Source organism: Quercus suber, unplaced genomic scaffold, assembly GCF_002906115.3.
Source record: "Quercus suber isolate HL8 unplaced genomic scaffold, Cork oak 2.0 scaffold_175, whole genome shotgun sequence".
NCBI classification, from domain to species: Eukaryota; Viridiplantae; Streptophyta; class Magnoliopsida; order Fagales; family Fagaceae; genus Quercus; species Quercus suber.
This window is the reverse complement of record NW_027069635.1, coordinates 539,842-608,843: the sequence shown is the minus strand read 5'-3', so window position 1 is coordinate 608,843 and position 69,002 is coordinate 539,842. Positions and strand designations below refer to the sequence as shown.

The following is a 69,002-nucleotide window of genomic DNA, read 5'->3' as shown; positions in this document are numbered from 1 at the left end:
TTTAGCTCACTTATGCAACCCTTTAAGATGACAATGACTCCATGAAAGGAAACTAATGGAAATTCGCAAGCTTAGAAAGTGGCTAGGATCATGAAAGGTGGTCAATTCAAGGCCCCTTCATAAACACCCAGCTTCCTCCATTTTAAGGTATGAGTGAAAAACCTTTACTCTTACTATTTGAGTTCATTCTTGAGTTTCTTGTGACATTTTAACTTAAGCATCAAAGAAGCTTAGACCGGCACTACATTAGTGCCCTCCAATAGACTGTTACTTTCTTCCAAGTCTTCTAGAGCTCCAATTTGGATAATTGGCTTAATGATTGTCCTTGCATTATCAATTATCATTCTACATTTCCTTATAAATTTGAAAATAAAATAGTTTGCATAATGCTTGTAAGTTGTATTTCATGTTTATCTACTATTGAGTCTCCATCTTAAGATTCCCAAATAGAGGATTCGTTCTCTTTACTTGTTAAATAGGAATATCTAAGCTGTCACCTTGGGCCACAGTTCTATGCCCCGATTGGATATGCAAATAATCATTAATCCTCTATCATGATATATAAAACAGTGATAAGTGGTAACTCCACAACAATACACTAATAATTCGATATTAAGTTATATGGAGATGATTCTCCAAAAAATATATGTACTGAAACTAATTTAATTATCTATAATAATAATAAATTTTTTTTTTTTTTTTGTTTTTGATAAAACTCAGCTTACAATATTTACCACCATGTAATTTAAGATAATATTTTGTTTTATTTTACGATCCAATTTATTGTTTAGTTTTGTGAAATATTTTCTTCAATTTACATATAATTTTAAATAAATTTCAATCATACTAGTCATAAAAATAAATAATTTGAATCTGATATATCTTTGTATTCTAATCATCTTAATGTTTCCTCCTTGATAATATCATAGAAGCCTATGCTTAGATTCCATCATGTGTCATGTCTGGAGGTTTCACTAGTTGACATGTGATGAATTGTTGCAATCATTTAAAATGATTTGTCTTTACAAACAACTCTCCTGTGAACGAAATGAAAATCTAGCTACTTTGATACGTTTTATTCTCACGTGAAAGATTGGGTTTGAACTTTGAAGCAAAAAATGTCGAAAAAAGCCAAAATCTTTTAGCACTGTTTGTAACTAAGAGAACAAAACTTACCATGGAGAATGACATTAATACAGTAGATTGTTTCTTGAAAACCTAGGTAATGGGATCACAACCAAGAAGTGCTATATATAAATCCACATGAAATGTCGGTCTGAGGGGTCCCTCCAATTTGTATTTTCAAAAGAACAAAGATGCAGAGGGCTAGCTAGAATGCAAACCTAGTAGTCTAGTCTCTTATGTATTACCTTTACCTACTACTTTGTATGTGGCCATACAATAGTGGGGTTGAGGTGAGAGATCGTTTACCTTTTACAAGTGTATATCCTTTTGTGTTTAAAGACGTGAATATCCATATATGCACAATGAATCTGAAATTTTAACATGTGCTAACTTTGAGTGTAAAATGCAAACCTAGTTGTCTATGAGATAAGTAAAGGTTGTGACAGGTTGCTAGTAGCTGCAATTACATCTCTCTCTCTCTCTCTATATATATATATATATATATTCCTCCAAAGCTCATTTACCTTTTAGAAGTGTATATCCTTTATTTTGTACATGAATATCCATCTATGCACAATGAATCTGAATTTTAAAATTAAATGTGCTAACTTTGAGCGTATAATGCAAACCTAGTTGTCTGTGAGATAAGTAAAGGTTGTGATAGTTGCTAGTAGCTGCAATTACACCTCTCTCTCTCTCTCTCTCTCTCTCGCTCTCTCAATATATATATATATATATAGTACATGTGTGTGGGTGTTAGAAGGAAAGTGTAATGCTAACCCACTAGTCTATGAAATTAAAAAGGGTTTGTACTATTATAGGCATGTTGCCAATACTGTGGGCAGGTTATAATGTTTTATGCTGGTTGTTAATATAATATCTATCCTGTTAATAAAAAAAAAAATATATATATATATATATATTAGCTTCATTAAATATGAAATTTGATATCTAATTTCAAAAATTAATTAATGTCTAAATCTGATAATAAAAGTAGTCATCATAGAAAATTTTTTATATATTTAAATTCTAATATCTACAGCTAAAAAAATCACTTTACTATTTGAAGTACATNTTTTAGAAAAAAAAGAAAACCAATTATCATGTAAAGAAAAATTCTCACATAAAAAAAATATTTGATGAATAGCATTAAACATGGCTTAATTAAAAAATAAATAATATAAATATAAATATAAATAATTGGCAGCTTGAGTTTATGAATAGTTACTTGTTTAGGAAAGGATTCTAGTTATTTTACTAAAAAATTTGTAAAAAATAAAATAAGAATTGTTGACCGAATAAAACCTATTATCATATAAAGATAAACTGTCTCACAAAAAATATTTGATAAATATAAAAATACTTTTGTCAAAAAAATAAAGATAAGTATAAAAAATGATGGGAAGGCAAGATTGGATATCCATTACCCCAAAACTTGTTTTTTTTTTTTTTTTTTTTAACTACCGAATGAATACATATGGTGAATATAAATATTCATGTTAAAAAAAAAATGATCTGTCTCATAAAAAATATTGTATTTAATAAGTATTAAAAAAATGATGAGCAAGGCAACAATTGAAGTATATCTCCATAACCATAAAACGTATGTATATTAAAGTTCCAAAAATAAAATGAAAAACAAAGATTGACAGCTTGAAGTCTAGGAGTTAAAATTAAGTTCTTACTTGTTAAGGAGAAGATTCTATAGTAAATGTTTATCTAACAATTTGAAAAAATTAAAAAACGATTTTAAAAATTGTTGACCGAATAATAAATTTGTAGTTGACTTTTCTTTTTTTAAGAGAGAGAAAGAGTTTCAACTTATGACGTTCGCTCATGATAATAACTCTTTATCCATTCTTAACGAAACAAACCCTTTAAAAAGTAGCATAGACTACTATAGAATGATACATTCTATTTTTAAATTATTATTTTAAATATAATTATGATATTAAAATATATGACAAAATTATTAAGCATTTCTTTCACTTAATAATTAATGATTAAGATATCAAAGAATAAATTTACTTTTATAAACTCTAAAGAATATTCTCTTCTCAATCTTTCATTTTAGGACCGACAGTCGACCTTTATATACAGTCTTATACCTATGAAGGTATAATTGGTTTTCTTTTTTTTCTAAAATATTGCTTACAAAATAAGACCACTTTTCCTATTGGTTTTCAAATTTAGACTCAACTACAAATTTATTCAGTCAACATTTTTTTTTTTTTTTTACTAATTGTTTCGTAAATGACTTAGAATCTTTTTTTAAACAAGTAACTACTCCTAAACTCAAGCTATCAATCACTAGTTTTATTCTATTTTTAAATTTTAATAAAGCCATGTTTTTATGGTAATGGATATCAATCATGCGTCGCTATCAAATTTTATTTTTATTTTTGACAAAAGAGAGTTTTTAGACTTTTTCGAGTATCTGACTAGTGACTATTTCTTCGGGTATATGCAGTCCTTCCATCTCACATACACCAAGTTATTACAGGAAGAAATTCTATGGAGGTGGTCCTAAGATATTGGCAAGAGGTTTCGAATCCAAGATCTCGTAGATATCATTAGGCGTTAGGAACCACTAAGCCAATCCATTAGGGGTTGCCATTAAATTTTTAATCCTTATAAAATACAGTATTTTTAATGAGACAACTTTTCTTTACGTGATAATCAATCACTCTCGACCTTCAAAGGTATAAGACTGTATATAAAGGTGGACTGTCGGTGTAAAATGAAAGATCGAGAAGAGAATATTCTTTAGAGTTTATAAAAGTAACTTTATCCTTTGATATCTTAATCATTAATTATTAAGTGAAAGAAGTGCTTAATAATTTTTGTCATATATTTTAATATCATAATTGTATTTAAAATAATAATTCAAAAATAAAATGTATCATTCTATAGTAGTGTGTACTACTATTTAAGAGTTTTGTCCTATTTGGAATGAACATTTTGTTGATTCAAAAATATCCTATACCTCTAGATTTAAGTATAAACAACTCAATTGTAATATTATCTACAAAATAGGATCGCTTTTCTTATTGATTTTCAAATTCAAAGTCAACTACAAATTTATTTAGTCAACAATTTTTAAAATCTTTTTTAATTTTTTCCAACTTGTTTAGTAAAATTACTAGAATCCTCTCCTAAACAAGTACTAACTACTCCTGAACTCAAGCTGTCAATCTTTGTTTTTCATTTTATTTTTAAAACCACGATTTATGGTTATGGGATATCAATTTTGCTTTGCCATCAATTTTTTAATACTTATAAAATACAATATTTTTTTATGAGACAGTTTTTCTTCACATGATAATCATTCACCGGTTTCGGATTTTTTTAAATTTTTTTTTTTTTATTACTAACCCACGTTTTGGGGTAATGGATATCCAATCTTTGCCTTCCCATCAAATTTTTTATACTTATCTTTATCTTTTGTACAAAAGTATTTTTAATAGTTATCAAATATTTTTTTGTGAGACAGTTAATCTTTATATGATAATAGGTTTTCTTCTTCCTAAAACATTGCCACCATTATTCCTATTGGTTTTCAAATTCAAACTCAACTACAAATTTATTCAGTCAACAATTTTTATTTTTTTTTTTATTTTTATTTTTTACAAAATTTTTAGTAAAATTATTAGAATCCTTTTCTAAACAAGTAACTACTCCTAAACTCAAGCTGTCAATTATTAATAATTTATATATATTTTTTATTATTTATTTAGAGGAAGATTATTTTTTAAAGGACTTGGTAGTTCACATTCAAATCTAAGGATAGAATGAGAAAAATAAATAATTCATTTAAAATTATTAGGAATAAACCAAATATTATCATCTCACATTCCTAGAAATTTTAAGAGATTCCCAATGAAACCAAACATATAAATAGTTACATTCTTAGGCAACCAGATTGCAAGAAATCACTTTTTTAGGAATCTATATGTCAGGAGTAATGTGAATTTCTCTGTACCAAACGCCACATTAGGGTTTGCCATCAAATTTTTAATCCTTATAAACTACAGTATTTTTAATGAGACAACTTTACACGATAATCAATCGCCTTTTTCATTTATTAAAATAAAACTGCGTTTTATGGTAATGGTAATCCAATCTTGCCTTCCCATCAAATTTTTAGTACTTATCATTTTTTTTATTATTATACAGTTTTTCTTTACATGATAATATGTTTTTTTTCCCCTAAAATATTGCCTACAAAATAAAACCACTTTTCGTGTTGGTTTTCAAATTCAAACTCAAGTACAAATCTATTCAATGAACAAATTTTGATTTTCAAATTCAAACTCAACTACAAATTTATTTAGTCATTAAGGGATGGTGGTGGTGCTATAGTTTCTTGGAGAATTAAGAACTTTGTTACTAATGTGACATTGCTATTGGGAGCTTTGCGAATTCTAGTGTTAGTTGGGTTAACCATGAAGCAAATAGAGTAGCCCACTCATTAGCTTGATGGTCTATGCTTAATTCTGGGTTTTTTTTTTTTTTTTTTAGGATCTTTTGATTTAGGAAATAGTCCTTCTGCATTTGCAATTGTAATTTTGGAGAAGGCGTGTTAGTAAGTTTATTTGCTGTTTTGTTTTGCCTATTTTGGTTTTCAATAAGAGAAATGATATGTCTACAATATTTTTACAACAAATCCTAAGTGGCAGGTTGTTACTGGTTGTTATTGTTGAGGCAAAAACGTAATCTTAGTATTAGTTTTAAATTTGAACCAATAACAATTAACCACATGTGATTTGTTGTAAAAATGTTGTAAAATTGTTATACACGTAGCATCTCTCTTTCAAAAAAGGTTTTCTATTATAAAAAAAATAATAATTAAATGATGCTGATCTTACAAAATCTGTGGGTTCCAGTTAGCTCAACTGGTAAAGTCTCTGATGGTTGTATAAGAGATCTGGGGTTCAATCCCCGCCTACACCAAAAACTGATTGGTGTCTTGGTCTGATGATAAAGAGCTATCATCAGGAGCGAACGCCATAAGTTGAAAATCTCTCAAAAAAAAAAAAAAAGATCTTACAAAATCTATACGGATGGAGTCAAAGGCAGAGCCAAGGATAGGGGGGAATTGTCCCCGACCCTGCCAAACAAATTTCTGTTATATATGCTTATAATTTATCTTTCATTTAATTGATTTCGTATATGAATATTAATTAAATTTCAGTAATATATATATATATATATATATATATATATATAATATGTTATTATATTTTTTCTTTTTATTTAAAATTTTTTTTAAGCCAAGCAAAAATGCTCTCACTGTGTTTTCTCTCGGCACAGGAGCTTAGCACACCATTCTCTCTAGTTGCTTACCTTTGACAGAAAAGCATGGGAGCTTAAACTCTCTCTAATCTCTGCTCTCGAATAATATGGCACAGGAGGATTAAACCCAATCCTTGCCTCTAGAGAGCTAAAGAAACAAAGCTCTACCCATTTGGAATGGCCGGCTGCACTAAGGCTTAGTATATTTTCTTCACCAAAATGGCTCAACAGATTTTATATAATACTCCCTTTTGGATTCAGAGCTCAACAAGCATATGGCCTAAAAAGATTTCGTTTTGGCTTTAGAAACTTTAGAGCCCGTTTCGATAGAAATTTTTAGTATCGTTGTTTAATGTTTGTAGAAATAAGTGAGGCTTAAAAAAAATGTTATGAAAATATGTGTAGGGGTTTTTAAACACTCCTACCAAACACCCCGTTGAAAGCATAATCCCTGGCTTCTTCAACATGCTGTTGTAATTAAAAAAACAGTTTTTGATTCTCTTGCTTCAGCAGGAATATCTCTTGCTCGAGCAAGATTCTTCTGAGATCAATTTCTCTAAGTAGCTCTAACTCCAAGGTTGATTGTTTTTTGGACCAAGACACAACTCTGTTACAAATTACAGTGTCACGCATATTTTGCTAAACTTCTAAGTGCGACTGCATCAAAATCTTGCATAATACAAAAAGTGCATCATTTTGCACATTTTAACCAAAAAAATGCCCACATCAGTCAGTGTAAAAGTGTGCAAATATGCACCACTGCTACAATAATCGTGTATATATGCATGGTTACTGTAACTCTTCAATTTAATATTTTAGTATTTGTTTCTCTCTCCTCTCTGTACATCTGACTCTCACCTCACTCTTTTTCTCATTTCATCATATCAACTCTCTCAATCTCACAGCTCTCTCTTTCTCTCATCTCATAAATCTTTCTTCCTCTAGCTTCCATCGATCATTGATCATTGTTTGATTGGGTTTCTTCCTCTAGCTTCCATTCAGGTTGAATGGTGTTGATTAGTGGGTTTCTCGTTGATCGTTGATTGCTTGCCTTTATTTCTCGTTGTTGCATAGTGGGAGGCCGGAGGCATTGATCTTGTTGCTCAGGGTCTCGATCTCGTTGTTTGATCTTGTTGCCTTTGTTTCTTTGTTTTGATCCATTTTTTATTCTTTGTTTGATTATTGGGTTTTGGGATTTCATAGGTTGATGATGGTGGTTGCTTGATGATGGAGGTTGATGATAGTGGCTGTGTGGGTTGTGTTGGGCCTATGAGAGAGATGACAGTGCTAAAAAATGAATATTTTATTAAATAAATGTGTGCAATAGATAAACTGATATGGGTGTTTTGTAAAAATAATTGTGTAAAATAGAAAAAAGTAGGTTTTTTCTTGCAAAATAGATGGAAATTTTGCACTAACTGATGCGATTGCTTTAAATCCTAACACTAATGTCTCCCACATGAACACACCATAGCTACAGCCTACAAGTGGTTTGTTGTAGTCTAGCGTGATCCCATGGTTGAATTAATTTAGCCCATGTTAACTCTCATCTGTGGATAAACAGATTGACGTTAGTTAATGACTTGGCTACATGTGTGCACACTTTATCAAACTTAACCAAATCCTAATTGGATGACTTTATCGGATGACCTTAATTATTACNGATCTTTTGATTTAGGAAATAGTCCTTCTGCATTTGCAATTGTAATTTTGGAGAAGGCGTGTTAGTAAGTTTATTTGCTGTTTTGTTTTGCCTATTTTGGTTTTCAATAAGAGAAATGATATGTCTACAATATTTTTACAACAAATCCTAAGTGGCAGGTTGTTACTGGTTGTTATTGTTGAGGCAAAAACGTAATCTTAGTATTAGTTTTAAATTTGAACCAATAACAATTAACCACATGTGATTTGTTGTAAAAATGTTGTAAAATTGTTATACACGTAGCATCTCTCTTTCAAAAAAGGTTTTCTATTATAAAAAAAATAATAATTAAATGATGCTGATCTTACAAAATCTGTGGGTTCCAGTTAGCTCAACTGGTAAAGTCTCTGATGGTTGTATAAGAGATCTGGGGTTCAATCCCCGCCTACACCAAAAACTGATTGGTGTCTTGGTCTGATGATAAAGAGCTATCATCAGGAGCGAACGCCATAAGTTGAAAATCTCTCAAAAAAAAAAAAAAAGATCTTACAAAATCTATACGGATGGAGTCAAAGGCAGAGCCAAGGATAGGGGGGAATTGTCCCCGACCCTGCCAAACAAATTTCTGTTATATATGCTTATAATTTATCTTTCATTTAATTGATTTCGTATATGAATATTAATTAAATTTCAGATATATATATATATATATATAATATGTTATTATATTTTTCATGCTTTAAACTTCATTCACAAAAAAGACTTTCCTATTTTATCAAATCTTTTAAGCATAAAAAATATCTATAATAGAATATAATCAAATATGGATAGGTGCAGAAAGGAAAATAAAGCAGAGTATTAAATAAAAAGAGAACAAAAAATTATAGTATCCTTCGAAGTGATAAAATTTGATAATAAGATTTCAAATTCTTTATGTAATAATAAATCATTCTTCAAAATAGTTTGGGTAAAGTAATTAATTATGGGGATAATTACATAACAAACTCCATATTTTTTTATTATTTTAAATTATACTTTGAAATGAAAAGGTGTAAAGGTGTTCATGATATATAGTTTTAAAGTTGTAGATCAATATATATATATATATATATGTAGCTTTAAAGTTATTACAATTTGAACATGGTATGGATATCTATTAACAAAATAAGATAAATTTATGTAAGTCATACTTGGATTTTTATAGATACCAAAGATCTTTGTGAATTGTAAATTGAATTTTGACTTTTGAAAACTTTGGCAAAATAGATTTTCATGTGTAAAAAACTCTAAAAAATAAACATAATATAACAAATATGTTATCACCTTTTTGATTTAATTTCTTGTATTAAAATTTTAAACATCACTTAATATTTAATTACACGATTGACCTTTTATTTTCCGAATTGCTTAATCCCCATTTTCTCTCTTCAAATCCTAGCTCTCCATCACTAGATGGGGCTCGTTTGAAGGACTGAGAATATATATACAAGGTAATTTAGGACTTACAGGGCTAATGTATAGGAGCTTTGTGTCAAAGAATACAGGCTTGCTTAATGAAGGTGGACACTCAAGCAATAAAGGCATGCATGGGGTATATTATATTAGCATGTGTTTAAAACATGTTACATTATCTTAGTTAGCCTTTGATTATGACTAAAATCTTGATTTTAGCCTAATCGAGGCCTAGGCCTAGGTCCATATAGATCAACTACTGTGGTTTTATTATATATATATAAATTCACATTGGTACATTTAATATACGGAAATATAGAGATTATTTCATAACCTACTTTGTTCATTCTTCCATTTTAAACAAACGCAAGTCAAGCCACAAATCAGCATCACTCGTATGGAAGATTGTACAGTTCGTTTCAAAATAAATTACCTTATGGGCTTCAGATACCACCTAACAAATTCAGATTTTCATCATTGAACTCATGCTCAATGAGCATTGCTCATTTAGATATGCTGTCCTGTAATGATTAATTTGTTTGAAATTTACGAAGTAGGGAGGCTGCAAATTAACTGTGCCTTATTATTGCTTTAAAATCATTTGTAACGTAGTAGTAAATTTGATTAGTAAAACATTTGGCAAACAATATATAAAAGAGATGGAACACTGTTTTAGACTTTCCTACATCTAGCAAGAATTCAGACTTTCCAAACATGTGTGCCGTCTGTGTTTGTTTGTGTGTCCATAGATGCATATTTATGGATGGCAAATAATAATGAAACAGTTTTTAAAAAAGAAAAAGAAAAAAATGGCTACAGCAGTATTTTATAAGTGCTAAAACTTTTGAAGAAGAAAAAGATAAAAGAATTGTGGGGAAGAAATTAGTCCATATCTTGTGACCAGCTTATTAATCTTTTGCCATCAATACAAATATTGAGGCATGAGCAATCTTGAGCCAATCCTCGCCAATTTCTGGTTGGCATCTTCTAATCAATTCAGGACAATCTGCAACTCCAAATAATCTCAGAGCTGTGAGGCTTCCCATTGGCAGAGACAACTTGTGGCAACTTTCAAAGTTTACTGAGTGATACAAGACTTGGCAGCCAATCTGGCAATGCAGTCAAGTTGGGACATTCTGCAATAGCTATTTCTTGTGAAGTTGTTGCAGACCATTGACTCCACTGGGGCAAAGCCAGCAACTGGGGTAATTGATGGATCATCAGTTTTTGAAGGCTCTTCCAGAATTCTTATTGTTTGTCTTCCCTTTCAGTTAGATCAAGTTTTTCACTATTACTGATAAACATAACCTCTAGAGCGTTTGGGTTTCATGGTACGCGACAAGATCATGTATTTTAAATCTCCACGCATGGCCACAATCCATATAATCTTCAAGGAAAGATCTTGAATAGAGCTCATCTATATATTGGTTTCCGATATCTTCAAACTCTTGGCTTTCATTCGGTGATTGAAGCAGTCCATGTACCATCCAAAGTTAAATCAATTCAAAAAATTTCTACTCGTAATCTTTTGAAAAAAGTGAATAATAAACAAAACATTGTTTTAAGATGGCATTTGATTATAACTCAATTGTAAGGCAGGCAAAATATCCCTTTCTTTTTGTTCCAATTTCCTCATTTCATTATCCTTTACAAATAGCCAATCACGTTCATCGAGCTTTGAATATAGTAAGCTCCCTAACGCCTTCACTGCTAGGACTAGGAGAACTCCTTTGCATTTCTTCACCATCTCATCCCCAATTTCAATGAGTTTTGCATGTTATCTTGCTTCTCCTTCACCAAAAGCCCATTTTATAAATAAAGATAAAACACTTTTTATGTGGAAGAACTTCTAAGTTGTAGAAGGATATGGTACACATGATGGATGCAACTATTTAGGCTGCGTGGTGTCACGAGGATCTTACTTCCATTTGGTACCCTCCATCAAAAAATTCCTCAACTTAATCCATTTTCCCTGATTCTCATTCCACACATCATCCAATACAAGTAAGAATTTTCTATTGTGCAAATGACCTCAAAAGCGCATTTGCAATTGCTCTACGTCCAAATCACTAAAATTTTCATTAGTTATAGATTTGATTAATTTGACCAACAATTGTTTTATGTCAAAGTCATCAGATACACTTACCCACATTCTCAAGTTAAAATGGCCGGCCACTTCTTCATTGTTGAGCACCAATTTAGCAAGTGTAGTCTTCTTAAGACCTGCAATTCCAGCTATAGGAATAACACAGACCTTTTGATCACCATCACAAGGATGCATTATAAGTTTAACTATTATTTCTCTATCCTTGTCTCTTCCAATGACATCTGAAGTCTGCACAAAGGAATAAGTCATCACCCTCCTCCCATGCATGATATGCCTGTTGCTGTTTCCTAGTCTTTCCGAAGCATGAAATTTAGCATTATAAGTGTAACTATTAGAGACTCTGACTTCTTTGATTTTATGACCCACCTTAAAGCAGAGTACGAGTGGATTAGAGCTAGAAAGAAAGCAACGTACCTTTCTGCTGCTGCTCCCATATGTTTTCACCACTTGTCTCCTCAATGCTTCACACTTGAATTCATCCAGCACATCTTCTGCATCATAAAAGATGCTTTTCAGCTTCCTATGCCAGTCAGCCTGCTCCTGATTATGTCCCTGCTGTTCCTCTGCATCCAACAGCACGGCTATGACTGTGGACAAGGTGTCCTCAAGCTTTTCTTAATCGTCTTCAACACCCATGTCAACTTGACTTCTTGAAAGAAAGGGGAGCTGATCTTCTCTAGAAATTTTACTGCGATGTTGAAAAGAAATGATTCTGCCATATTCTTTTGAAGGACGGCTGCGTGTGAAAGGGTGCGCTGACACCATACCCTTTGACACGGTAATCCTTCGACTATTTCTCAAGGAGGTAATGTTAGCTATTAAGCAACTTAATTTATATTTTACAACTTTCTCTCAAAACAACATAAGCAATAACGTTTGTTCTGTGTACACAATAAAATTTAAGCAATGAGATCATATAGAATAAGTCGTCCAATGGTAGATAGTAGATACCATCATTGACTTTGGACGGTTTGGTGTGACAGAGTTGGGATCTGAAAAGGTAAAAGAGCCATTCATCATGAATTGTCATCAAAGAGTTCAGTGTTGGTCTTAGACAAGTATGGTGATCCTGCAAATGGTGGTGATCACGTGGTAGAAAGTTCAAATGAATTAGAAACTCAAATATCCTGAGATCCCTCTTATTCATGGAAGTGTTTGCACCCTTCCGTGAACCATCAATACTCATATCTGCAAAGGATTGTGTCTCTCAAAGGTCACAACTCTTCCCCAAACAATGCAATCATCTGTAAACCCTCATTTTATGGGAATAATAAAGTTAGACATGGCAATACGGGTTAGAATTTTCTGACCCAACCCGATCCTGATTTTTGACCCAAAATAAAAACGGGTTGACCCGTGACTGACCTTTTTTTTTTTTGGCGGGTCAACCTAACCTGAGCTAGATAACCTGTGACCCGACCTGTTAAAAAAATTCGCTAAAAAATATTTAGACTACGTCCTGATACTAGGTGCATAAAGCACAAAGTACCAAAACTAATAGTCAATATATTATAGATATAAAGTTATAAATAAGTAAAACTGTTGTTAAGATATGACATGAGAGAATGACTATTTGAACTTCATCACAACTAATAAGAGCTAAGCTTCACAGACATGACATGAGAGAATGAGACAAGACAACATAAGACTGTCAAGACAACCATTAAAAAAAAAAAAAAAAAATCTCATTCAATACTAGCGGTAGTTCAAAGCCAAAGGCACAATGCACAAACCTGAAAGTTGAAACGTGATAAACCAAACCACAAAGGGACGGCCCAAAGCTTCCTAAGTGAATTTCATTTTGTTTGATATATGTTGTGTTATGTTTTTTAATAATAAAGATTGTAATGTTGTGTAGTATTATTTTTCAACTTAACCAAATCCTAATTGGATGACTTTATCGGATGACCTTAATTATTACAATGCATATTCAGTTGATTTTCCATCCATGTGATCCTCATAAGTGCCTTTTCTACCTTTAACTGGCCAATTAATGTCTCCCAAACAGAAAATGCCAAGAAATGCATTCATCCTCATGTCCTCAAATCCTTCCGTGTATGCGATTAATCATATAACAAACACCTAGTGTTTCAAAAATCCGAATTTTTATGCACACCATTTGAATTCATTTTTAGACATTACACAATGGATTTTTTTTTTTTTTTGAGATTTTAAAACCATAAGCTTTCATTAAGGATTAACTTAAAGAATAACAATAAGACATATTTGCTTTTTTCCAAATTCTTGAGGGGAAATTTCTTGATTTTAAAGCTTTAGGAGGAATTGTGAACTACCCCAAATATAAAGATGAAAATTGTTTTAATCCTAAGTTTTTGTTTTTGTTTTTGTTTTTGGTGTAAAAAAAAATAATAATAAAAAAAGTTAGCCAAGGAAATTGTACATGGAACAGTGAATTTTGACTGAACAAAATTGATTAAATAAAAAAAAAAAAAATCAATTTCTAGAAACACAACCAAATGACACAACATTTTTGTAATACCTTTATAATTTTTTTTAATGTTTTTCTTTGACTTGTAAAGAATTAATACCTTAGCAATTATGAAAATATTGTGACAACAATAAGATATCTTAACATTTTTACAAGAGAAATGCTATATCTACAATATTTTCATACAAATTATAAGTAGTAAGTTGTTACGGGTTGTTATTAGTGGAAAAAAAAATTATTGGTAAGTTTAAATTAGAACTTATAAGAATTTATTACCTATGATTTGTTATGAAAGTATTGTGAAAAATGTTGTCGACGTAGCACTTTTTTTTTTTTTTTTTTTTCACAATACCTATATTTTTATTTGTAGTTGGTCCCAATATGATATTTTATTTTGACCTATAAGGACTTAACACCTCTAACAATTGTAAAAATATTGTGGCAATTTGTTGTTTTAATAGAGTTCAAACAACAATATTAATAAAATAAAAAATAAAAAATAAAAAAGAAGAAGAAAAAGGTGCTAGTAGAACTGTGCCACTTGAACAAACCAAAAGTACTTAGCGGTATTCATTCACTCTTTTTATATATAGAAATTCATTTATTGCTTTTCCCTCCAGATAGAAAGATACTCCTTCCTGTACCTACCATTCCCCTGACCCAGTAGCTTAATTAGGTCCTTTGATACTTCCACCCTTCACCTTCCCCCTGCGCACGTATTTAACCTAATATCTTAGACAATTCATGTTAGCCCATTAATCACAACAATTAAAAAGAATAAAATAGTTTATCTCATTTTCAATGTGGGATTAACATTTTCACTAATTTTTTCACTTTCTATATTTACTCCCACGTCTTTACATTTATGTTATAACATTTATTCATTTTTTAATTAATATTAAAATGATCCAACAACAAACAAGCTTACCTTATTATTAGATGCGTTATATTAACTCACTTGAGGAGACAGGTAAAGCCATATGCCAGTGACGAAGCCCCGACTTAAAAAATCTTAACCATGTTTTTTATGGTTCGTTGGACAGTTTGGATCTGAAAAACATATTAAGCAAGAGGATAAAAATATAGTCCGCCTACTCCCAACTAATAAAAAGAAGAAATTATTTCATGATTAATTTGTATTCTATATTGAATAATTTCTCATGATTTTGACCCAGGAAGCCGTCATATTATTCGTAAGAAACCTAGACAACAATGATTTCCACGTCAAGGTTCAACTACTTTGAAAACTCAATAATTAAATATACAGCTATAACTACACCTAGAGCAGAACTATAACTTTTCAGATGAGGCATCTTCAATTCAGCCAAAAAAAAAGACACCTTCAATTTTCATATCAAATGGCAGAAACAACCATAAATCCTGGGATTAAGAGGTAATTTTATCTTCAATTGCTCTAATCTGTCCATTTCACATATAGAACTGAGTTTATATGCAGATATCCTACTTATTATTTATTTATTTATTTTAATTTTCTTACCCAAGGATTGCAGTTGTAGCCGGAGCCAATAAAGGGATCGGATTTGAGATATGTAGACAGTTAGCTTCAAATGGGATCAGGGTGGTTTTAACTGCCAGAGATGTAAGGAGGGGCAGTGAAGCAATTGAAAAACTCAAGGCTGCAGGATGCTTTGATGTGGTTTTTCATCAACTAGATGTGATGGACCCAACAACCATTTCTTCTTTGGCAGATTTCATCAAAACCCACTTTGGAAGCTTGACATATTGGTAAATACATCTTTGGAGTGATTCCAAGTGTTATTTTTGAGAGGGTAGATCTTTGTTTTGCTTCTTATTATGTATAAATATCTTTTCTTGCAATGACCAGTTTGTGTAGTTCTAAACAAAGATGAATCGTCTAGTATTATTTCTCCTCCCCACCCTTTTGTAATTAGGTTCTTTTATGCGGCTCTGACATTGCTATTATTTCAAAATATCAGGTAAATAATGCGGGGATTAGTGGATCCATAAGCAACCCAGAGGAATATAGAAAAGTTGTCATTGATCAAGTGAGTCTCTCAAGTCTCAGACTTAGGGGTGTGCACGGGTCATGGGGTTTTTTTTTAACCGAACTGACATGATGTGTTAAAAAAAAAAAGATTCAACCCAACCTAACTCATCACGGGGTCCAATCCAACCCACGCGGATTGGGTTGAACCCATGGATTTGATAACTTTTTTTTAATTATTATTATTATTATTATTATTCAGGAGTGGCGTTATGTTCAAGTCAGGGGTTCAAATGAACTCGTTGACTTGTCAAAATACATATATATATATATGTGTGTGTGTGTGTGTGTGTGTGTGTGTACATATATGTGTGTGGGTCATGGGGTTTTTTTAATCAAATTGATCATGATGTGTTAAAAAAAAAATTTAACCCAACCTAACTCATCACGGGGTCTAATCCAACACACATGGATTGGGTTGAACTCATGGATTTGACAATTTTTTTTAATTATTATTATTATTATTATTATTCATGAGCGGCATTATGTTCAAGCCAGGGGTTCAAATGAATTCGTTGACTTATCAAAAATTATATATATATATATATATTTTAACTTTTGGTTTGACCCCCTAAAATAAAATTTTGAGCACCCTAACTCTAAAGTGTATTTAAACCCAATTAAAATAAATTTGAATATGATCATTTGTTTTTTAAGAAGGTGAATATGATCATCTTAATGCTGCTTTCACAATATTTTTACAATAAATGTTACATGGCAAATTGTAACTAGTTTTTATTTGGACCCACAATTAACATTACTTTTTACCTACCATTAATAACTTGCCACCTAGTTATAAAATATTTGCGAAAGTATTGTGTATTTAATTTTATTAAAAAAATGTTTCAAATTTTTGCCCCTTTGTTAAAATATATATATATATATCTCTCTCTCTCTGGGACTTTTGCTTACTTTATTGTTGATAGCAAAATGAAGCTGTTTTTCCTTGCACTTTTTTTTTTCTTCATAAGCAAAAAATTACACTATTGTTACAACCAATAGATCTCTATCTACATATGTGATTCTTTCCCATTATCCTTATCTCTCTTTTTTTTCTTCTATATTTTCTTAATTTTTTTCTTTATTTGATCAAAAAGCTTGATAAATACTCTATAGATTTTCAAGTCTAAGAAATCTTTTAGTACTTGCTCAAATTCCAAGAGAGTAATCACGTGTATGATTAAAAAGCCATACACTTTAGAAGCAAAAACTTATATTAGTTACTATTTGCTATTTTTTTCTTAGTTTCACATTTACTCCTAGGTGTGTTACTATTCTTCTTTATCATATATTTTTATTTAATTGATAATAAATATAAATATATTAAGTTATTATTAATTTGAAAAAAAATGTATGATTAATTATTTAATTATATTTGTTATCTTACTGATATTTAAACTATTAATAACCTTTTTAGACTTTTGTACAATATAGTTGTATTGTATATTGAATTATATTTAGAATTCTATTTTAGATTATTGTATATAATATGGAAGTTGTATGTATAGAAAAAAAATCATTTTATTTTTTACTTACCTCCCATGACAAATTTCTAGCTCTGTCATTGCTATCCCCCCTATAAAAAAAATCCTAGAGTTTCCAATGCTATTTTTAAATTGAGCATTAGAACAACCCCACCATAAATGAGAGCAAATTTATAACCACATAATCTTGAAAATAACATCAAACTAACACAAACTAAACTAGAAGAACTTAGGGTTTGAGTTTTATTTAGGAAGAGGGACAAAAAAGAAAATAACAAAATTGTATAATATATTTTTAAATATATATATTTTTTAATTTAAATATATATTAATTATAGGTGGGTTTGGTCGAGTTAGGCGGATTTGCGAATCTTACGACCCAAACCCAACCCGACTGACTGTAAAAAATAATCTCACAACCCGACCCTACACGATAGGTTAGGTAGGATCGGGTTGGTTTTGGCGGGTTGGTTGCACATCCCTACTCAATGTTATGTCATTGCTTTCGTTGAACGATGTTGTTTTGGGTCAAATTTTTTGAAAAATTTAGATAGTAAAATTGTTGAGATTGTTGTGGCAAATTTTTGAAATTTTTGAAGTTTTTTCTTTACAAGTAATTTCATCCATCATTAAGTTATTGTCTGTATGAGGGTACATTATAGTTGGGATGTCCACGGATTGGGCGAATAGGGTTTGAGGTTAACTTGTTACTCAAATTGTTTAGGTTGAGTAACAAAATTGTATAATATATTTTTAAATATATATATTTTTTAATTTAAATATATATTAATTATAGGTGGGTTTGGTCGAGTTAGGCGGATTTGCGAATCTTACGACCCAAACCCAACCCGACTGACTGTAAAAAATAATCTCACAACCCGACCCTACACGATAGGTTAGGTAGGATCGGGTTGGTTTTGGCGGGTTGGTTGCACATCCCTACTCAATGTTATGTCATTGCTTTCGTTGAACGATGTTGTTTTGGGTCAAATTTTTTGAAAAATTTAGATAGTAAAATTGTTGAGATTGTTGTGGCAAATTTTTGAAATTTTTGAAGTTTTTTCTTTACAAGTAATTTCATCCATCATTAAGTTATTGTCTGTATGAGGGTACATTATAGTTGGGATGTCCACGGATTGGGCGAATAGGGTTTGAGGTTAACTTGTTACTCAAATTGTTTAGGTTGAGTGGAAGAAGTGAAGACCCATGGCTAACCGCCAACAATCACGAGTTGAGTTAAATCGAGCTCTGGCAGATGATTTGTCGGTGGTGGGTGGAGGAAGGTAGATCTTTGCCCAATTTGGGTGAAGGAGAGAAAGGTTAGGTCAGATTTGAGTGGATCTAGGCGGAACTCTACCGGCCATATCTAAGAGAAATATCGTTAGATTTGAGTGGATTTAAGTGGAGAAAGCCCAAACATGGCTGGATCTAAGAGGCAAAGGGCCTAATCATTGTCGGATCTAGGTAGATACGAGGGTTGCTTGAAGTGTTTTTCGGTTAGGTAGGGTGGCTTGGTTTTTTGTGGAAGACACCTATCACATAATTGGCCGGAGTTCGTTTCTAAGAGAAGGGACCCACTGTTGATCGATGAAAGGATCGGATCGGGCCGCCAATGGTTGGTCTCGTTGGGTGGTCGGGTTGCTTGGACAAACCTACATCATAGTATGATGTGAATCATATGATGACTCATCATAACCATACAATAACATTATTTTGTCATCACATGTAGTCTTATATAGTTGTGAATTCCATATGTTGTTAGAGAAAACGATACATATCCTTTATGCACAACAAGCTTTCTCTCAAATTGAAGGCATATCCCAAAATTTTGATGACTTGCAATATGAAGAATTTAATGTGGCTTGAGGCTGTGGTGGTGGCCATAAAAGAAAATCATAAAATAAAAAAAAATAGAAATTAATCAAGTTTTATAAAGAAGAGTATTGTGGCATCATTTAATACCTTTGCATATAATGATACAGCTTTTAGGTCCAAATGCCATATCTCTAAAGGAAGTCATAAAGCAAACTTATCAAACAACTGAGGATTGTTTGAGAACAAACTACTATGGAACAAAGCAAGTGAGCGAAGCACTTATTCCGCTTCTTCTATTATCCAATTCAGGAAGAATAGTTAATGTCTCCTCCGCCTTGGGACAATTAAAGGTACAGAATGTAAAACTCATCTTATTAAACCATTTATAATCAGCTATATTTGGTCATTAATATTTCACGGCAATATAGAGTGCAAGATTATGGCTGCGACGATTGTGTTGGACCTGCACTAAACATTTGGTTCTAGGAGATTGCTTGAAATTTTTTTTCAAGAAATTAAAATTTCAATTATGTTAATATTTCAGCTTATTTCAAATGAGAATGCAAAGAAAGAGCTTGGAGATATTGATGGCCTCACAGAAGAGAAAGTGGACAAGGTGGTGAAAGGATTTCTAGAAGATGTCAAGGAGAATTTGATTGAAACCAAAGGTTGGCCTGTTAATATTTCTGCTTACATAGTCTCCAAGGCAGCTCTTAATGCATATACAAGGGTTCTAGCAAAGAAGTACCCCAAAATAGCAATCAACTCCGTGTGTCCAGGGTATACCAGCACAGACATTAACCACAACAGTGGAGTTTTAACTGTTGAAGAAGGTGCAAAAAGTCCTGTGATGTTGGCTTTGATGCCTGAAGGTGGGTCTTCTGGCCTCTTCTTTGATCGAATGGAAGTATCAACCTTTTGAATAAGAAATGATGCTACCCAATGAGTACCTAAGCATAGGGAAAAAACATGGAGAATAAAAATATGTGTTATGGAAGCTTCTTTAAATCTTATAGTTGGTTTATTTCAATCTTGCTTTGATCAATAAAAGCTTTAGAAAGTTTTTTTTTATTCTACTTTACATTATGTGAAAGCTCTTTCAACACTAGTTGTTAGAGCAACGTTATACTTGTCGAATAAGAGCTTTTTAACTCATTTATACTGTTCTGTTTCCTAATGAAAGAAAATTTAGGTTACTTTAAATTATTATATAAGTTTGTATTATATATAGTGTAACTTTAAGTAATATTACACATTCAATATTCTCTTAATGAATGGAAATTTTGACAAAATTTATCATTTGATTATATTATCTTTTTATATTCTCCATGCTTGCAAAATTTCAAGTTGGACAATATTTTACTCCTTCCATCCCACTTTGTTTGTCCTCTATTCCATTTTGAGATGTCCCAAAATATTGTCATGTTTCTAAAAATAAAAGTCATTAATTTACTAATATTCCTATTATACCCATATTAATTTACTAATTCAATTTTTCGATAAATTTATTTAAGAACAGTTTTGGAAACTTATACATTTTTGAAAGGTAGACAAGACAATAAATGATGTTCCCTTAAAAAGTTTGACTTTTCAAACAGAACAAACAAAGTGGGAAGGAGGGAGTAATAGCTATTTCATTAATCAATTGTTTAAATTCAAACTTTTGTAGTTTAAAATAATGCATAAAATATGAGTTTATGAATTAAATGGTAAATTATAGCCAATTGGCATGAAAATTTGTACGTATTTTAAGAACATATAGAACATATAAACCAATAGTGAGATTTTCAAAATATGAATTCAATAACAAACTATTGAGTCTTGCAACATTGCGTAGAGTTACCTCAAGTAGAACTTGAACAGAACTATATATATATATATATATATATATATAGAGAGAGAGAGAGAGAGAGAGAGATCTTCAAGTAAATATTCATTTTTCTATTCATTATTAGTTCAAATTTATCCTATATTTTGGTTTATAATGTAAAATGATTGGTCACAACTCTTGTTGCTGTAAGTCCTTGGAATGTATATTTTAAAACAATTCTTTTCATTTCATTCATTTTCTCCCTACCAAATGGAATGATGGGGATGTTATTTGGATGAGTATAATTTGTAATGCTTTTCTCTTTGGCAATAATTTTTTTTTTTTTTCGTTTCCTCTAGTTAAATTAGTCTAAATATTGGATGTTATTTTGGATGAGTATAATTTGAATGCTTTTCTTTTTTGGCAATACCTTTTTACTTTTTCGCTTTCTATAGTTAAATTAGTCTAAATATTGTTTTTTCCCTAAAGTTTGCATGATTATTGTTCGTTTTTTTACTTTAAAAAGTTTGTTTTTCATCCCAAACTAAATAAATAAAAAATCTTTACTCTTTCCTATTTTCATTCTTAAGGCTCGTTTGGATAGCAGCCATGTTTGAGCGTTTTGTGTTTTTTTTTTTTTTTTGGGAGAATAGCTTTATGCTTTTCCAGTGGGTCTTGTGCACTATTCACGGGACCCACAAACCTCTTTTTCAACCAAACTTTCGTTAAAAATGGGTCCCACGACATTATTCACACATTTAAAAGTTATTTTGTAAAATGTTTTCAGTTTTTAGCAAAATAAGCTGTATCAAAACGCACACCTAAACCATTGAAAAGAGCTCTTTGCAAAATTTAGGAAAGAAAAAAAAAATTAGGAGTAGAGATGAAAAACAGAATTCATGCAAACTTAAGGGACCAAAACACAATATTTTAGCCAAAACATTAATATTACATTAAATATGTCATTATATGCTTATATGTTATTGTAAATATTTTTTATATATTTTTTTTTCATTTTAAGATCAATTTTTACCTTTTTTAAGTTTCTTATAAAATTATATTTAATTTTTAATTGAACATCTGGTTAGACCAGTAATCCGTTAGTTGAAAGTTGAAACAATGGTCTCTAGGGACCCAAACCTATATGGCTATATCAAGTAAAGTTCCCATTTGGGTTTTGCCATAATGGAGTCCAAATGTTGTTCCACGAATGAAATTTATTTTTGATAGCCCACCAATCTTTTTTTTTTTTTTTTCTTATTTATTTGTTTTGTACCAATAGTAATTACTATTTAGTTAGGAGCATAGAAAAACGTCATGGCCTACGTATTAAGTTGCAATCAATAGCTTATCCTAAACTTCAATTATGAGATGACCCTTCATTAACAAGGTGGGATAAAAACAAAAAGTTTACTTGGGAATCTTTTTTTTTTTTTTTTTTTTAATTTTTAATTTAAATTTTTTTTTTTTTTTAATAAAAAGTTTTAACCCATGATGTCTACTCCTGGTGATTATCATTAGACTAAGACACCAATTTGTTTTTTGTGTAAGTAGGGATTGAACTCTAGATTTCTTATTGGGATGAATGTTGTAGCTTACATAGGCATGGATCGAGATAGGATAACGTCAACGCCTACTTATAATGTGGAAAATTATTAGGTAATCAAAGTGATATGATGTTATATCCTCTCACATTAATGATGGACCCCATGACGAATTTGGTTAATAAGATTCATCATGAATATGAGAGAATGAGTATTGATAGACCGAGTAAATACCTCGTCCAGGAGAGCCAGCTTGGACGAGGATGTAGCGTCATAAAAGTAGTCATTCAATGCCCCAATGGTTACATATCAATAAGAAGACTGTTGAAACCTCCATTAAGACTGAATTGAAGTAGACCTGAGACGTTATCTAAACAGCCTTTAAACCACCATTTAAGAAGAGAAACGGCTACTAAGGAGAGCCTATATATAGGACCTACCAAATCCAAGACAAGGTAGATACGCTCTAATCATTTTTACCCTCATTATAGAATTCTCTATCTCTTGAGCTTTATTCGCTGACTTTATCATCGGAGACTCTGTGGCCTGCATTATACCGGTGACCACCCTAAGAGGATTCCCCTTTATTCTTATTAAACTTACGGGAACTTGGACGAGTTTGCATTGATCTGTTTGGACGAACCCATCTACTGACGATTTCAGCATCATCAAGTACCATGTTACCCTACTCTTGAAGTACCTAATAATTACTCTATAAAAGCCAAATATGACCCAAACTACTTGTGATTTAATAACATTGAGAAAATCACAAAAGTTAATAAAAAACTTTGATTAGGTTGAAAGTAGACATGGCAAAACGAGCCAAAATTCGCTGTCCCAACCTGAACCGGCTTATTTCGACTTAGCTCGAACTCAATTTTTTTTACCCAAAATAAATATGGGCCAATCCTTGGCCCACTTGTTTTTTTTTTTTTTTTTAACTTTTTTCCCTAAAAAATATTTAAAAATTACATGGCGAGGTGTGCTAGATTACTTCTAGGCGCATAACATTATCATAAATGGCACAATGAATTTGTGTGTTGTGCCTGCTATTTATTAAAAATAAATAAAGAGTTAAATGAAAGGGACAAAAAATACAAAAGGTAAGCTAAAGCCTAAAACATCAATTGTTCTTTGTCTACTCAAACTACGCTACTAAGTAAGCAGCACTAACTACTAATTGCTAAGCTCTACTTCTAGTTGTAACATTCATGAACTAAGACTACTAAATACTAAGTAACTAAGTTCTACTTCAAAGACTACTAATTATTATTAACAACACATCCAAGACTGTCTAACTAATATAGTAATATCGATCTAACTAGCACAAACCCGGCTACTAAGTGACAAAACAGTAAAGAAAAAAAAATTAAAAGAATTCAATAGTGACTCAAAAGGCAAAACAAAACAAAAAATCTCAATTGGACTTGTATTTAGAAGAGCCTAGACTTAGCAAAAGGCAAAATCCAAAGTTTGAAGTTCTCTCTTGGTGGAAAGAACATTACAATCGGTTTCAAAACTCTCTTTAATGGCACGGGATCTCACGAGCATTCCTACAACTCTTTTGGTGGAAAGACCATTACAATCGGTGTAAAATGAAAATCGAGGAGGGAATATTCTTTGGAGTTTATAAAAGTAACTTTATCCTTTTATATCTTAATCATTAATTATTAAGTGAAATAAATGCTTAATAATTTTTGTCATATATTTTAATATCATAATTATATTTAAATTAATAATTCAAAAATAAAGTGTATCATTCTATAGTAGTATATACTACTATTTAAGAGTTTTGTTCGGTTTGGAATGGACATTTTGTTGGTTCAAAAATACCTTACACCTCTAGATTTAAGTATAGACAACTCAACTGCAATATTGTCTACAAAATAGGGCCACTTTTTCGCGGTGGGTCAAAACTGTCCCATTTATTTCTTGCAGATGAGAGCCTCATCTTTTATTCATTAGCTAAATGTGATTCATTGCAAAGAGTCTTGGAAGTATATGAAAGAGCTTTAGGGTAGTAGCTGAACCGGGCAAAAACCTCCCTATTCTTTAGTAGCAATGCCCCTAAGTATCTAGGCCTACCGTCACTTGTGGGAAGAAACAAAAGAAACACTTTCAATGATATAAAGGAGAAGCTTGGCAAGAAATTGGCAGGATGGAAGGAGAAAATGTTATTTAAAGCTGGAAAGGAAGTATTAATCAAGGCAGTGGCCCTAGCTATACCAACCTACACCATGAGTTGCTTCAAAATACTAGACTTTCTTTGGGAGGAGTTGACAACTATGATTAGGAAGTTTTGGTGGGGACAAAAGAAAGATGAGAACAAAATCTCTTGGCTGAGTTGGGAGAAGATGTGTGAATCGAAGTCGAATGGAGGTATGGGTTTATTGGATAAACAAGGATGGATACTCCAAGTGGGCTATGATTCACTAGCTTATAGAGTTTTGAAGGCGAAATACTTCCCAAGGTATGACTTTATACATGCTTCAATTGGCAATAATCCCTCATATACGTGGCGAAGCATAATGGCAGCATAAGACTTGGTTAAAGAAGGTTTAAGGTGGAGAGTTGGCAATGGGGCAGGTATTCGTATTTGGGAGGATAGGTGGCTGCCTGTTCTATCCACATATAGAGTAGCCTCTCCAAGGCTCTTTCTGCAATCAGACACTCGGGTGCAAGATTTGATAGATGATGCCACTGCTGATTGGAAGTCCATGATTATTGATGCATTATTCCTCCCCCACAAGCTAATATTATTAAGAGCATACCCATTTGTTCTCGATTGTCACCTGATAAGCTCATTTGGACTGAGACACGGAACGGTCTATTTACGGTGCGAAGTGCCTATAATTTGGCATTGAATTGGTCACTCTCAACCAACAGGGGCACTAGCTCAGACAATAGCATTCTCAGGCATTTTTGGAAAAAGATATGGAGCATTCCTGTACCACATAAAGTTTGACACTTCGTATGGAAAGTATGCCGTGATGCCCTACCAATGAAGGCCAATTTGTTGTAGAGAAAGATAATTCAAGAGGATGCCTGTGAAAGCTGTAAAGAGATGCCGGAGATAGTGGGTCATGTTTTGTGGAGTTGTCCGAAAACCAAAGAGGCGTGGGAGTGCTCAAAGTTGGTGCTCTCGCGTAAGACAGTGGCAAACCAATCATTCCAAGACCTTATGTGGAATTTGTTGATAAACGAAGACGCAGGAGATGATCAGGTAGCACAAGCAGTCACTATTGCATGGGCGTTGTGTCTAGACCTTTTAAGTATCTGACCATTCTCTTAGGTATATGTAGTCCTATCGTCTCGCACGCACCAAGTTATTATAGAGAGGAATTCCATGAAGATGGCCCCAAGATGCTAGCAAAAGGTTTCAAACCCAAGATCTCAGTAAGATGTTTCAAACCCAAGATCTCGTGGATATCATTAGACCTTAGGAACCAGTAAGCCAATCCCTTTGCCATCAAAATTTTAATCCTAATAAAATATAGTATTTTTAATGAGACAACTTTTCTTTACATGATAATCAATCACCGCCAGTTTTGTTTATTAAAAAAAAAAAAAAAACTGCGTTTTATGGTAATGGTAATGGTAATCCAATCTTGCCTTCCCATCAAATTTTTAATACTTATCAAATATTTTTTTTATTATACAATTTTTCTTTACATGATAATAGGTTTTCTTTTTCCTAAAATATTGTCTACAAAATAAGATCACTTTTCTCGTTGGTTTTTAAATTCAAACTCAAGTACAACTTTATTAAGTGAACAATTTTTAATTTTGATTTTCAAATTCAAACTCAACTACAAATTTATTTAGTCATTAAGGGATGGTGGTGGTGGTGCTACAGTTCCTTGGAGAATTAAGAACTTTGTTACTAATGTGAGATTTCTATTGAGGGAGCTTTGCGAATGCTAGTGTTAGTTGGGTTAACCGTGAAGCAAATAGAGCAATCCACTCATTAGTTGGATGGTTATGCTTAATTCTGCTTTTGGATCTTTTGATTTATGGAATAGCCCTTCTGCGTTTGCAAATGTAATTTTAGAGGAGGCGTGTCAGTAAGTTTATTTGCTGTTTCATTTTGCCTATTTTGGTTTTCAATAATGGCTTTCTATTCTAAAAAAATAAAAAAATAAATGATGATGATCTTACAAAATCTATGCGGATTTTTGGTTTTCAATAATGGCTTTCTATTCTAAAAAAATAAAAAAATAAATGATGATGATCTTACAAAATCTATGCGGATGGAGTCAAAGGCAGAGCTAAGGATAGGGGGCAATTGTCCCCGACCCTGGCAAACATATTTCTGTTATATATGCTTATAATTTATCTTTCCTTTAATTGATTTCGTATATGAGTATTATTTAAATTTCTATAATATATCTTTACTACTATTTAAGAGACTTCTCCTGTTTAGGATTCTTATTTTTTATTTTATTTTAAAAAAAATACCCCTACAATCCTATATTTAAATAGAGACAAAACTAAAGGATAATTCGGTAAGAATACTACTCTAACTCCTATTAAAACATTGCCTAAAAAATGAGGCTACTCTTTTGTTGATTTTTAAATTACTTTATCCACTTATAAATTAGATTCTCAAAATAAAAATTATATATATAAAATAAAAAACACAAGTAATTTTTTTTATTATAATTTTGCTACCCAAAAAAAAAAAAAAAGCCTCATCGCATGCGCGAAGTGCGTCTGATGAGGCTAGTGTGTGTGTATATATGTATTATTATATATTTCATGCTTTAAACTTCATTCCCAAAAAAAACTTTCCTATACAATTAAATCTGTTAAGCATAATAGGTTCCAGTTAGCTCAACTGGTAAAGTTTATGATGGTTGAATAAGAGATTTGGGGTTCAATCCTTGTCTATACCAAAAACTAATTAGTGTCTTGGTCTGATGATGAAAAACCTATTATCAGGAGCGGACGTCACTAGTTGAAACTATCTCCCAAAAAAAAAAAAAAAAACCATTTAAGCATAAAAAAATATCTATAATAGAATATAATCAAATATGGATAGGTGTTATTTCCATAATATTTTCATAACAAATTCTAAATAGCAAGTTTTTACTGATTTTATAATGGACCCATGACTGATGTCACTTTTTTATCCATCAATAGTAGCTTACCACCTATAATTTGTTGTGAAATTAATATGAAAATGTTGTGGACTTAGCAATTTTTTATTTGATCTATAAGAAATTGAGATCTCAATAATTGTGAATTTATTGTGATAACAAGTGTTACAACATTTTCACAAAAAATTCTTATTAGTTCTAGTTGATCACAGTCTTATATTTTATAATTTTACTTCGACTTATAAAAATTGACACCTCAATAATTTTTTATTGTGAAATTTGTTGTGGTAGTATAACAATATATATATATATATATATATGCCAGCTCATATAAATATTAAAAAAAAGAGCACAAACCGATGACTGGAAAAAAAAAGAAAAAAGAAAAAGAAAAAAGAAAGGGCTAATGAAGTGATGAACATCACATATTGAATAAATAAAAAAGTATTGTAGCTACTACAATAGCTTTACACATTCACACAACAAGTATTACAACAGTTTCACAAAATATTTATTTTTAATTGTGGTTGGTCATAGTCTCATATTATTATTTTATTTCGACTAATTATAAGAAATTGGCACCTTACTAATTGTGAAAATATTGTGAAATTTATTATGTCAGTATAACAATACATTTATTTTTAGTTGTGGTTAGTTCCAGTATGATATTTTATTTTGACTTATAACAAATTAACATCTCAATAATTGTCAAAACATTGTGATAATTTATTGTGTTAACTAACAATCATATATATAAAAAATAAAATATAAAAAGAGTTGACCGAGCGATATTACCAACAAAAAAAAAAAAAAAAAAAAGAAGCCAGTGAACAGTGCAAATTGAACAAACCAAAAAATAAAATAAAATGTAGCTACTACTATAGTTTTACGCATTCACACTTTGAACAATGCTAGAGATACAAATTATTTTACAAAAAAATTTATAACTGTTGATGTGATGAGTGATTATTGGTAAATAAAAAATGATATTAATAGTGGGCCTAAATGAAAACCAATAAGAGATTAGTCACATCAATATTTTGCAAAAATGTTGTAAAATAGTTTGTATTTGTAGCATTACTCTTCACACTTTTGTTATGAAATTGTTGTGAAAAATGTTGTAGATGTAGCATTTTTATATTCACAATATCTTTATTTTTAGTTGTGGTTGGTTCTAACATGATATTTTATTTTGACCTATAAGGAATTAACACCTCAACAATTATGAAAATATTGTAATAATTTATTATGTTAACTAATAGCTTTATATATAAAAAAATAAAATAAAAAAAAGGAGGAGACCACGATATTACCTAAAAAAAAAAAAGACAGCGAAACAATGCAAAGTATTGTATAAACCAAATGATTGTCGTGTTTAAGGTAGCTTTAGGGCATTGACGCTTTTTATATATTGCTTTACACCATACTTGATAATGATATTATGATTTATTAAACAAAAATACATAACGTCATGGTATTCGTAAGGAAGCCAGACAAGAACGATTTCTACTTAAAGGTTCAACTACTTTGAAAACTCAATAATTAAATATACAACCATAACTACGCCTGGGGCAGAACTATAACTTTTCAGTAAGGCATCTTCAATTTTCATATCAAATGGCAGAAACAACCATAAATCCTGGGATTAAGAGGTAATTTTATCCTTAATTGCTCTAATCTTTCCCTTTCACATATAGAACTGAGTTTATATGCAGATATCCAGCTTATTAATTTTTTTTTTTAAAATTTCTTACCCAAGGATTGCAGTTGTAACCGGAGCCAATAAGGGGATCGGATTTGAGATATGTAGACAGTTAGCTTCAAATGGGATCAGGGTGGTTTTAACTGCTAGAGATGTGAGGAGGGGCAATGAAGCAATTGAAAAACTAAAGGCTGCAGGATGCTTTGATGTGGTTTTTCATCAACTAGATGTGATGGACCCAACTACCATTTCTTCTTTGGCAGATTTCATCAAAACCCACTTTGGGAAGCTTGACATACTGGTAAGGCAACTTTTACATACATCTTTGGAGGGATTCCAAGTGTTATTTTTGAGAGGGTAGATCTTTTCTTTGCTTCTTATTATGTTGCAAAGAATCTCTAGGATTTCTGAGGAATCATATATAGGTTTTGAATTTAAAAACATACATGCTTGTATTGGTTGATTTGTCCATGGGTCATCAGATTTCTTTATATAAAAATAAATAAATAATTTTTCTTGCAATGATCAGTTTGTGTAGTTCTATACAAAGATGAATCGTCTAGTATTCTTTCTCCTCCCCACCCTTTTGTAATTAGGTTGTTGATAAACGAAAGTCATTTATTAATTGATGAGATCTTGTTCTTTTTGGTAGCTCTGACGTTGCTATTATTTCAAATTGCAGGTAAATAATGCGGGGATTAGTGGATCCATACGCACCCCGGAGGAACGAAGAAAAGTTAGCATTGATCAGGTGAGTCTTTTAAGTCTTAAAGTCAGGGGTATGCATGGGTCGAGTTAAGGGAGTTTTTCAACCGAACCTATTATGATGTGTTAAAAAAAAATTCAACCCAACCTAATCCATTACAAGGTCCAAACCTAACCCATCACGGGGTCCAATCTAACCCACGTGGATTGGGTTGAACCCATAGATTTGACAATTATTATTTTTATTATTATTATTATTCAGGGGCTTGACTTGTCAATATATATATATATATATCTTTTTTTTTTTTTAACTTTTGTTTTGACCTCCTAAAAAAAATTTTGAACACCCTAACTCTAATGTTTATTTAAACCCAATTAAAATAAATTTGAATATGATCATTTTAATGCTACTTTCACAATATTTTTACAATAAATGTTATATGACAAGTTGTAATTGCTTTTTATTTGGACCTACAACTAACATTACTTTTTACCTACCATTAACAACTTGCCACCTAAATTTCGTTATAAAATTTTTGTGAAAGTATTGTATACAAAATTTAAAAAAAAAAAAAAAAAGTTCTTTCTTGCACTTTTTTTTCATAAGCAAAAAATTACACTACTGTTACAACCAATAGATCTCTATCTACATATGTGATTCTTTCCCATTATCCTTATCCGTCTTTCTCTCTTCTATATTTTCTTAGTTTTTTTTTTCTTTATTTGATTAAATGGTTTGATAAATACTCTATAGATTTTCAAATCCAAGAAATCTTTTGGTGCTTTCTCAAATTCTAAGAGAGTGAGCATGTATATAATTAAAAAGTAATACACTTTAAAAGCAAAAACTTATATTAGTTACTATTTTTTTTTCTTAGTTTCACATTTACTCCTAGTTCTACTTCTAGGTGTATTACTATTCTTCTTTATCATATATTTTTATTTAATTGATAATACATATAAATATAATAAGTTATTATCAATTTGAAAAAAAAGTATGATTAATTATTTAATTATATTTGTTATCTTATCGATATTTAAACTATTAATAATTTTTTAAGACTATTGTACAATATAGTTGTATTGTATAGTGAATTGTATTTAGAATACTATTTTAGATTATTGTATATAATATGGAAGTTGTATGTATAGAAAAAAAAAATCATTTAATTTTTTACATACCCCCATGACAAATTTCTAGCATTGTCATTCCTAACCCCCCTAAAAAAAATCCTGGAGTTTCCATTGTTATTATTAAATTGAGCATTAAAACAACCTCACCATAAATAAGAGCTAATTTATAACCAAATAATCTTGAAAATAATATCAAACAAACACAAACTATACAAGGAGAACTTAGGGTTGAGTTTTATTTAGGAAGAGGAGCAAAAAAGTAAAAAACAAAATTGTATAATATATTTCTAAATATATATATATATATGTATACTTTTTAATTTAAAATATATATTAATTATAGGCGGGTTGGGTCGAGTTAGACGGATTTGTGAATCTTACGATTCAAACCCAACTTGACTCACTATAAAAAAAAATCTCACAACCCAACCCAACATGGCTGGTTGGGTTGGATCGGGTTAGTTTTGGTTGATTGGCTGCACACCTCTACTCAATCTTATGTCATTGCTTTCGTTGAACGATGTTGTTTTGGGACAAATTTTTTGATAAAATTGGACAGTAAAGCTGTTGAGATTGTTGTGGCAAATTTTTAAAATTTTTGAAGTTTTTTCTTTATAAGTAATTTCATCCACCATTAAGTTATTGTTTGTATGAGGGTACATCATAGTAGGGATGTCTATGGATTAGGCGGTTAACTCGTTACTTAAACTGTTTAGGTTGAGTGGAAGAAGTAAAGACCTATTGCTAATTGTGAACAACCATGAGTCGAGTTAGATCGGGCTCTGGTGGATGATTTGTTGGTTTGGTTGAAACTAATGGAGTGGTGGTGGGTGGAGGAAGGTAGATCTTCACCTTTCTGAGCGGAGGAGAGTAAGGTTAGGTTGGATTTTAGTGGATCTAAGCCAAATATTGTCGAATCTAGGTGAAACTCTCGGTCATATCTGAGAGAAGCATCATTAGATTTGAGTAAATCTAAGCAAACATCACCAAATTTGAGCAAATCTAATTTAAACATTGCTAGATTTGAGTGGATCTAAACGGAGAAGGCCCAAACATGGCTAGATCTAAGCGGTGAAGGGCCTAATAGTTGCTGGATCTGGGTAGATATGAGGGTTGCTTGAAGTGTTTTTTGGTTGGGTAGGGTGGCTTCGTTTTTCTTGGAAGACACCTACCACTTAACTGGCCAAAGTTTGTTTCTAAGAGAAGGGACCCGCTGTTGACCGATGAAAGGATCGGATCCGGCCCTCAATGGTCGGTCTTGTCGAGTGGTCAGGTTGCTTGGACAAGCTTACATCATAGTATGATGTGAATCATGTGATCACTCATCATAAGCATACAATAACATTATTTTGTCATCACATGTAGTCTTATATAGTTGTGGATTACATATGTTGTTAGAGAAAACGATACATATCCTTTATGCACATCACGCTCTCTCTCAAATTGAAGGCATATCCCAAAATTTTGACGACTTGCAATATGAAGAAAAATAGAAATTAATCAAGTTTTATAAAGAAGAGTATTGTAGCATCATTTAATACCTTTGCATATAATGATACAGCTTTTCGGTCCAAATGCCATACCTCTAAAGGAAGTCATAAAGCAAACTTATCAAACAACTGAGGATTGTTTGAGAACAAACTACTATGGAGCCAAGCAAGTGAGCGAAGCACTTATTCCGCTTCTTCTATTATCCAATTCAGGAAGAATAGTAAATGTCTCCTCCGCCTTGGGACAATTAAAGGTACAGAAAGTAAAACTCTATCTTATTAAACCATTTATAATCAGCTATATTTGGTCATGAATATTTCACGGCAATATAGAGTGCAAGATTATGGCTGCGACGATTGTGTTGGACCTGCACTAGACATATGGTTCTAGGAGATTGCTTGAAAATTTTTTTCAAGAAATTTAAATTTAAATTAAGTTAATATTTCAGCTTATTTCAAATGAGAATGCAAAGAAAGAGCTCGGAGATATTGATGGCCTCACAGAAGAGAAAGTGGACAAGGTGGTGGAAGGATTTCTAGAAGATGTCAAGGAGAATTTGATTGAAACCAAAGGTTGGCCTGTTAATATTTCTGCTTACATAGTCTCCAAGGCAGCTCTTAATGCATATACAAGGGTTCTAGCAAGGAAGTACCCCAAAATAGCAATCAACTCCGTGTGTCCAGGGTATACCAGCACAGACATGAACCACAACAGTGGAGTTCTAACTGTTGAAGAAGGTGCAAAAAGTCCTGTGATGTTGGCTTTGATGCCTGAAGGTGGGTCTTCTGGCCTCTTCTTTGATCGAATGGAAGTATCAACCTTTTGAATAAGAAATGATGCTACCCAATGAGGACATAAGCATAGGGAAGAAACATGGAGAATAAAAAGGTGTTATGGAAGCTTCTTTAAATCTTATAGTTGGTTTATTTCAATCTTGCTTTGATCAATAAAAGCTTTAGAAGTTTTTTCTTTATTCTACTTTACATTATGTGAAAGCTCTTTCAACACTAGTTGTTAGAGCAACGTTATACTTGTCGAATAAGAGCTTTTTGACTCATTTATACTGTTCCGTTCTTTAAGAGCATTCACATCAAATATGTCAAAAAATATATCATTTAGCATTTCTAAACACTACTTTATCTATTTTAACACTATTTTATAATGCACCTGACATCAAAGTTTTTATTTTTTTTTTACCACTTCATTAAAATATTATTTATTTATTATTTATATAATTCCTTTTTTTTTTCTCCATGAGACATCTCTCTCTCTCTCTCTCTCTCTCTCTCTCTCTATGTGTCTCCCTTCTCCAAGCAAAAACAACCAACCCACCCCTCATGGCCACCCCCAGCCACTACCCACAACCAACCACTGAATCAATCAACCCACACCCACCAAAGAAAGATTTCACCAGAGAGAGATTGAGAACCCACGGCCTTAACACCCAACAACCCACGACCTCAACACACGGCACAACCCATAACAAACCACTACAACCAACCAGCGAATCAATCAACCCTCACCCACAACCCAAAGCCACCAAATCAACCCGATCCACAAATCAACTCAGCACCCATAAATCAATCCACACCATGGAATCAACCTAGCATCTACAAATCAACCCACACCACAAAATCAACCTAGCACCACAAATCAACCTACACCATTGAATCAACCCAACACCCACGAATGAACCTACACCACGGAATCAAACCACACCCACAACCAGCAAACCCTGATCAACCCAGCAAAACCCAACCACACTCGAGCGTCTCGTGTCCAGCGTGGCACTAGTAGTGGAAGCCATGCTCAGGGAACAAGTCCATGACACCTTTGATGAGGCCTTCAGAAAAATGGCGACGACAGCACCGTCCTCGTTGTCGTGTTGCTCACTGTTGTTGAAGTGGAGATCGAGATTCAAAGAGAGATGAAAAGGCATAGAGAAAGAGAAAGAGAGAGGAAAGCAGTGGAGAGAGGCACAACACAAGAAATGGTGATAGAGAGAAAAAAATAATAATAAAAAACTCTAGAAACTTGCTGCAATAGGGTGTCAACCTACACCACGAAATCAACCCACACACACACCCACACCCACAACCAGCAAACCCCGATCAACCTAGCAAAACCCGGCCACACCCGAAGCGTCTTGTGTCTAGCATGGCACTAGTAGTGTAAGCCACACTCTGGGAACAAGTCCATGACACCTTGGATGAGGTCCTTGGAAAAACGGCGACTGCGGCGCCGTCCTTGTCGTTGTGTCGCTCACTGTTGTTGAAGTGGATATCAAGATTCAAAGAGAGATGAAGAGGCATAGAGAAAGAGAGAGGAAAGCAGTGGATAGAGGCACATCACAAGAAAGAGTGAGAGAGAGAAAAAGAAAATTAATAATAAAAAACTTAAACAACTTGCTACAATATGGTGTCAAAGATGACATTCTATTGTAGCAAAGAGGTCAAAATTTTTAAGAATAGCATGCTTGATGTGGATGCTATTTTAAGGGGACGAGAGCTAAAATTAGGATTCAGCATTTTTCACATCTTTGATGTGAATGCTCTAATGAAAGAAAATTTAGTTTACTTTAAATTATTATATAAATATATATTATACATAATATAACTTTAAGCAATATTACATCACTCAATATTTTCTTAATGGATGGAAATTTTGACAAAATTCACCATTTGATTACATTATTTTTTTATATTCTCCGTGCTTTCAAAATTTCAAGGTGATCAAATATTAATATCTATGTCATCAATTAATTGTTAAATTCAAGCTTTTGTAGTTTAAAATAATGCATAAAATGTGAGTTTATGGATTGAATAGTAAATTATATCTGATTGGCAGAAAAATTTGCATGCATTTTAAGAACATATAGAACATGTAAACTAATATTGAGATTTTCAAAATATGAATTTAATAACAAGTTATTGGGTGTTCCAACATATTGCTTGCTCACTCCCAAGTACAGAAGATCGGAGCAATATAATTCTCGGAGTAACGTGGTAGAACCACAAGGAGCAGGGTAAATTCAAAGACAATATAATTAAACAACAATTTAGGTGAAGAAGAAAAGTACTTTTGCTTGGTGATTGTTAAAGAGTAATAATAAAAACTTATTTAAATCAATAATGTAATTACTAGGACATTGGGGTGTTTTCCTATATCGATATGAAATTCTTTGTGATCTAAGAAATTATATATTTCATAATTGATTGTTCTTATACAATTAAATATTTATGATTTGGTTGAACTGAGACAATTCAATAACGCATGATAACTTAGATTAATAATGTGGTTAGAAAAGTTTTCAGAAAAACCCATTCACTTTAAAACCTGATTTCTATTTGAAACTATTAGAAATTCATCTAAATAACAAGAAAAACATTATTGAACTTATTGAAAGCATGGAAGAACTAATACATCTAAAGAAATCTAATTGAATAATCAAATATGTTGTTGATAAAATCTTAGAAAGAATCATATTGAATATTCATACCGTATAAAAGGGAAAATTATTAGGTACTCCCGGAGTACCATAAATGTGTACTTCACCCTCTCACATGATGGTGGGTTCCACCATATATTTAATAGATAGGACCATCATTCATGTGAGAGGAGAGAGTATGCATTTATGGTATTCCGGGAGTATACAACAATTTCCCGTATAAAAGAAACATAACCCCAAACCCTAGCAAAGATTTTAGGCTGCCATTAGGGAAAGAAAAATACAAGGTTTTCTCTCCAAAATTCGTTCTCCACAAATTCCCCTCGAAACCCTAACGTCAAAGTGTCCAAAGAAAATAAAACTTTTACTATTTTAATTTTCGTCTAGATTTACAGTAGTAAATTGTGAGTTAATTTCGGCCTTCAATAATTGTGAATTTCGAAAAACTCAAATTCGGAAAGTTGTAGATATTTAAGTCATGGTTCCATCCTATCTAGTCTTGGGTAAATTGAATTTTTGAGGAGAGAGATACGCCCAAAATCCTGATTAGTGCTTAAATTTGATTTTTCCTTTTCAGATTCTACCTTTGATTTCTTTCCTTATTTGAGGCTTCCAAACATGGTAGACGACCCATGCACTCCAGCTGCACCTCCTTAGACATTTAAGCATGGTCCTTTAGCTCCACTTTAATTCTAGTTTGACCTTCATTCTCTCACAAACTTCTGTAAACTCATATTTTTCACATAATTTCCTAAAATTAGAAAATTACACGCAATGAATGACATCTTATCTAAGAAATTATGTAAAGATAAATAATAGAGACTAATGCAAATCATGGCTTAATTATAAAAATTAGGTATAGTAATAAGGAGATAACACTCACATAAATATATAACATTTTAAGGCGTTATCACATACCACAAGTAGAACTTGAACACAGCTAGAGATATATATATATATATATATAGAGAGAGAGAGAGAGAGAGAGAGAGAGAGAGAGAGAGAGAGAGAGAGAGAGAGAGAGAGAGAGAGAGAGAGAGAGAGAGAGAGAGAGAGAGAGAGAGAGAGAGAGAGAGAGAGAGAGAGATCTTCAATATATATATATTTTTTTTTTCTATTCATTATTAGTTCAAATTTATCCTATATTTTGGTTTATAACATAAAACTAATTGATCACAACTCTTGTTGCTGTAAGTCCTTAGAATGAATATTTGAAAAGAAATTGTTTTCGTTTCATTCATTTTCTTCCTATCAAATGGAGTGTTAGGGATGTTATTTTGGATGAGTCTAATTTGTAATGCTTTTCTCTTTTGGCAATAATTTTTTCTTTTTTTGTTTTCTATAGTTAAATTAGTTTAAATATTGTTTTCATCCCTAAAGTTTGCAAGATCATTGTTCATTTTTATACTTTAAAAAGTTTGTTTTTCATCACAAACTAACTAAATAAATAATCATTTACTCTTTCCTATTTTCATTCTTAAAACATTGAAAAGAGCTCTTTGTAAAATTTAGGAACTGGAAAAAAAAAAATTAGGAGTAGAGATGAAAAACAAAATTCATGTGAACTTAAGGACCAAAACACAATATTTTAGCTAAAACATTAATATTACATTAAATATGTCATTATATGCTTATATATGTTATTGTGAATATTTTTGTTTTTTTTTTTTTCATTTTAAGATCAATTTTTACCTTTTTTAAGTTTCCTATAAAATTATTTATTTTAACTTTTAATTGAACATCTGGTTAGACCAGTAATCCGTCAGTTGAAAGTTGAAACAGTGGTCTCTAGGGACCCAAAAGCTATATCAAGTCAAGTTCCCATTTGGGTTTTACCATAATGGAGTCCAGATGTTGTCCCACGAATGAAATTTATTTTTGATAGCCCACCAATTTTTTTTTCTCTAATTTTTTTTTTTTTGTACCAATAGTATTTACTATTTAGGACTTGGGAGCATAGAAAAATGTCATGGCCTACGTATTGGGTTGCAATAAATAACTTATCCTAAACTTCAATTATGAGATGACCTTAATTAACAAAGTGAGATAAAAACAAAAAGCTTACTTGGGGATTTTTTTTTTTTTTTTTTTTTTTTTAAAGAAAGTTTCAACCTATAACGTCCGCTTCTGATAATTGCTCTTGATCATCAAACAAAGACACCAATCGGTTTTTTTTGTAAGCGGGAATTGAATTACAGATCTCTTATTGTGATGGATGTCGTAACTTACATAGGCATAAACAGAGATAGGAAAACGTCAACGCCTACTTATAAAGTGGAAAATTATTAGGTAATCAAGGTGATATGATACTCCATCCTCTCATATTAATGATGGCCCTATGATGAATTTGGTTAGAAAAATTCATCATGAATATCAGAGAATGAGTACCATGTTACCCTACTCTCAAAGTACCTAAAAATTACTCTGATAAAAGCCAAATATGACCCAAACTACTTGTGATTTAATAACATTAAGAAAATCACAAAAGTTAATAAAAAAACTTTGATTAGGTTGAAAGTAGACATGGCAAAACAGGTCGAAATTCATTGACCCGACCAAACTTGCCCGTTTTCGCTCGGCCCGAATTCGACTTTTTTTTGCTCAAATTAAATATCGCCAACTTGTGGCCCGCCTGTTTTTAACTGTTTTTCCCTAAAAAATATTTAAAAATTACATGGCAAGGTGTGCTAGACTACTCCTAGGTGCATAACATTATCATAAAATGCACAATGAACTTGTGTGTTGTAGCCCCCATATTTATTAAAAAAAATAAAGAGTTAAATAAAAGGGACAAAAAATACAAAAGGAAAGCTAAAGCCTAATGCATCTATTGTCTCGTGTCTACACAGACTACACTACTAAGTAAGCAACACTAATTACTAATTACTAAGAACTTCTTCTAGTTGTAACATTCAATAACTAAGACTACTAAATACTAAGTAACTAAGTTCTACTTCAAAGATTACTAACTATTACTAACAACACATCTAAGTTTGTCTAACTAATATAGTAATATCTATCTAACTAGCATAAACTTGGCCACAAAGTGACAAAATAGAAAACAAAACAAAATTAGAAGAATTCAATAGTGACTCAAAAGAAAAAAAAAAAAAAAAAAACTCAATTGGACTCGTATTTAGAAGAGCCTAGATGTCTGGGAGACAACCTTCTCCTTCCCTTTGGTCAACGTCCTCTACCTCTTTGGACAAGAAGTAAGCTCAACCAGCGAAGTGACAGGAGAGGTTGTCCTCGTGGCCTTAGGGGCAGAAGTAGTTGGGGTGATCAAGGTCCCTTTCTCAACTACCTGCATCACTTTCTTTCCCAAACTTGAGAGAGGCTCATTCTTCTTAGCCTTCATCTTGGTGTACATCTCTTGGTTAAACTTGGTCATCATCTCTGCATGACCAAAAGTACATGTAAAAAAAAAAAAAGAAAAAAAAAAAAGAAAAAGAAACAAGGCAACAAAATGGAGAAAAAGGAAAGGATGAAGAGAACTCAAAATCTAAACTTTCTTTTTTCTTCAATCTCAATGGCACGCAAGATAAAGGGAGAAGGCTCGGGACCAAGACAATGACAAGTTAAGGTTTTGGGGTCGATGAGATCGTCAAAATCGTAAATCGTCTTTGTGTATTCAACAATTGCCTGGACGCGGGCCTTGTACCTGCTCTTAAGCTTAGGACGCTTCTTAACTACAAAGACACAACAACCAAAAAAAGGGGTTAGTAACGAGTTAAAAAAAGGAAAAAGAAGGAACTAACAAGAAGTTGGAAGGGCAGCACACCTAGACTTGGGGGCCTTCTACCAACAAAGCAACCTTGGAACTTCACTCCAGAAGTCATCAGAAAGAGTCTCCCCATCCATCCCCAAACACAAAGAAGTACCTGGACTTCTAGTACCGGAAGGAAGATGGAAAACCCATGATGATCCTCGCCTTCTTGACCTAGGGCACAAGCTTGTAGTATCCATACTCTTTGGACTCCTTCAAACGGTACAGGTGACTCATCCAACCTGATCGTGTCTCCCTTAGTGATGACCATCCAGATCTCCATACAGCTAATCACTATCCTCCACGAGTTTGGCGTAAGTTGCTTAGGAGCAATATTGAAATGGTTCAGGAGTTCCATGACGCATGGATAGAAGAGGGACCTAAGGCCACATTGAAAAGTAGCTTCGTAGAAGCACACTTTTCCAAGCGAGAAATGACATGCTTTTTCCCCTTCTCAAGGAAGACGAATCCTGACTTCCTTGGGAAACTAGAACCTGTCTCTAAACCTAAAGAGGGTATCTGTGTCTAAAATGCACTCCTCCCTTAGGGCATGAAAGGACCTAACCTCCCTTCGTCCAGGCAATGAAAGGCCAGAGGCAGCGGTGTCTACCTTAACCTCAACGGGGTCATTGCTAGATGACAACCCAGTTTCAAGCTCGCTGGACCTTACCTTAGACACTACTTCTCTCTCACCTACCATCTCCTTAAACCAATTTAGGGACTGATGTAGCAAAGGGTGCAAATCAGCTAACACAAAACCTAAACTGTTACCCCTAGATACGAAATTCTCAATTGGGGGGCAATGAGTGCTAAAGGAACCTAAGGATGCCCCTAAACGGGCAAAGAAAAACGAAATAAAGGGACAAAGGTTCCTAACCTTGGAGCTCTCAACCATGGAACTAAAAAAGAAAAAGGTGTGAAATTTCTATCCTTAAACGGAAAAGGAAAGACAGGTAAATTTTGCTATAAAAGGAAAAAAGAGAAGAAAGAGAAACCGTATGTCCAAAAACCAAGCTTAGAAAGAAAAGAGTTGGTGGACGTCAAAAAGCTTGAAGAAGAAAAACACAAAGTGACAATGGTGAAAGAGAGAGAAAAAAGTAAGGAAGAAGAGGAAAAGAAAAGTGGTTCAAAAAGCTAGACTTGTGAAACTGAAAAATGGCAGGAAACTCAAAAGTCCCTCGGGCAAAACGCTGGTATTTACCACTCAGAATGTGCCATGTGGCCACGACACGTACGACGCTGCCACTTCGCATTAAATGCAAACACAACAAAAATCTCAAGAGTCATATCTGAGCAAATGACCTTTCATATTCTCAAGATCGTCATCACATGCAAGGACGATCTCAGAATAGGGGGCAGCTGATAGACCAAGTAATTACCCTAGTCCAAGAGAGCCAGCCTGAATGAGGATGAAGCGTCATGAAAGCAGCTATTCAATGCCCTAATGGTTACATATTAGTAAGAAGATCGTTGGAGCCTCCATTAAGGCTGAATTGAAGTAGACCTAGGACATTACCTCAACAACCTTAAAACCACCATTTAAGAAAGACAGTAGCAACTAAGGAAAGCCTATATATAGGACCTACCGAATCCAAGACAAGGTACCTACACGCTAATCTTTTTTACCCTCACTACATAATTCTTTCTATCTCTTGAGCTCCATTCACTAACTTTATCGTCGGAGACTCTGTGGCCGGCACCACACTGGTGACCACCCTGAGAGGATTCCTTTTTTTTTTTTTTTCTTATTAACCTTGTAGGAACTTGGACGAGTTTGTATTGATTCGTCTGGACGAACCCCTCTATTGACAATTTTAGCATCATCACACACGTTCAACCAAGAGGAATTAATCAAAGAATTTTTTATCATTATCAACTATGTTAGTTTGCTCTTTGTTTTTCATTGTTTCTCACTTTTCAGAATGAAGGTGACATTGGCATAATTAAACTATGACAATTATGGAGTAGTTATACAAAACTATTCAAAAACTATTGTTCAAAACTTTGTACAGATAAATTCATTTTCCTGTTCTATATGTTGTACATACTTATGGAATTTAAAAGTTCATTTTTCATTAAGGCTTTCAATACAAATACCCATAACTTCATCATAGAAATCAACCTTATTGAAAGTTTATGTGGCGTAATGCTTAATTAGTCAAAAGTGGGGTCACCTTAGGCATTGTCTGTTGTTCCTACAACATAAGCTTAATCCGGCGCTATGTAATAGAATTTGTGCAATTTCAAAATCACAAAGAGACTAAAAGGTGAAAAAAAAAAAGATTAATTCAAAAACGTTAAATGAATTAAGCATTGCATATATGAAAGATTTAAGCAAATAATGGGACATCAAATGTTATTTAACTAACGCAAACTCTAACATTTTTTTATTATATATAGGTAGATAGTGGTGGAGGGGAGATGGTGGGGTTTGAACCACAAATATGGGACACCACAAAGAATGTATTTACCTCTAGGCTATCATATGCACACCCAAAAATAAATCTAGGAGGCTAGACAAAAGAATAATTGGAATTTCAACAAAGAATTAATCAAGTTCCTCAAGTATATATACATAAAAACATTAATAGCATAATGATGCTCTAGAGTAAATTATATTTTGTCTTATTCTTTTTTTTTGATATTTTCCTTAAAGAAGATCAACTAAGCAAAGTAAAAGGATACCAAAAAAGCTCAAATTAACTAAATTTGCATTGCCAATTCCAAGTCAATTAAGAATAACAAAAGTCAATATCATTAAAAAATTTAGGAAGGAAAATAGCAAAATCACTTCACATAGACTAAATGCAAGAATACCAAAAAGAAAGGGAAAAAAAGAGATCATTTCTATTTGTGCATTTTGTTCACCTCAATGGTCATCCTATTGCCAACATAACTTTGAAAATATCTGACAAAAACAATCAATGTCTTCTCAAAATGGTGAAAACTAAAGCTTGATTGAAAAATATGGAGAACAATTAGTATTGAGGTAATTTTTTTGTTGTAGATGATGGGGTGATCGTATCTAGATGTACATTGGTAGATATAACATTGTAAAGCTTAACTAAATAATTGATGTGTGACTGAAAGAGAAATAAGGTTGTGAAAAACTGAAAATTTGGAAGGGAAAATATTGTAACTATAGATAAACGAAAAGATATAAAACTCATCTTTGGGCTGGAGATTATACTTGAAATTTTAATTGTGTCCATTAAAAAGAAAATGAACTATTCAATTTTAATAATTAATTGAAATTAGAAAGAAGAAAATGAAAAGTTGAAATCAATTTGAGTGGGTGAATAGTCAAACATTTGTATCTAATATATAGTAACCTTTGTAATTTGAATATTTATTATTAGATATTTAGTTTAATAAGCCTACCTTTTATCCATATCTTTTCAAAGAACACAATCCTTAAACATTCAATCTAAAATTAAGAAATGCAAGTCTTGAAACATTCAATCTAGAGATTTATCTCGGTGAATTTTTGCATTGTCAAATGCAATTTCAAGAAATTTAAGATTCTTTTAACAAATTTCAAATAATTAGGTGAAAATTTAAGTATACTTTTGAAAAGATATTAATATGAGCAGTTTCCACCAATAATCATTTGGTTCTTACTTTACTTACAATCATTATAAATTGTAAATAAAATTTTCAAATTTCAACAATTATTGAGAAATTAATTGTTGAAATTTGTCATATGTCAATCCAAATATGACACATAACACCTTATCATCCAAACATAGCACACTTAAAAAGGATAATGACTAACACAGGACAATGTTAAAGTGAAAATTCAATTAATAAGACTATGTATTGCATAGAAATTATTACCAACTATAATCACACAAATGAATGTAACAAAACAAAACATAGAGGTGAGAAACATATATTATCATAATTATAGAAATTTGTATAAATCAAAGAAATGATTATTACACATTTATAGAGTTGAATATGATCAAAATTATAAGAATCCATTAACACAAAGAGACCAAACAATCAAAATAATGATCTAGATATTTTTGATTTGGTGATTGTAATAAAATATTGAATTGTGAGAATAAAGTAAGAAAGAGACATAATAGAAGCTTACTAGGTAGAGTTGTCAAATTCATTACAATATGAGTCTTTAGAGAGAGACAATTTCGCCATTGGAGAAATGCCAAGCGATTCTATTTGGCTTTCATAGACAAAATATGCCAAGGAGATAAGTTTTATGTTGAGAAAAATTGACATATATGCACAATATGTTTTGTATAAAATAGTTCAAACTATTATGTCTACCTAGAAAGATTGGAACTCCAAACTACTCTAAAAGTCACTGTTATTCTCTTTTACTCTCCCTTAAAAATTAAAAAACAAACAAAAATGATGACAACATAATTGAGTTTTTGTTTAATATGAAATCTATTTGATGTAAGGGCCAAGCTCAAGGGCAGAAAAAAAAAAGCATCAAAAGATATATATATATATATATATATAAGTTAGATAAATACAAACACGATCGATACACATAAGAAAAATATAATGAGAGAGGGGGAGAGATACCTCGAAAATAATAAAAGCATGCATTTTTTACGCAAAATTTTAACATACCAAAATTCGTATATGTAGAGATAATAAGTTGAAATGCATAGCTAGAAGAAGAGTTCATGAATATTGCAAAATACATAGGTAGGGGTGCCAATGTCAATGGTTGGTAAAAAAAAAATTGTCTTGTGACTAAATGAAAAGGCATAGAATAATTATTATTTAAAAAAAAAAAAAAAACATGAGTTACATTGATTGGTTGGCTACCTTCTAGAAACATAAGTCATACACATTGTGAGCAATTTAACATTTAGTCTTAACATTAAACAAAAAATACCAACCATTCAAAAAGTTATCAGAAGTTGGATACAAATATAGTGATAATTCAATATTGTGATACACACCTAAACAAAAATCAAGAGTAATATGTAAAAGAAATTGACTACCAAAATTTCAATAAAGAATCAAAAAATTCCTCTAAGATTGTAAGCAATAATCAACAATGGAATTGAATTCTTGATAATTTGCACACCTTTGTCTTGCATATTCACTGGGCATTGGCTAAGTACGGAAATTTGGGAGAAAAAAAACTAAAGTGAAGAGAGAGAACTTGCAGGCAGAGTATATGAGATCTGGATTAGTTATTGAAAGTGGATGGATGATTTGCTTAGAAGACTCTAACTCATACGTTACAAAGAAACTGTTTTGCTTCCAAATTCCAATTTTGGATGGAAGTTAGTCGTAACTACTAAAGATAATAACTTATTGTATGGATAAAATTGAGATGATTTAGTACTTAGTAGTAGATGAATAGTCATTTTTTTTTTTTTTTTTTTTTTTGAGAAGGAGATGAATAGTCATCTTAATAGAGTGCATCAACACGTTTATCCATGATCAATATTTAATTTTTTTGATGAACATTATATATATATATATATATATATATATATATAGATATAGATTAACAAAATAGATCCATAAAATACAACCGGTAAACTCATTTCCAATTCTTCACCATGTTGAATATATAATCATTAGTTACTCTTGGAATATGAATAGGTGACGATAGAGATATTGTAAGCTAATAAAACAAATTTCATTAAAAATAATAATAAAACAAATAATAAAAAAGCTAATAAAACAAATCACCTTCTAGAAAAATTTAACATGATGTCCTTTTCATTAAATTATTTAAAACCCCTGAATTATTAAAGATCAATGACAAAAATTTAATAGTTTATTATCTATAAAAATATTTTACTTTAAAGACTTATCTTTTTCTACGTTGGGCTGCTATTAAAAATGGAGAGAAAAGAGAAAATGACAAAGGCAACTGTTTCTTTTATTTATTTTTAATTTTTTTTTTTTGAGAAGGTTAAAAAAATTTCTTTTAGCCGGCGTTTATTTAATTAGACAATATAATAGGAATGTACTTAAGAATAGGGCAGGCATAATTTTAAACTTTTTTTTTTTTTAAGGAATCAATTTGAAACTAACATAGTTAGCTACCTTTGTGGAAAGATTCAACTACTCCGATTATCTTATCTTAAGAATAGAGACCAACACCTGGGTGTGTGACGTGTGACTCAATTATAGGTACATTTTATATGAGTTTAGTCTTTTATTAACCAAGAATCTTAACCTGCCCAATATGTTGGCATTTCCACTTTTGAATCCCTCTCTTACCGAAAGTTATCCTTCTATCTCATTATCAAGCCTAAAATTTCTAGTGCTTAAACTAGTTGAGTTTTATTGAATTTTGAAAGTTCAAGTTTGGTTTGAGCTTGAGGCAAGCTTACAAACAATATTTGAGCTTAAACTTGTCAAAAGGTTCATAAGTTTGGCTTTGCTCAGCTTGATTCATTAGTCAAGTCAAGGTGGAGCTCAAACTCAAGCTTAATATTGATTTTTTGAACTTGAGATTCAACATATGTACATTATCATCCCATATTAAGCATACTAGTCTCTGTACACGTGCATTGCATGTGCTTAGAGACTCTTCTATATATATTTTTTTCCTCCTAAATACATAACTTTCCATTCGAGATTGATGCATTTTTCTATCACAAATATACCTAAGGGTGTGATGAGACTTATGCATTTTTTAATGTATTTATATTTTTTGTTACAGCTTATCACACCCCTAGTTATATTTGTGATTGAAAAATGAATCAATCTCAAATTATGATGAATAGAAAATTTTGCACTTAGAAAAAAAATGGAAGGGCCATTAAGCACGCACAACACTCATCACTCATGCATAAAAGCTAGTATATATATAACTTAATATTTCTATATATTTAATTAACGAACACAAAATTTTATATTATGATATGGGAATAAAATTAGTCAAATAATGAATTTGGACTTCAAAGTTTTAAATAATTCAACAGAGTCTGGAACAACCCGGAATATAAAGACTGGTATAGCTGGACTTTGTCCAAAACACCGGAATTTAGACCGAAACAGATCATGAAGGGTAAGTGCACAGGAATGAAAAATTCCGATAGTAACGGCCAAAGCAGAACATAATTTATAACCTTGAACCCAACATCTTCTATACCTATCAGATATCAAAAAAATTCATTTCATAGCTTGTAATGTTTTTTTTAGGGGGATTAGCCATAAATCTACTACGTACGCTAATTGATATAGAATTTTTTCGAAGAGTCGCTTACAAGGATAAACAACTTCGCCACCCAAATGAATCCAATTAAGGGATACAGAGCAACGGATAGGAATGCTCAACACCCTAAGTAATCTGCTTGAAATTAAGATAGAGAACAAGAACCTCGTTACCTATCGGAATCCATCGAAGGATATATAAGAATTAGACACGAAGAATTTATTCTTCTCAAAAGCAAAAGGCTCAAAATAATACACTTTATTATCTCATTTTCATCCATACATGAACTAGGATTTATCATTTATATTTGTAGGACCAACTTGGAACAACCTTCCAAGCATGAGTAATGAAGACTTTTATATTTCCTATTAATACTATAACATTTAAACAAAAAATTCATAAACTTGACCTAATACAACTAACAAAACACATCAAGAAGACCTGAAAATTGGGAAATGCACTTTGGAAAACAAGTAAACACAATTAAAAGCAAGAGAATTCAAAATTTACTATTTCATGAATGCATTCTACTATAGCCCAAAAGCCCCAAACAGTCTTTAATTCGTAAAAAACTCCAAATTACACACACATTTGAGAAGTTGCAAACCAATGTTTCGAAAATTGAATTGTTCAAAGAATTCAAAAAGGAAGTGATTTAAGGTCAAACCAAAGGTCAAATCTTGCATAATGATATCTTAATTAATTTAATAATTAATTAAAATAAAAAAAAAGGTACTAAATTTTTAAAAATTGAAAAAATAATAACTAAAAAAAATCTAAGTAATGTAAAAAATTTAAACAAAATTTCAACATTATTATTATAAGCAAGTGTTTGACAAAAATTAAAAAGCCAACTTATTTTACTATTCAGCTTATTTTTGCTACTATTCATAGGTCTCATTGCACTTTTTGGTACTATTCATGAGTCTCACTAGACCATTTTAGCTAACTTTTACCTTTATCTATAGTACTTTCAGTAAAAAAATTTCAACAAGATCAGCCCTAGATATTTTGGGGCCTAAGGCGAGAACTAAAATGGGGCATTTTTATACTTATGTATTAATTGAATTAATATTTATTTAATATTTTTATATTATATTATATTTCATTTAAAATCTATTTTTCTTGCATTTTGAGATGCAAATTGACTAATTAAATTTTTGTATTCAAGTTCTTCTAACGTCTCATTTTCAATCGATAATATAGCGAATCCACTTAATCTTTCTTGGGACATTGTCGATCTTAGATATGATTTTATTAATTTTAATTTTGAAAAACTTTTTTCTGTAAAAGCTACTTTAACAGGTATTGTTAGTAAAATCCTATAAGTAATGCATGTATTTGGAAATGAATTTAATCTTTTTATATAATTTAGTATGTCAATTGGAGTATAATATTTTATTTGTAAAATTTCTTTTAAAACGTTTAACTTTGAAATAAATCTAAACTATCAATATCATAATAAACATCATGTTTGAGAAAAGATTCAAGTTTAAGACAATAATTTTGTAAACTATCATCATCTAATGATTTCAATTCTGTGAAGTTGAATAGAAAACCAAAAATATCTTCATATATTTGAAATTGTTCAAATCTATTCTCAATTGAACTAATTGCTTTATCTACTATATATAAGAAATAATCAATTCTAAAAGATTCTTCAGCAGAACGTGTTGTCTCTTTATGAACATTTTCATCAAATTGTTTCTTTCTATGAATTATACATTTCTCGCAAAATACAGGTTCTATTTCCATTTCCAATGCAGTTTTTTTAGATGAATTCATTGTAGATGTAAATTCATTTTCTCTATAACCTTTAAAAAAAGAAATGAGACCTTTTAATTGATTTATAGCAACATCAATGTGCATGTCTTTTGATTTTAAGTTTTTACTAACAGAGTTGACAGCAAATAATATGTCATACCAAATAGTAATATCTTTTGACTATGACTATTTGGCCAGTATCTTTAGACTCAAACAACTTACAACAAAAATAAAATACTTGGTCTGTATCTTTTGAATACACTAGCCATTTTCTATCATGCTTCTCCCCATTTGATAATATTCGAGTGTAATGAATAGTAGAAAAATGTCTAGTGTCATCACCTCTAAGAAAAATTATATCATTGTCTCTAATTGGACCTCTTTCTACTAATAAATCTTTTAATTTTGTGTCAATATTTTTCCAATTACCTGGATCATAAATATTTGAAGGAATATAATTCAACATGTCATTATTATTTTCATTTTCTTTTAGTTGAACATCATTATGGTGAACTTGTTCATTTGTGACATTTTCATCATTATTTTCATTTTCTTCTAAATTCTTTTGAAGTTCATTATCAAGATTTGTTGTATTGCAAAATTGAACATCATTGTTATCTTACAATTGTATCATTTCATTATCTTCTAACTCTTTTTGGCGAATATCTTGCTCATTTGTGATATTTTCATCTAAATTTTGTGTTATATTTTGACATTTCTATTCAAACAATATATTTATACATACTAAAATAAAAAATAACTTTCAAGTGTAAAGCAAATGAGAAATAGAACACGATTTATATAAAAAGTATTGTTGTAGTTTTACCGAACAATATAACAAGTTTTTAGCAATCTCAACCTGCATAAATAAAGACTTATTCATTATATTACCAATAACTAAATATATATATATATATATATATATAAACACAAGATTAAAATTTAAAAAAAAAAAGGAAACCATTGTCTAGTCCCTCTCTTTACAAACGATTGGTTGGCAGCCTAGTTTATCTCACAGTTACTCGTCCAGACATTTCTTATGTTGTTCATCAGGTGAGCCAGTACTTGTCTACTCCACGATCGACTCACTATGCTGCTGTTCTGCGCATTCTACGATACCTGAAGGGCACTCTCTTCCATGGCCTTTTCTACTCAGGTCAGTCTCCTCTTGTACTCCGTGCATTCTCTAATGCTAATTGGGCAGGAGATCCCACTGATCGTAGGTCCACTACAGGTTATTGCTTTCTCTTTGGTTCTTCTTTGATTTCTTGGCGAAGTAAGAAACAAACTTTCGTGGCCCGCTCCAGTACTGAAGCAGAGTATCGTGCTCTTGCTGACACCACATCTGAGCTCCTTTGGTTACGATGGCTTCTTAAGGATTTGGGTGTGTCCACATCCTCTGCTACTCCCCTTTATTGTGACAACCAGAGTGCCATTCATATTACTCACAATGACGTCTTCCATGAACGGACTAAACACATTGAGATTGATTGTCATTTTATTCGTTCTCATCTTGTCCATGGTGCTCTCAAGCTTTTCTCTGTCTCCTCCAAAGATCAATTTGCAGATATCTTCACCAAGGCACTTCCTAAGGGACGCACTCGTGATTTGGTTGACAACCTCAAGCTGGTCTCACAACCACCTTGAGTTTGAGGGGGGCTGTTAATGTATATTATGTTATGGGCTTTAAGCCCAGCTAGTTTACTTGTATAGCACACTTGTACTTGTACTACACTTTACTTGTACCGCACACATATGCCTCCTATATAAATGCATCACATGTATATTTCTTGATTATGAAATACAATACTACGATTCAGTATTTCTAACAACTATAAATCCAGTCTAAGAAATTAACCAAAAAAAAAAATTCACAAATCAAAACAAATAAAAAACCTGAAATCCATAAAATTTTTACCATTTCTCTTTCTCATTCTTGCTCTGCCTCTTTCTCTCAGCTCTTGCTATCCGCCTCTCTCATTCTTTCTCTCCACTGTTGCTGGCTGCCTCGCTCAAGCTTCCTCTGATTACATCTAATCTAAAAACTCTGAACTGAGGACTAAGAAGTAAGGACTGCCTACTACCTTTTTTTTTTTTTTTGCTACAGATGCGTTTTGATTCTGCAGATTGGTTTTGACTTTTGAGGTATAAGTCTTGGCTTTCTCTACTTTTTACTTGTTAAGACTAGTCCTGTTTATATTGAGTTATGGCTAGGCGTTTGGGCCTTCAAGTTTTTTTTTTTTTTTGGTTGTTATAGGTGTAATATGATTTGTTTTGTGTTTTTTGTGGTTGGGTCTTATTAATAAGACTTGTGTGGCCATCTTGGCATCTTCTTGGTTGGGCTTGTACTTTTGTTATGGTTGTGCTTAAATTTTTTTTTTTTTTTTTAAATTTTAATCTTGTGTTTATATATATATATATATATATATATTTAGTTATTGGTAATATAATGAATAAGTCTTTATTTATGCAGGTTGAGATTGCTAAAAACTTGTTATATTGTTCGGTAAAACTACAACAATACTTTTTATATAAATCGTGTTCTATTTCTCATTTGCTTTACACTTGAAAGTTATTTTTTATTTTAGTATGTATAAATATATTGTTTGAATAGAAATGTCAAAATATAACACAAAATTTAGATGAAAATATCACAAATGAGCAAGATATTCGCCAAAAAGAGTTAGAAGATAATGAAATGATACAATTGTAAGATAACAATGATGTTCAATTTTGCAATACAACAAATCTTGATAATGAACTTCAAAAGAATTTAGAAGAAAATGAAAATAATGATGAAAATGTCACAAATGAACAAGTTCACCATAATGATGTTCAACTAAAAGAAAATGAAAATAATAATGACATGTTGAATTATATTCCTTCAAATATTTATGATCCAGGTAATTGGAAAAATATTGACACAAAATTAAAAGATTTATTAGTAGAAAGAGGTCCAATTAGAGACAATGATATAATTTTTCTTAGAGGTGATGACACTAGACATTTTTCTACTATTCATTACACTCGAATATTATCAAATGGGGAGAAGCATGATAGAAAATGGCTAGTGTATTCAAAAGATACAGACCAAGTATTTTATTTTTGTTGTAAGTTGTTTGAGTCTAAAGATACTGGCCAAATAGTCATAGTCAAAAGATATTACTATTTGGTATGACATATTATTTGCTGTCAACTCTGTTAGTAAAAACTTAAAATCAAAAGACATGCACATTGATGTTGCTATAAATCAATTAAAAGGTCTCATTTCTTTTTTTAAAGGTTATAGAGAAAATGAATTTACATCTACAATGAATTCATCTAAAAAAACTGCATTGGAAATGGAAATAGAACCTGTATTTTGCGAGAAATGTATAATTCATAGAAAGAAACAATTTGATGAAAATGTTCATAAAGAGACAACACGTTCTGCTGAAGAATCTTTTAGAATTGATTATTTCTTATATATAGTAGATAAAGCAATTAGTTCAATTGAGAATAGATTTGAACAATTTCAAATATATGAAGATATTTTTGGTTTTCTATTCAACTTCACAGAATTGAAATCATTAGATGATGATAGTTTACAAAATTATTGTCTTAAACTTGAATCTTTTCTCAAACATGATGTTTATTATGATATTGATAGTTTAGATTTATTTCAAAGTTAAACGTTTTAAAAGAAATTTTACAAATAAAATATTATACTCCAATTGACATACTAAATTATATAAAAAGATTAAATTCATTTCCAAATACATGCATTACTTATAGGATTTTACTANAAAAATAAGGCGATATCCTAGTTCAGCTAATTGTCCCACAGAGCACAAATTATAGGATAGGTCAGGTACATGGAAGACCCTAGGAACAGAGAGGTTAGAGGTTGAAACAAAACCTAGACTATTCCCATGCATGGTGGAACCATCAGCTATATGAATATTAAGAGGATGTGGTGCAGGGTCAAGTTTGGAGAATAAGGATGAGTGAGGTGTCATGTGATTGCAACAGGCAGAATCAAAAAGCCAAGTTTGAGACTTACCGGGCAGAACTGAAAGAGCAGTGGAAAGAGATGCATTACCAGCCATACGAACAGCTTGAGCTATGATCTCCTGTAGTTCAGTGGGTGAGAGGTTGATAGTGGATCCAGAAGACTGGGACTCAGCTGAAGTGGAAGGCATCGGCGGAGTAGGCTCAGTATTAGCAACAGCAGCAGTAGATTTGTTGCGACGGTAGCAAGTCTCAATGGTGTGGCCAGGACGCTTGCAATAATTGCAGAACTTCTTCTTGGTCTGCTTGCGACGATTGCTAGAGCCAGAAGAATCACCTGATTGCTGAGGTTGGTCAATAGAAGGAGTAATAGCCAAAACATTGAACTTATTCTGGGCTTGAAGGGTTGCAAGCCGAGCTTCTTCTCTAACCAACTCGTTTACAGCAGTGTCAAGAGAGGGAGTAGGACTGCGATTAAGAAGCTGACCTCGGATGGGCTCAAAGTCCTTGTGAAGTGACATCAGGAACTCATAGAGACGAAATTCATCTCTAACTGTAGCATATTGCTGAGCATCTTGTGAGCATGCCCAAATCGGATCAGAAAGGTCAATTTGGTCCCAAATGAAGCGAAGCTGATCATAGTAGTCATTGATGGATTGCCCTGGTTCTTGTCGTAGTTGATGCAATTCAACTACCAACTGATATTTCATGGATCCGTGAGTAGTGGAGTACCTTTTGGCAAACATATCCCATGCTGATTTTGTATCATCAAAGCTGCCCAACAGATTGGAGATGGAGGGAATGGAAGTGTTCCGAATCCATGTGAGGATCATATGGTTGTGACTATCCCATTCAATCATGCGACCAAGGAAGGCAGCATCTTCTTCACTTGCTCCCTTGACAGGAATGGTAATTGAACCAGTGCAGTAATGCCAGAGCATGCGACCTTTAAGAAAACTACGCATAGCTTGAGACCAAGATAAGTAATTCTTGTTCCCCTCCAATACAGTATTGATGGGGCGAGGAAGAAAAACATCCTTTTTATCCATTTAGAAACACAATATGCAAAAACAGACAGCAAAAATGAAATCTACACGAAAAACTGAGTAAGGAGAACCTGAACTGCAAAAGTCAACGCTCAAAGTCAACGGTCAACGGTCAACGGTCTGGAACGATGACGTAAGCAAGCTGACGTGTGCTGACGTAAGCACTGATGACGTCACTAGGGCTGACGTGGCAATATGATGACGTCAGCAGACCGTGGAGCTTGTGTCCGGCGCGTGGAGGAGCGTACAGGAGAGTGGCCGGCGCATGGAAGCGCGTGGAGGCGCGTGCAGGAGAGTGGCCGGCGCGTGGAAGCGCGTGGAGGCGCGTGGGGGCGCGTGAAGGATCTTGGCGGCGCGTGGCAGGGACGCCGAGAATTGTAGTGGTGCGTGGGGGCGCATGTCTGGTCCGATGACGATGAAATTTTACAGAAAAGTAGATCGGAGATTATTCTTTCCGATGGTACAATCTGTGGTCTGATCGGAGAGGCGGAAGCGATGGTGGCGGCAAGGTAGTGGTCTTTGATGTACTGGAGTCGCGATGGGGGCAATGATGCTGCTCACAACAACGGCTGCAGATGACACCCAAGAAGACAAGACTGCTTTAGAGTGACACACCAAAGGATTAGAGCAGTGGCTCTGATACCATGTTAGAAATACTGAATCGTAGTATTGTATTTCATAATCAAGAAATATACATGTGATGCCTTTATATAGGAGACATATGTGTGCGGTACAAGTAAAGTGTAGTACAAGTACAAGTGTGTTATACAAGTAAACTAGCTGAGCCTAAAGCCCATAACATAATATACATTAACAATAGTTTATCTTGTTGAATTTTGGTTTGTCTGGAAAATAATGATATTATTTTTGGGAAAATTGATTTTGTTTAGACCAAAAAAATTTTTTGTACTACCAATATTTAAGTGAATACATCAGGATTTTTGTTTTTTGGTCAAAAGGATGTGCTGGATATTTTTAGATTCATCTGAAACTATTTTTTTTTCCCCCTACTATCCCTTCTTTTCTAAAATTTTGGAGCCCTCCTTCCACTTGGGGCTATAGGCAATTGCCTAATTAGCTTAGTAAAAGGCCGGCCTTGATTTTCGGTTTCAATAAAATAAGCGAATTCCAAAACCGATCTTAAAACTAATATGAATAGGAATAGTAAACATCATATTTCGAATTATCGTCATTGCCTGCGTAGAAAGCCAGCTTCAAATAGAACAGTGAGTAAAATTCATACCTGGAATTTTCAAAGGAAGTACCTCTGACATGCATCACGCCCGTCGCCCTACGTAGAAAAGCTAGCTTTGTCGACAGTTATTACCTAAAGCTAATATGAATAGGACAGTGAGAATAGTAAACATCATATTTCGAATTTTCGTCATGGCCTACGTAGAAAGCTAGCTTCAAATAGAACAGTCAACAGTGAATAAAATTCAAACCTGGAGTTTTCAAAGGACATGCATCACGCCCTACGTAGAAAAGCTAGCTATGTCGACAATTATTGACAAATATCAACATTATGCAACTATATATAAATACCTATAAGCTTACCTCTTACCCTAACTACAGCCTTACACCAAGAGCAAAATCATAACACATTAATTGTCAAGGAACATTGTGCGCATTAAACAGACTCTAACAAATGGCAGAAACAACCAAGAATGCTGGGACAAAGAGGTAATCTGATTTTTAGCTTTGTAATCTGATTTTTAGCTATAGAAAAATTAGTGTTTCATGCACACTTTTGGATATGTTAATGTTTCGCACAATGTCTATACTTTGTTATGATCATACCAAGGGGTCCACATTTTACAAATCCATGTGAAAGAATGTCGATATGATGTGAAAAAAGAGAGTATAAACATCAATCTCTTGAGGGTGTTTGGTTTGCTGTGATATACTCTTGATGTAATATACATTATGATATGATATTAAGATTTTTAGTTTATTTTATTTTTTTTAACATTATCATAATTTAAAATTGCAAAATATATCACATCGTTTTAATCACATTACCTTCCTAAATAATATAATGTTGTATTCTTTTATTGAAATTACATTAATGTAATATTACGGTGTAATGTAACATTACGGTGAACCAAATGCCCCTAATGTTAGTTGAATATAAGCATGATATATATACTAGTGGAATCCTTAATGCTCACTCCTCAGTCCTCTCATTATTTTTGTATTAATTTATTACAAACTTTCTCATATAGGATTGCAGTTGTAACGGGGGCCAATAAAGGGTTAGGATTTGCGATATCTAAACAGCTAGCTTCAAATGGAGTTAAGGTGATATTAACTGCTAGAGATGTGAAAAGGGGCAATGAAGCTGTTGAAAAACTCAATTCTGCTGGATACTCTGATGTAATTTTTCATCAACTAGACTTGGAGGACTCAGCTAGCATTTCTTCTTTGGAAGATTTCATCAAAACTCAATTTGGGACGCTTGACATATTGGTAATGCAATCTATGCATCTTCATTAATTTGAGCGATTAGTGACTAGTGATGTTATACTTATGATAAATATTACTACCTTTGTCCCAAATTAGTATAAGTTTCAAAAACAACCCTATCTCGTTAATTTAAACCCCAAAAAAAATAATGTTTTTGACTTTTAAATAAAGTAAATGGTAAGTATTAGTTGAGTCTATATATGACAATAATTTATTTTGGCTAGTAGATGAGAATAATCTAAATATGAAAATATGCGTCATCTCATACTTTGGAAACAAAGATGAAAATGTTGACCAAAGTTAAATTTATTTTGACTAGCGGATGAGAATAATCAAAATATATGAAAATATCAGTCATCTCATACTTTGGAAACAAAGATGAATATAGTTGACCAAAGTATAATGAGAATAATTATGTGTTGCAATCTCTTCATTCAACTTTATTGTATTTAAGGAATATGAATCATATAGTTTTTTTTTTCCCCCTCAATTGCCTAGTTATAAGAAAATGTGTCGTTACTAGATTGGGTAAAAATATAAAATCCTTATTAATTCATGAAATCTTGCTCCTTTCCCCTTATTACTTTGGTAGCTCTAACTATGATATTACTTCAAAATTACAGGTAAATAATGCAGGGGTTCAAGGAGCCATAGTCAAGGATGAATTCTGGAAACTTCATTCTGATGAAGTATGTCTTTCAATATTATATTATCTTTGTTTGTCACTGATTAAGGCTATAATCCAGAAATTTGAATGCCAATAGAACATAAAACATTCAACCAGAAAGGCAGTGTTGAATAATAATCAAATATTTTTCTCTAGATTACATTTCACAATTAAATTTTATTTCTCACATTAATAGTAAAGTATACATGATACGCATCTTTTAGAATTTTTAATGATCCAATATTGCAAACACCTTTATACTTTTAATATTTAATCTGAACCATAAAATTAATCAATTTTAAATGAAATTGATCATTGAACCAAAAAAAAAAAACCTTTATTTTCTAACAAGAAAATTCAACATTTTCCATGATGATACAGGTTATAGGTGAAAATGCCAAACCTCTAAAGGAGCTTGTACAACAGACTTATGAAACTGCTGAGAATTGTCTGAGAACAAACTACTATGGGATCAAGCAACTGAGCAAATCACTTATTCCACTTCTTTTGTTATCCAATTCGGCAAGAATAGTAAATGTCTCTTCCATTGCGGGACAATTGAAGGTACAAATTCAAAAACTCATCTTATTAAACCAGGTACATGCAGCTGCATTGGTCATGATCATTTTCTGGCAATTTAGAGTGCAAGTTTAGTTGCAAGAACCATATTGTGGCATGAATGTTTTGTGGCTTTGACAATTGTATAGGCCCCTGTACTAATCATTTGGTGCTAGGAAATTGCTAGGACAGAGAACATCAAGAAATTGAAAATTTTAATTATGTTTTATTATTTCAGTTTATTTCAAATGAGAATGTAAGGAAGGAACTAGAAGATATTGATAGCCTCACAGAAGAGAAGGTGGACAAAGTGGTGGAGGGATTCTTAGAAGATGTCAGGGAGGATTTGATAGAAACCAAAGGTTGGCGTGTTAATTTTTCTGCTTACTTCGTCTCCAAGGCAGCTCTTAATGCTTACACAAGGATTTTGGCAAGCAAGTATCCCAAAATTGCAATCAACTCAATCCACCCTGGGTATGTCCGCACAGACATTACCCATAATACTGGAGTTATGACTACTGAAGAAGGCGCAAAAGGTCCCGTGATGTTGGCTCTAATGCCTGAAGGTGGACCCTCTGGCCTCTTCTTTAATACAACTGAAGTGTCTACATTTTGAACAACCAACCAAGGGAAAAAAAAAAAAAATGTAGGACAAAATCTATATTTTAATTTTTATAATTTAATAATTTTGGTATTTTTATATAATTTTCATTATTTTAGTTTTAAGTATTTATTTCCTTGTCTTTAGGAGTTTTTAATGTTATCTAGTCAAATAAGGGTTTTGTAAGCTTTCCTAGCCGCCGTAGGTTTTCTAGTCACCCTAGTTTTTTTTTTTTTTTTTTTAATAATTTTTTTTAACTATTTAAATGCATTGTAATCTTCAAAGGCAATTCAATTTTCAGATTAATAAAAATACAGATTGTTGGGTTATAGATTGACCCCTGTTAATTAATTCAATTACCTAAATTGATTAATTTGATCAAATTACATGAAAATTGTGGAGGCACACACAAATCACCAAATAAACTAAAGTGCAGCGGAAAATAATTTGATACGGCGATTTATTGAATAATGGAGAAAACCATTCACAAGACAAAAACCCCACTGAGTGATTTTTAGGTCACAACTCCCAAGAATCACTAATCAAGAATCAAGCAGTTACAAGTACAAGGAATCTTACCACTACCCTGGACTATCCTAAAGCACCAACATACAGTTGAACATTTACTCCAATCCCTAATTTGACTTGATCTTGTAGAGACTTCTTCTTTGCACATATCCTAGCACATGACTAACTTTCTAACAACTGATATTTTTTGTTGGATGCAAAGTTCTTTACTTTAATACACGTAGATCTGAAAACACTTGGTTACAAACCCAAAGGCGGATAATAACGCAATAGCTTCTCCAAAAGTGTGTGAGTTTTCTAATTTGAGCTATTTGTCTTTGATGACTTTAAAATAAAAATTTTATACCCTCTAGGAGTTTATTGAAAGAAACTCTAGCCATCCAAGTCATTATGGGCCGAAACTTTGATCTGAGAATTCTGGATTTATGTAGCTCGATAGATCAAGAGGTATCGAGACTAGTGTTGAGGTCCTTTATTTATTCTCGATAGGTGCTAATATCAAGCTAGTGTCGAGACTTTGCAGCGCTCAAGCTCCTATTATTTTGGTGGGAGACACCAAACCAAAGTTTATTGATTTTATTGGGTGGAAAGATTTGATTTGAATATTGACTCTTAATTGATGAACATTGTCAATTGCATAAAGATCAAGGGACAAGAAGTTCAAGTTGCTCAATTGATGAGTTGCAAGTATGGAAAGAAGATCAAGGGGGCTCAAGTATTCCAAATATTTGTTTGCTTGGCATGGAAGATTTCATATCTCAAAGATAAACTCGAGGATGAGTTTGTTTCAAGTGGGGGGGGGGGGGGTGGGGGGGATCTAATGTAGGACATAATATATTATTTAATTTTTAAAATTTATTAATTTTGGCATTTTTATGTAATTTTTATTATTTTAGGTTCAAGTATTTATTTCCTTATTTTTAGGTGTTTTTAATGTTGTCTAGTCAAATTAGGGTTTTGTAAACTTTCCTAACTGCCTTAGGTTTTTCCTAGCCGCCCTAAGTTTTCTTTTTACTATTTAAATGCATTGTGGATTCAAGAGACTCGTCATGGATTTGAGGTTAACTACCAAAAACTAACAATTTAATTTCTATTCCATCGAAAAGAGTATCATATGTGCTTTCTTCAGGTTTCCGCAACATCAACTCATCTTTATATCAGATGTTGTGAAAGCCCATTCAAATATTGGAATTGTAATATCCTGAATTGCATGCATTTGTGTAATTTTTTTACTGTAAAGGCATATTGCGGTATGTGTGTTAAGTTCCAGATTGTCTACTGGATCGACTTGGGATATATCATATATTAATGATTATAAGGAAGCGAGTTTCAACATGTGGCTAGTAACGAGAATTTGAATTTAGCAATCCTTTGAAGTTTGAACCAACTAATGCAAGAAGTGAAATAAAAATACAAGAAATTTGTCCCAACTCCAGCTATCTTTACAACTATCAGTTTCATTAAGAATTTGAATTTAGCAACTCCTTTTAAGTTTGAACCAATTGATTCAAGAAAAATTTCCTATCTACTAATGAAGGTTGCACTCTCAAGAAAACCGAGGCAAGCATGCTTTCACTAATTTTTGCTCATTAATAGTACTCCTGAATTGTTCACTGTGTAATGCTAAGAGTAAGAGGTATCAGCCTACAATAACTAGTTAAATAATGGAGAACTAATTTCATATACCTCTCAACATATACCATTCAATACCAATAAAAATTTCTTTCTTCTAGTAAAAAGAATTTGGGAGGGATGTCTGGTGCATTGTCCTGTTTGTCAAAAATTAGCCACACAATTGTTTTCCACAATTGGTTTCCATGTTATGTTCAACTAAACAACTACCATATATCAGATCTAACGAACATGCATTTTATTTTTTGGAAATGTAATAAATTGTTTTAATGTACCAAAGGTGAAGGTCACGTATATGTGGTAAGGATGCAAATACAATAACTCAAGCCCTTAAGTGCTAGAAAGAAGAGATAGCAGCAACACCTGCTCTCTGCTGATAAAGAAAATCTTGAAAAAAAAGTAGTAGAAGGATCCACTCCTAATTACTAAAGGAGTATATGCGGTCCTGAGAAAGGTGATCTTATGGATCAAATAATAAATAACAACCAACTGATATGAAATTTGACATGAACAAATTCTACTTTGATTTCACCTCTCAGCTATATTGTGGTTTATAGTGATGCATCAATATGCTTGCCCCTAGAATTATGAGTTCTAGCTTTTTATTGACGTGATAACAGATTTGTCATTACAAAGAACAATGATTGAGCTATCAGCTATCAGCTATACCTCAGTTTAGTTATTTACATTTTGGGACACAACTTTATTTTTTGGTTTAACCAAGAAGTCATCATTCCACCACCTAGGAACACTTATCAATGTACTTATTATTTCTATTTCACTCAATACGAAGTTAAACACAAATGGCTCCTCTTTGGGCAATCCGGGTTTGGCTGGTGGTGGAGGTCTTATCCGCGATCATAGTGGGAAATAGAAGGTTTTACTCACTGTATAGGGATTTCCACAAGTGTTGATGCAGAGTTGTGGGCTTTGAGAGATGGCCTAACGCTCTATATCAACCTGAACCTAATGGCTGTAGAGATTGAAATTGATGCAAAATTTATTCTTGATCATGTCTAGAAAGATTACAACAATTGTTGGGTGCACGTGACACCCTTTGGAGTCCAACACACACATTTTGTCAAAGCTCATTTATGAGCTTGTTCTAAGAGTCTTCAAATTCAGCCTTTTCATTTATTAAGAAGTGACCAAAGCATGGAGGGGTCTGACTTCTCTTATTGAGAAGTGCTGCATGGCGTGTGGGACACGCTGAAGAAAAAGAAAAGAAAGAAGCAAAGGCCATGCCTTGTGAGCAGTGCTGAAGCAGAAAACAGAGAGCAATTCGGCCATTTTGTGTGTGAGTTCTAGAGAGAGCAAAACACAGAAAAGAGAGAGCTTCAGCTGAGTGATACAGTCCGAAAATAGAGAGAAACAGTGAGAGAGTGAAAAAGAAAAAATGAGATATTTTTTCTTTGCTCAAGTTACACACAAAGAAAATAAATCGGTGGAGTTCTCATGGAGTTTTTGAATGCAACAACCATGGAGAGTTGGAGTATTCAGAGGAAGATTTTGCTACTGGCTTTGTGATGAGATTGTATTTACTCCTTAAAATTTATTTATTGTATATCCAATTTATTGTGGACCCAAGTTTAGCATAAACTTGATAGTTGTAATCTCTATTTCATAGTGGATATTTTTCGGAGCTGCCCCATGATTTTTCCCTCTACACTAGAGGGTTTTCCACGTAAGATTTGATGTTCTTGTGTGATTGTGTTTATGTGGTGCTTGCTAGAATTTTTTTTTCATAATATTGCTATTGCTTGGTAGTTATATATTTTAATTCACACATAAACATAGAGGGGACTAGGATTTTTCCCCTACAAGTGGTATCAGAGCTTTTGGTTGCTTGGGTTTGACTGTCTTGTGTTGGATTAAATGGATAATATGGCTACGAATACTATGGTTAAAATCTCGACGTCGAATTATTCGATATGGAAGCCGATGATGGAGGATGTCCTTTATTGTAAGGATCTACATGACCCTATTGAGGGTGATAGTGCCAAGCCTAGTGTTATGTCTGATAGAGATTGGGAGAAATTAAATAGAAAAACTATTTGGTGTATTAGACAATGCATCGATGTCAGTGTTTTTCACCATGTGTCTCAGGAAACAAATGCAGAGGCTCTTTGAGAAAAATTAAGGAGTCTTTATGAAAGAAAGACAGCTCAAAATAAAGCTTTTATTGCTAGAAAGCTTGTGAATTTGAAGCTTAAGGAGGGTAAGTTCATTGCCAAGCACCTTAGTGAGTTTCAAGACTTGGTTAATCAGATGCTTACAATGAAGCTAGTAATAGATGATGAGTTGCAAGCTTTATTGCTTCTAAGTTCCTTACCTGACAGTTGGGAGACTTTGGTAGTGTCACTTACTAATTTTACTCTGAATGGTGTGTTACAACTTGCCATGGTTAAAGATAGTTTGCTTAATGAAGAAACTAGAAGAAAGGATATAGGTAAGGATATTGCACATGCTCTTGTCACAGAGAACAGGGGGAGAAGTAAGAGTAGAAGTTTTAAAGGGCGAGGTAAATCCAGAAGTCGGTCAGAGTCGAAAGGAAAATTCAAGTGTTTTTACTGTGATAAAGAAGGTCACATAAAAAGAAATTGCAAGGCTTGGAAGAACAAACAGAAAGAGGATAAAAATCAAAAAAATGGTGGATGATGAGAACACTGTTGCTGTTATAGTGTTGGAAGATGAGGTCCTAGCCATAGGACAAGATGAATGTTGTGCAGTTTCAGATCCTTATGTTGAATGGGTGATTGATTCAGCTGCTTCCTGCCATGTCACTCCTAGAAAGGAGTTATTCACTTCATACAAAGCGGGAAACTTTGGGAGAGTGAAGATGGGCAATGATAGTTACGTCGACATTGTGGGAATTACTGATATTTGTGTTAGGGCTAACACTAGATACACCCTGATTTTGAAGGATGTGAGACATGTTCCGGATATTGGCCTGAATTTGATTTCCACTCCTGTTCTTGATAAAGAAGGTTATGGCAATTATTTTCATGATGAAAAATGGAGGCTTAGCAAAGGATCATTGGTGTTTGCTAGATGGAAGATCTGTTGTACACTTTACAAGACACAAGTAAAGTTGTGCAAGGATGTTGTTAGTGCAGCTCAGGAGGATTCTTCGCCTAACTTGTGGCATAGGCAACTGGCTCATATGAGTGAAAAAGGGTTGCAGATTTTGGCAAAGAAGTCTCTCATTCCCTTTGCCAAAGGTACGTCACTAAATCCTTGTGACTTTTGTTTATTTGATAAACAACATAGAGTTTCATTTAATATACCCTCTACTAGAAAACCCAATGTATTAGATATTGTTTATTCTGATGTATGTGGTACCATTGATGTTGAGACTTTAGGTGGTAATAAATATTTTGTTACATTTATTGATGATGCTTCACGAAAGGTGTGGGTTTATGTTTTGAAAACAAAAAACCAGACATTTGAGCACTTCAAGAAATTTTATGCCATGGTAGAAAGAGAGAAAGGGAAGCCTTTGAAGTTTCTCCGTAGTGATAACGGAGGTGAATACACATCTAATGAATTCAAGAGTTATTGCTCCGAGAAAGGCATTAGACATGAGAAGATAGTTCCTGGTACCCCACAGCAAAATGGTGTGGCAGAAAGGATGAACCGCACTATTGTTGAGAAGATCAAATGTATGTTGAGAATAGCTAATCTGCCTAAGTCATTCTGGGGTGAAGCTGTTGTGACTACGTGCTACCTAATTAATAGATCTCCATTAGTTTCTTTGGGTTTTGATATTTTAGAAAGAGTATGGACAGGAAAAGATGTTTCTTATTCTCACTTGAAGGTATTTAGGTGCAAGGCATTTGTACATGTGCCTAAGGAACAAAGATCAAAGCTTGATAGCAAATCTACTCCTTGTATATTTGTTGGATATGGAGATGTAGAATTTGGCTACAAGCTATGGGATCCAAAAGAAAAGAAGATGATCAGAAGTCGAGATGTAGTTTTTCATGAGAATGAAAACTTGGCAGACTTTGAGAAAACTGAGAAGCCTAAAGCTACAATTGGAGGTGTGCCTGATTTTACACCTACCTCTTCTTCCTCAAATAATGCCACAAATAGAGAAGAGGTACAAGATGAGAATTATGGTGATAAACCAATTGAATTTGATGTTGATGAGCCAGCAGGTGTCGATGGTGATGATGTGACAAATACAGATGGTGTTGAGCAAGGGGAGTAGCCTCCTCCACTAGAGATGGTAGAACCTCATGTGAGAAGGTCTACTAGAGAGCGTCGTCCATCGACTAAATACCCCACTTCTAAGTATACTATGATTACTGAAGAGGGGGAGCCAGAAAGTTTTTAAGAAGTACAGTCTCATAAGGATAAGCAAAGCTGGTTGAAGGCTATGCATGAAGAGATGAATTCTTTGAATAAGAATAAGACTTATGACTTGGTGGAACTTTCTAAAGGCAAAAGGGTGTTGAGAAACAAATGGGTGTTCAAGCTAAAGAAAGATGGTGACAAGTTAGTGAAGTATAAAACTCGATTGGTGGTCAAGGGTTTCAGTCAGAAACAAGGGATTGACTCTGATGAGATATTCTCTCCCGTAGTCAAGATGAGTTCCATTCGGGTAGTTTTAGGATTAGTAGCTAGCTTGGATCTTGAGCTTGAGCAACTTGATGTGAAGACTGCTTTTCTCCATGGTGATTTGAAAGAAGAAATCTACATGGATTAGCCAGAGGGATTCAAAGTAAAAGGGAAAGAATACATGGTTTGTAAGTTAAAGAAGAGTTTGTATGGCTTGAAGCAAGCTCCATGACAGTAGTATAAGAAGTTTGACTCATTCATGGTGGGTCACGGGTACACGAGGACAAATGCAGATCATTGTGTATATGTCAGAAAATTTCCCAATGGTAAATTTGTCATTCTTTTGCTATATGTAGATGATATGTTGATAGTAGGACAAGATGCAAGTGTGATTGGAAATTTGAAGAAGGATTTGTTCAAGTCATTTGATATGAAAAACTTGGGTCCAGCAAGACAAATTTTGGGTATGCAGATTCTACGTGATAGGAAAGCTAAGAAGCTATGGTTATCATAAGAGAAATATATTGAGCGGATTCTTAAAAGGTTCAATATGAAGAATGCCAAGCCAATCAGCACACCTCTTGGTGCTCATTTCAAGCTAAGAAAGAAATCTTGTTCTTCATCTAAGAAAGAGAAGGGAGATATAGCATCAACTATTTATTCCTTAGCAGTTGATAGTTTGATGTATGCTATGGTTTGCACACGACCAGACATTGCTCTTGCAGTTGGTGTTGTTAGCAGGTTCATGGTTAATCCTGGTAAAGATCACTGGGAAGCAGTGAAGTGGATCTTTAGATACTTGAGAGGTAGCTCTAAATTGTGCTTAACTTTTGGTGAATCTAAACCAATTTTGGAGGGTTATGTAGATGCAAATTGGGCAGGTGACCTTGATGGTAGGAAATCTACATCGAGATATTTATATACTTTTGCAGGGGGAGCTGTATCATGGTAGTCAAGATTGCAGAAGTGTGTTGCCTTATCTACAACTGAAGCTAAGTATATTGCAGCTAATGAAGCAGGTAAAGAGATGCTTTGGTTGAAACTATTTCTCCAAGAATTGGGTTTGAAGCAAGATGGGTATGTAGTTAATTGTGATAGTCAGAGTGCTATAAACTTGAGCAAGAATTTTGTGTACCATTCACGCTTGAAGCACATTGAGGCGAGATACAATTAGTTGAGACTAGTTATTGAACAATAGTCATTTGAATTAGAGAAGATTCACACAGATGAAAATCTAGCTGACATGTTAACCAAGGTTGTGTCAAGAGAGAAGCTAAAGCCTTGTGTTGGGTTGGCCGGCATGAATTCTAATTAAGGACTTGGGTTAAAGATCTCCTCCATAGTGTGCTGGAGGGGGAGATTGTTGGGTGCACGTGACACCCTTTGGAGTCCAACACACACATTTTGTCAAAGCTCATTTACGAGCTTGTTCCAAGAGTCTTCAAATTCAGCCTTTTCATTTATTGAGAAGTGACCAAAGCATGGAGGGGTCTGACTTCTCTTATTGAGAAGTGTTGCATGGCGTGTGGGACACGCTGAAGAAAAAGAAAAGAAAGAAGCAAAGGCCATTTGGCCTTGTGAGCAGTGCTGAAGCAAAAAACAGAGAGCAATTCGGCCATTTTGTGTGTGAGTTCTAGAGAGAGCAAAACACAAAAAAGAGAGAGCTTCAGCTAAGTGGTGTAGTCCGAAAATAGAGAGAAACACAATGAGAGTGTGAGAGAGTGAAAAAGAAAAAATAAGACATTTTTTCTTTGCTCAAGTTACACACAAGGAAGATAAATTGATGGAGTTCTCATGGAATTTTTGAGTGCTACAACCATGAAGAGTTGGAGTATTCAGAGGAAGATTTTGCTATTGGCTTTGTGGTGAGATTGTATTTACTCCTTGAGATTTATTAATTGTATATCCAATTTATTGTGGACTCAAGTTTAGCATAAACTTGATAGTTGTAATCTTTATTTTATAGTGGATATTTTTCAGAGCTGCTCCGTGGTTTTTTCCTCTACACTAGAGGGTTTTCAAGTAAGATTTGGTGTTCTTATGTGATTGTGTTTATGTGGTGCTTGCTAGAATTTTTTTTTCATAATATTGCTTTTGCTTGGTAGTTATATATTTTAATTCACATATAGACATAAAGGGGACTAGGATTTTTCTCCAACAACAATAACCACACCATGTCTCTCTTATTACGGATTGCAGGACTTCCATCAACCAAATTCCTCAAGTGAGGATGAATCACTGCTTCTGTGAAGTAAATAAATGTGCGGATGTAATGGCTAGGATGGAATTTGGTTCAAGTCAAGACCTTTTGTTATTTGATAACCAGCCTGTGAACTTATGTATGCTTTTATTTTATGACAACATTGGTTTGTACTATGATAGGCTACAGCACTGTTTCTGCTTAGCTTAATGTTATTCGGTTTCTACCAAAAAAAAAAAAAAAATTTCATACTCTTGGTGCTATGTAAATATTTGAATATCTGCCTCATTTCTAGCCAATGTGCCATTCTAGGATAAGAATGAACTCTGCCGACAAATCCAAGTGCATGACAAATATCTAACCAGGTAGTCCTTATCGCATTCATGAGGCTACCAACTACCAACAGCTTGAGCACATGAGATAAAGACCTTATTGGCTTGTTCTACTCATGTCTCATTCTTTGGACACGTTGTTTTAGCCAAATCAGATGCACATGTTGAACAGTTTGCAATCCAACATGCTAAATCTACTGAGCACCTTTTCCAATAATAACAAATTTTATGCTCCATATCTAGAGATTCTTATTTTCAGCATTGTTTTGATGATTTTTTTTTTTTTTTCCTTTTACTTTTTTATGAAAATTTTGTGTCGAAATATCATCCATCCAAAATTCGACTCCTAAAGTAGGATGCTATATCAATTTCAATGATCAACATTATTGTTTTTTTTTTTTTTTTTTGTGAATAATAAGTTAATAACAGAGAATGAAAAACGAAACAGAGAACGATCCCGACTCATCTCAATTTTCAGAGGAGAAGACATAAAGCAATGGAGAGGAAACGAAGTGACAAGTATCACCCAACATGACTGGACTCAGGTGACAGGTTGTATACCCCAAATACATGAGCACCCTTGAAGGAGGGGCCCCATAAACCTTGTTGTTCCACCTCTAAGGGTAGTTGTGGCTGTGTAAGACGGTCCAGTCCTTTTCATCATTTCCTTTTTTCTTTATACTATAATAGAATAGAAGAATTTTATCCAAACCCCTCACCATCCTTGTCACCTTTTGTTTTCTTTCATCAACACTGTACCCTTTTTTTTTCCCCCTTTTGCATAAATCGTTACGCATGTTCGTATTCAATCGCCAACTGTTAGACACACCTACTATTTTTTTTTTTGGGAGAGCACACCTACTATTTTTCGCAGCACAAGTCAACATCAATATAATTTACAATGATCAATACTAGGAACCGGGCCACTTCCACCACGTCTTCCATCCCATCCATATCGTCCTATCTTATCTTATTACGATAAGTTTTAAAAAGCAATAGATTTTTACAAACTTCTTTTTATTTTTGTTTATTTTTGCTGCAAGGTTGAAATTGATGTAGTACTAATCAATTCGGTAATTATCTTTCAAACTTGATGTAGTACTAAAAAAAATTGATGTCGTACTACATCAACTGATGTAGTACTAATCACAATCCTGTGTGATTAGTACTACATCAATTGATTAGTACTACATCAATTTTAACATGTAGGGTCAAGCTTGAAAGATAATTTTTTTTAGTAATTTTTTAAGCTTAAATTACACTTTTATTAAATTTGAAATTTTCATTTTAATTCACTAAATTTTATTTAATTTTCAAAACTATTCTCTTGTCTATTTCTGTGACTGATTTGATCATGAAGTGTCAATAAATCCTCTCTCTCTCTCTCTCTCTCTCAATG

The 69,002-nt window shown here is 32.7% G+C and overlaps 3 protein-coding genes across 3 annotated transcripts; all 3 read left to right on the top strand.

Annotated features, from left to right (window-relative positions):
- The first annotated feature begins 15,331 nt into the window (after positions 1–15,331).
- Positions 15,332–20,556, top strand: LOC112009261 ((+)-neomenthol dehydrogenase). Its single transcript, XM_065778181.1, is given in 6 exon segments — positions 15,332–15,463; positions 15,574–15,800; positions 15,803–15,816; positions 16,029–16,097; positions 19,563–19,745; positions 19,940–20,556. Coding segments are annotated over 6 exon segments (960 nt in total). The 5' UTR covers positions 15,332–15,374; the 3' UTR covers positions 20,318–20,556.
- An 8,741-nt stretch (positions 20,557–29,297) lies between these two features.
- Positions 29,298–33,937, top strand: LOC112009241 (salutaridine reductase). Its single transcript, XM_024041582.2, has 5 exons — positions 29,298–29,500; positions 29,608–29,851; positions 30,233–30,301; positions 32,951–33,133; positions 33,329–33,937. Exons 1-5 carry the CDS (start codon positions 29,466–29,468, stop codon positions 33,704–33,706), a joined length of 909 nt encoding a protein of 302 aa, XP_023897350.1. The 5' UTR covers positions 29,298–29,465; the 3' UTR covers positions 33,707–33,937.
- Positions 33,938–55,643: 21,706 nt separating this feature from the next.
- On the top strand, positions 55,644–58,392 carry LOC112028978 (salutaridine reductase). Its single transcript, XM_024061668.2, has 5 exons — positions 55,644–55,739; positions 56,282–56,525; positions 57,146–57,211; positions 57,571–57,753; positions 57,986–58,392. The coding sequence occupies exons 1-5, from the start codon at positions 55,705–55,707 to the stop codon at positions 58,361–58,363; spliced, it is 906 nt and encodes a 301-aa protein (XP_023917436.1). The 5' UTR covers positions 55,644–55,704; the 3' UTR covers positions 58,364–58,392.
- The last annotated feature ends 10,610 nt before the right edge of the window (positions 58,393–69,002 follow it).

Coding starts and splice junctions, on each gene's coding strand:
- LOC112009241 (XM_024041582.2), top strand. CDS start 29,466: ATGGCAGAAACAACCATAAATCCTGGGATTAAGAG. Junction 30,302..32,950: donor GAAAAGTTAGCATTGATCAG/GTGAGTCTTTTA, acceptor ATAATGATACAG/CTTTTCGGTCCAAATGCCAT. Junction 33,134..33,328: donor CCGCCTTGGGACAATTAAAG/GTACAGAAAGTA, acceptor TTAATATTTCAG/CTTATTTCAAATGAGAATGC.
- LOC112028978 (XM_024061668.2), top strand. CDS start 55,705: ATGGCAGAAACAACCAAGAATGCTGGGACAAAGAG. Junction 55,740..56,281: donor AAGAATGCTGGGACAAAGAG/GTAATCTGATTT, acceptor TTTCTCATATAG/GATTGCAGTTGTAACGGGGG. Junction 57,754..57,985: donor CCATTGCGGGACAATTGAAG/GTACAAATTCAA, acceptor TTATTATTTCAG/TTTATTTCAAATGAGAATGT.